Source organism: Motacilla alba, chromosome 7 (assembly GCF_015832195.1).
Source record: "Motacilla alba alba isolate MOTALB_02 chromosome 7, Motacilla_alba_V1.0_pri, whole genome shotgun sequence".
In the NCBI taxonomy this organism is placed as follows: Eukaryota; Metazoa; Chordata; class Aves; order Passeriformes; family Motacillidae; genus Motacilla; species Motacilla alba.
The window spans coordinates 6,345,205-6,417,293 of record NC_052022.1 but is presented as its reverse complement, the minus strand read 5'-3'; the positions used below and the strand labels follow the sequence as shown (position 1 = coordinate 6,417,293).

General features: G+C 40.1%; 3 protein-coding genes across 4 annotated transcripts in view; all 3 read right to left on the bottom strand.

Annotated features, from left to right (window-relative positions):
• LCT (lactase) overlaps positions 1-1,947 on the bottom strand; it is a 16,948-nt gene extending 15,001 nt beyond the window's left edge. Inside the window, exons 1-2 of the mRNA XM_038143096.1 lie at positions 1,284-1,947; positions 285-373 (exon numbers count right to left, since the gene is read on the bottom strand). Coding sequence (XP_037999024.1) covers positions 285-373; positions 1,284-1,947 — 753 coding nt within the window. The remainder of the gene's footprint in view (positions 1-284; positions 374-1,283) is intronic.
• A 1,644-nt stretch (positions 1,948-3,591) lies between these two features.
• MCM6 (minichromosome maintenance complex component 6) lies at positions 3,592-18,680 on the bottom strand. Its single transcript, XM_038142464.1, has 17 exons — positions 16,383-18,680; positions 15,369-15,515; positions 14,683-14,793; positions 13,952-14,201; positions 13,121-13,286; positions 12,896-13,041; positions 11,860-12,010; positions 11,318-11,459; positions 10,915-11,056; positions 10,670-10,777; positions 9,963-10,118; positions 8,797-8,925; positions 7,784-7,945; positions 6,681-6,816; positions 6,242-6,409; positions 5,223-5,362; positions 3,592-4,632 (listed from the first exon to the last, which is right to left on the bottom strand). The coding sequence occupies exons 1-17, from the start codon at positions 16,493-16,495 to the stop codon at positions 4,519-4,521; spliced, it is 2,481 nt and encodes an 826-aa protein (XP_037998392.1). The 5' UTR covers positions 16,496-18,680; the 3' UTR covers positions 3,592-4,518.
• A 1,929-nt stretch (positions 18,681-20,609) lies between these two features.
• DARS1 (aspartyl-tRNA synthetase 1) lies at positions 20,610-57,384 on the bottom strand. Of its 2 annotated transcripts, XM_038142466.1 has the most exons (16): positions 57,248-57,384; positions 56,203-56,260; positions 51,289-51,381; positions 46,430-46,532; positions 38,570-38,672; positions 37,213-37,293; positions 36,679-36,738; positions 28,828-28,939; positions 26,927-27,061; positions 25,863-26,010; positions 24,803-24,949; positions 23,765-23,807; positions 23,051-23,131; positions 22,461-22,572; positions 21,983-22,054; positions 20,610-21,244 (listed from the first exon to the last, which is right to left on the bottom strand). In XM_038142466.1, the coding sequence occupies exons 1-16, from the start codon at positions 57,317-57,319 to the stop codon at positions 21,153-21,155; spliced, it is 1,512 nt and encodes a 503-aa protein (XP_037998394.1). In that variant the 5' UTR covers positions 57,320-57,384; the 3' UTR covers positions 20,610-21,152. The 2 variants fall into 2 exon arrangements, with proteins under 2 accessions (XP_037998394.1, XP_037998395.1); XM_038142467.1 differs by lacking the exon at positions 56,203-56,260 and having other exon boundaries at positions 57,248-57,372.
• Positions 57,385-72,089: the final 14,705 nt, after the last annotated feature.

Below are 72,089 nucleotides of genomic sequence, written 5' to 3'. Positions count from 1 at the left end.
CTTGTCATTCAGGCAGTGTATTGCTAACACTGCCAATTATGAGAGCAAATTTGTCTCCATGTAGCTTAATCAGTGCCTACCAGCCAAGAAAGGATGCTGAAGCAATTTTTAAATCAGTGGTTTCACACAATCAGACTAATCAAATAATTAAAGCTTACAAACTGGTCAACCTGCTAAAATCTTATTTATCTTGCAACAAGGCATTTGATCCCATACATAAAACCAAAGCTAAATAAAGGCAAAATTATATAATTTTGGATATATTTCCTTAATGAGGAAATATTATGAGCTACCTGAAAAGAAACTGAAAGCAATTCTGATGAAGCACTGTCCAAGACATGATCCATTTCCAAAGCAATGGACAACTTTCCACCTAGAGATAGAAAGAGGCAGTTTGTTAATAACATATTAAGGACAGATAAAAATTTCAGTTTACTGCAGTTATTTTAAAACCAGTTTTATGTTGTTGAAGCTGTGGAACACCAGGCACTGCTCCAGGTAGTTGATTTCAGGATACTCTCTGTGATTTCAATGGAGAACTGAAGAAGGTAAAAATTCAAAGGCACCATTCAAGGGGCCTCTGCAAATAAAATGCCCTTCCACTCCCTGCATAAGTAATATCTTTATTAATTTTCATGCCTTTGTGATGGTTCTATGATTTTATTTTTTTAAAATCCATTCTATGCTGAATGTTTTTGAGATGTTGGAGTGGCAGGAACTTGGAGGGACAGGAGAGGCAGGAGGGCATCTGAGCAACTTCTAAGGGCTATCACCAGATAGTGTGAACTGTACAACAAAGTGTTCCTGACAAATGCAAGAATTAAAAATTAATTAAATAGTTAAAAATCTGGGAAAATAAATAGTGGCTCAGTCAGCTCTACTTGTTGTCCATCTGGGACAGAAAAATTCCACGACCAAAGAAGGCAGACCCAACATGATATCTACTTGGAAAGTCCCAGCTACCCATCATGGAAGAGGTGAAATTCTGTTGCTCTGTGTAACAGGTAGATTTGGGATTTAATTACTGCAAACCCCAGTGTCTGCAATAGGGAAAGTCAAACAAAGGGCATTGCAGACTTCCTCACAGTTACTATTGCATGGGAGACTTTCTGTGCCTTGTTTTTTCAAAGTTTCAGGTACATTTCAGAAAGGTTTTTGTCTTTCCTCTGTGGGTCAGGAAGAGGCACACAAAAATATCTGCACAGAGACTGCATGTATCAGTTACCACTTAACGCAATCACAAAATATTTGTGAGTCATACTGAAAAACCCTGCTCTCCTTACCTGCTGGTGAGACTTTCTCATGGAGCATGGAGTAAAATCCTTCATGAGCAGCAGCCACGGCCTGGATTCGCTCCTGGGGCTCAGCGTAGGGCAGGCTTTGAAGGACCTCTGGCAGGTCACTGAAGGAGAGCCACACATCCACCAGGTCCCCGAAGGCGCGGAAGCTGAAATCTGCATACTCCACAAAAAGCTCAGAAAAAGCCCTGGCTCTCGTCCCACCGGCCTGCGCGGCCACGGCGCTGGGGAGGCGGCCCCGGTGCAGGAGCAGCACGGCTCTGAGCCCCGCGGCAGCCATGGCCCGCAGCAGCCGCCGGTAGCACCGCACCTGGGCTCCATCCGCGGCCGAGGCGCTGCCCGCGGGAAGGACGCGGGCCCAGGGCAGGAGCAGTGTGTAGTGCGTCACCCCCAGCCCACGGAGCCGCGAGAAGTACCGGGGCAGCTCGGAAGCCATGAGATCTGGCTGGCACAGGTAACCCTGGGATTCAGCCGCGGCAGAGCCCTGCTGGTCCTCGGGCAGGATCTGGTCCTGCAGGCCCAATCTCTCTGCCAGCTCACTGGGTAGAGGCCCAGCAATGGTGATAAAATTCCAAGAAAATTTCCCATCTCTGCCAAGGCTGAGAGAAACCAACAGAAAGAGGATGACTGTCTTACAAATCAGGTCCATTTCTGAACCTTGCTTCAGAAACAACTACTCCACACTACTTATACGCCAGTAGAAGTAATATGTAACTGAAATTATCTGTTCCATAGATAAAGGTTCTCTGAATTAGCTGACACTGGAATAACAGACCAGGACTTTCACTGTAGATAAAAAGACATAGATGAACACAAAAATCACTTTCAATCCGTTGGAGAAAGGTCATGTGAAAACATTTTCTGAGATGCTCGTTTCCCTTTATGTTTAAATATCAGTTGACATTTGCTAATATTGCCTCCCATTTAGAGAAGATGAAATAAGTAGATAAATCTTCCCTCTCTTTATGGCCTTTTTCAGCTTTAGAAGAATCCCAGTACAGCTCTGGATGCAAAAACCAACAAAAGCAGTGTTATCTGCATGGCTGGGGCTGGGTCCACCATGGCTCAGGGCGTACAGGGCAGCAGGAGGCACATCTGTGCTCTAATCCTGGGTGGATAAAGGCAATCTGAGATGTGGCAGCTGGAAAAGCGACTCTGATATGAATTCAGGCAGCAGCAAGAGTGTGCTTCCTCATGCCATAAACATCCAGGAATTTTAGTCTCAATTTTTTGCTTTCCAAAGCACTCCCTCCTTCAGCCCTGAAAACACTGCTCTCTCACCAGGGTGCACACATTCAGGCCACCCAGCTGAACTGCTGAAGGGCACAGCTAACTCAGCTCTTCTGCATTCCAGCACGGCAAAACTGAAGGGCTGAGAACACTTTTAAACCAAATAAACACAAAATTCTACATACCTGTGAATGTTAGTTCTATCTCAGAGTAATTTCTTTTAATAACCAAAATTTTGTCTAAAGCTTATCTGCAATCAGCTGGGCAAGTTACTGCTGTCAAGCAATATTATCTTTAAGTTACATGAAGACATCCCTCAACATTTGCTGTTACTCAAACCTTACACAGGGATAGTAATTTGTGTTTTTTGACTCTATTTGACTCCCAGCTGATTTTTTTTCAGGAAGCCCTAAAGAGCTCACTATAACATCGTGCTGAGTGTTCTGAACAAGTTCCCTCCACTCTGATGTTTGAATAGCAAGTTTAAAAATTAACTTTACAGCACCACCTGGTGCTTACTTTGCAGTAGAGCTGCATTAACTCAGAGAAAACGCCTCTCAGCCTACAGAACTGGGGAAAGAAGCAGAAAAAAAATACTTTCTCCTACATGAAGAGTATTTATTTTCAAACTAGGACTGAGAGGAGGGGAGGGGGAAACATAATGAAGGCCAAACATCTTCCTATTGCTATTTTGAAAATAAAGGAACAATATAGAATAACATGAAAGTATTACTGCAGGTGGGTGGCTAATTTTAATGAAATGCAGAATTTGCCAAGATGTGGTTTATGAAAGAAATGAGTGGAGAAGTTACTGCAGTTGGAGTTAGTGTCCAGTGATGGGATAGTGCTAATGACAAATATTTATGATTCCTTCCACTCCTTAAACAGAACTGTTATTTTTAATGACACGCTTAGTTAGACCAAGGTGTAACTCTCCAAAGCTGTGAGAGATTAACAGGAAAAGAATACTGTCATACAAACCAGCTCCATTTCTGAGCCTCGCTCAGAAACAGTTATTTCACACTATTTCTAAATTAAATATGTAACTGTGATCTCTTTCATGCATTACAAATGTTTCTGAGGTGCTGGCATCCAGGAAACAAGACAAATATTCAGGTATTTAAAATTCTTAATAGATAATTTAATAATCCTGTAGTTTACAGTAAAAATTTTGAGAGTAGAAATTCAAGCAAAGTTTTCTTATAGAAAGATCTTCAAACAGGTTTACAAATATAGTCTTAAAAATCCCTCACAAATGGTGTCAGTTTTCAATTCACTTACAAGTCAAGACATTCATCAAGGTAGGGGTTTCTGCCCTGCTTAAAGCCTTGCTTTGGGCTTGGCTATTTGCTATTTTCTACTTGATATATGCAGCAGGAGCCTGCACATCTTTAGTCCATCTAAAAAGAAAGAGAAGCAATCAGTTTCTCATTGTCTATTACAGGAAGTTAAAAAAACTTCTTAAAAAAGAGCATCAGTCATTCAGGAAATTTTGTTGTCCTTAAGACATTAAACATTTAGATCACTATTTTTTTCAGCCTCAAATGACAGGCATAGAAAACAGCAATCTCACATGTGAGTAACAACAAATCCACCCCCAAATATTTAATGAGCTTTTATTTATGTTAATAAGAAAACCAGTAAAAACCTATAGCATAAAATGTCTACTAAAGAAGAACAACGTAAAATTAATCTTACTTAAAACAGAAACATCTACATAGCTTGATGATGAAAAAAGCTATTGGGTGATTCTCCTCTGCATCCAGATGATGGCACTGAAATTCAGAGCTAACAGTGGAACTAATACATGTGTGTCACGTCTTTAAAAGCTTTCCAGGTGTGCTCAGTGTAAGTGAGAAATCCCATATTACTGGCCACACTCTGGCACAGTCACAGGAATAGAAGGAATCAGCCACACAGAAACCCCTGCAAGATAAGAATGCATTTTCCAGCTTGTAACCAGTGAGCTCTACAATGCCATTCTCAATCCTCAGTCCTCCAGCAGATAGTTTGGGTTGACAACCAGGTATGGATCATCATCAAAAGTCTCCTCTTCAGTGGATCCTCTCAGTCCTGACTGGGACAGTTCAATCAGAATGTGGTCCTGCAACACACAAAGAGTTGTGTTAAAATAAGGACAGAGAGGTTTGTTTGTACTCTTTGAAAAGCATTTTTATATTGGTAGGACCTCTTATTAATTACTTAATCCTTTTAATTGTGAACTCCCTCTAAGAGATTCTTAAAAACAGCATTCAGGGGAAATCACTTCTATGTTGTATCCTTTCTGGGAACCTTCCAGCCTAGTGCTTTCCAGTGTAATGGCTTTGAGTCTTTAAAAGTGAAAAGTCCTTTATTTTGTCATACTTTTTCCTCCCAAATGCCCTCATACCCTTCGGACTTAAGGTTATCCATTGAATGCAAGAGTTAATTGTATTTTTGTATCCTAATGTCTAACAATACTATAGAAATACAGAAAAATATCACACTTCTATAGTGACTGAGTATAGCACTTTGAACTTATCTCTGTAATAGGTGTTAAATAAAGAAGGCATTTATACTGCATCAATCAATGGAAAAACAAAACTGATTTCTCCAAACAGAAATGTATTCCATTAAAAATGAAACTTTTTGTAAGTTACAACAAGCTATACAAGTCAAAACCCTTTTTCACTATCCACACATCTCTATACATACATAATGTGTAAGTCGGTGAATGACTCTCTCTATTATCTTCTTTTTATTTATTAGTTCTTCTTCAGATTCGATTTCAGATTCTATTTCCTTTAGATACCAATTAATAAGTTCACTCCTCTTTAGTGCTGCATCGTCCTCTTCTGCAGAGAAAATAATTTGCATGAACACAGCAGCAGTAAACTACCACTCAAAGCATAGGAGAAAAGGATTTACACATTAACATTCACAATGCTGAAGAGAGAAACAGGCTTTTAATGATGTTTAGGAAAGGTCAGACTTAGGGGTTTTTTTCTTAAAGCACCATATTTTGCACAGGAGGGTGCTGTGTCATGGTTTAATTGGAGATAATTAGATTGAGAATTGAAGATTTCAGTTCTATGCTTTCAAGTGGCTTCCAAATCCCATCAGCTTCAAGAAAAACCAGTTGCAAAGTCTAACACACCTTTCCTCTAGGTAAGGGCTAAATAAAAACCACTGTCACACAAAGCCACAGGAGTCATCCTTCTATGTGTACTCAGCATTTGAGCAGACACTGTCATCTCCACACCCTTCCAAAAGCTTTGTAGCTTTTGTACCTGCCATGAGACAACTGCTGCATTTCACTGCAGGAGTAGCCTCATGGCAACTGAAATATTTTAGCTTCTAAAGAACTCATCCAGCCATTTGTTTAAGACAGGCTGTGCTTGCTGGCGTGCATTAAAGCTCCTGCTCCAGTTTTCCCTGCTACAGACTCTTCTAGCTTGGTTACACCATTGTGTGTTACAAATCCTCCTCTGACTCTGGTGACATGCTCCTCAGCTTAATAGGTTTTGATAAATGACTAAGGTAACAGAGCTAGAAACTCCAGGAGGGGTCCTATTTCCATCACCAGATGTAGTACTGTCACATGAGCATAGGTGTACACCTGACCTGACAAATTTGTTGTCTCAACAGGAGTGAAAATCCCATGTACAACAGCAAGAGATGCACCAACTCCCTGAACTCAGGGTCTGCCTTCTTTGCAGTAAAGAAATTCTTACCTTCCTCTGCTTTCCTGAGGTGCAGCACCAGGAGATTAGAAATGCGTCGGTACTCAGAGAAGCCCAGCCTGAGAGAAGCTTTGGGTGCAGCATCCTTGCTCACATCCTCAGAATGGCCATTGATCCCATTCACAAGACCATTGACCCCAGCTGGAGCTTCTGCCTCACCTGTTTGGACACATGCCCACATTTAAAGCTGTATCTAAAACATCTTTTAGCTATTTAATACTCTGAGCCATTGAAAAGCCTTGCACTGACCAACCAGGTGAGTTGCTGAAAGAGGCTGAAGAAGTAAGAGAATTAAGAACAGGAGCCCAGATTTCTAGAGCTCATTAGATGAGAAACAGGTGAGAAACTGGAGAGAAGCACATGCTCAGTCAAGGTAAGCTGTAAAGAGTAGGACTTTTCCCTTTGAAAAATTTCTCTGTAAGTAATTTACCATTGACTCCATCTTGGTCCTCTTGATCCTCCATTTGCTGTTCATCATCTTGGTCTAAATTTACATCAGGAGTCTCAACTCTAATGATGGACTTATTTAAAAGCCTGAAAGCTTCCTTCACATGCTTCGGGTGAACCTGAGGAAGATTTGAAAAAAACATATATTAAAGAGGCACAGGGGTGCTTCTTACACTACAAGTATTCCAAGGTCATGCAAGATTATGGAGGGAAAAGCAGCCTGATTAATCTTTCAGGCTTTAGCAATCATGTGGAGTCGATAAAATTTTTACTAAGCCAAGAACATTTGGGAGAAAGATCAGTGGAGCAAGAAACATGAAAGAAATGAGTCTGAACAGAGACAATACGAAAGAAAGAGAGATGTAATTAATGATACTCTCCTCCAGAACCGAAAAGCAAAAACTGGAAAAATCATCTGTAGCTGAGCCATAACCTAAAAGCTATGTTTCTTTCTAAGCTGAATTTAATTTACAAGAACCCAAAGGGTGTCCTTACACAACCAGCGAGCAAGGTTCCATCCCTGCATGTGTCACATAGCCTCTAATCAATATTTCAAAAGGCCTGCTGGGTTTGAAAGCAAGGACTAGAGGGGCAGTAATCACACTACAGCTAACAGTCAGAACACAATGTGCTTTTCAGCAGTGGCTGATGTGAGCAGGAGCTCAGATCACACATACAGCTACCCTTGGGGAGGTCCAGATACTTGGATGAACTTTGGCTTTTTAGATTGCAAATGGATAAGAGCCAAGAGATTACAAACTGTGAAAGATCAGGAAAAAAACTTCCAAGAGCCCTGGCTGACAGTAGTTGGTGACTGTCATGATTTGATGGGTAGGAGGCTGAATGCTGACACAGCTGTGATACAAAATCATGCAAGATCTCAGTTTGGACTAGCTGACATCAATTTTACAAGTCATTCCTTAAAAACAGTGTTTCTGGCATACAGACTCAGACTGAGTATGACCACGACTCAAGCTCTCCTCCTCACCCACAGGACGAAGTCCAATATCACAGTCCAACAGCAAATGCACAACTCCCACACAATTCCATGAACATTTACCCAAACCTCCATCACGCCCCTGATACCTCATCACAGCAGTGCATGCGGGCCATGGCCTCAGACAGGCGGATCATGCTCTCCAGCTGCCGCACCGTGATCCTCCAGGACGACTTGGTCACTCCAGAGCCATCGCGCTGCCGCAGCCGCTTGTACTGCTCCACTATGAAGTCCTCAGACTCCTTGGATATCTGGGTGGCATCAAACAGAGTGACAGGAGTTCCAGTGGTCAGAGTATTAAAGCTTTTTCTTCTTGCATTAGATTGGCAGTGTACAGCCTTTGCTGTACTGGCTGCTGCTTTTATCTGAAATATTCTATGCTATACACATACTCTACGGAAGTATAATGGTAATCACATTATGTTGTAATAATGATTACACTTACCAATGACAATGACATTACAGTAAGTACATAGCTGCAATACTTATTTTACAGATTTTTTTATAATTTCTATTTTTCTCTTCTACTGACTTGTTTCCAGACATAATTCATGTCTGTCCCTACTAGATTGTTCTGTTTATAGACTTTTGAAACATCCAACACACAGCCCTTCCAAGCTGCTACTTGGATAGACCCCACAAAAATCTGTAGTTAGACCAGTTTCCCATGTTCTGTATTTTACCAAAAAGTAAAGAAATAGAGGCACAATACCCTTTTAAAATAAAGATACACAAACTGATTAAGCAGTAAGTCGATAAAATACAAAAAAACTGTGCAGCAGCCATGCTGAATAACCCATGCCTATGAGGTATGAGAAGGCCATGAAGTGATCCCTCAATTGTTCTAGACAAAGGTTAAGAACTGCCATGGACTATAACAGTCTCAGCTGGGCTGACTGGGTTTCTGGAGTTTAGGAGCACCAGGTTCCAAAATACATTCTGTTTCTAGGTAATAACCTGAGTTTATGGCTCCTTCCTTGAGAAAACACTACCCCAAGTGTCTTGGTGTTTGCTGGAAAAAAGCCTACTGCAGAGTGATTGCTCCTTTGGACCTCCTCAGACAGAACAACTGTTCCACAGTTCACATAAAAAGTAGAATTACCTTTGGTTTAAACTGTCTTGCAAACAGCAGATACCTTCGGATATCATCCAAGGAGTAAACACGGTCAACAGACTCCTCCACTCTGGAGTGCAGATCCACGATGCGCCGGGCAATGGCATAATCTATCACCTGGGATATTGGGGCTGTGTCAGCATCACTGGCACAGCATCAGCCAAAGAGCACAACAACACTGCTATTCTTCCTTCCCATTCCCCCTTTTACTTGTAATCCTCATGGCACAGCTACCCTTTCCAGTAGCCAAACTCTCGGCCAGGAGGTCCACAAGAATGCCCTGGGGGGTTTAAATACAAGGAAACACAGCAGAGGAGGGATAAAAGGAAGTTTTAGGATTTATAACCTCTCGGAACTCTCCTGGGTTACAAGCTAGCCAGAGAACAGGCAGAAAGCAGCACTTTGCAGCGTGGGAACTTCCTTCCTTTTCAGCCTGCTCTGTCTCTCCCACCAGCCCCTTCTCAATTAGATAATCACTCTGAGCAGAACAGTGGCTGGACCAACATTAATCTCTGGGTCTCATGCATTCCCAAGGCAAATGCCACATAGACAGGTGGCAGCAGCCTCAGCCTTAGCGACCAGCCATTTGTAAAAATGACTAATGGTGTTAAGTTTGCAGGTCAAAGCACTACAGGATGAAAAGGCAGTATCCTTGTATTCAGCAGAGTATGCTCAAATTTGTACCGCCAGCTTTTAGCTGCACAGACAGAGCTGAAAAGCAGAAGCAAAACACTCTCATGAGATTTGCTTCACTCAGAATTGCAGAGGGCCACCAAGATGGTCAGAGGGCAGGAGAACATGATGTATGAGAGGCTGGAAAAGCAAGGTCTGTTCAGCTTGCAAGGAAAGCAACTGTTTTACCGGCCAGCATTGATGTGATGAAGCCAAATAGTCCTTGGGTAAGAGGTAACCCACATGAACTGAACCATGAGAAATTCTAATTAGATATAAAAGTTACTATTTTTTGAACACATGAGAGTTGTCACACATTGCAGGGACCTGGAGAGACTGCAGAATCTCCATCCTTGGAGACACTCAAAACTCACCAGGTCAAGTCTTGGCAAACCGTTCTCAATGATCTGAGTGCAAGGTTAGATTAGGGACCTCCAGGGATCTCTTCTGACACAAACCGTTCTATAATTCCTTAAAATTACCTCATTACACTCATCCACAAGGATGAAGAAGAGATCAAAGCGGGACATGATGGGAGCTGACAGGTTGATATTTTGTTTCAGTGACTTGGATCTGTCATAGCGGCCACCGACTGGGTTTGCTGCAGCCAAAATGGAGGTCCTGGCATTCAGAGTAGCCTGACAGTGGGAAAAAAAAATAAATCTGTATCTGTGACCACTTCCTAAACCAACTCATTGCAACCCAAATGGGTCAGCATAACACCTTTTAGGTGGAGTTCAATGCAGGTATGACAACAACCACTCCTCAAAAGCACCCAAGCTCCACCAACAAGCCCTTTCTAACCAGGTTTCTGCCCTGAGACACAGTCTGATGATCAATACTGAAACGTTGCCACACTCTTGACAATAATATTGAACAAGCCCTTAAAACTGCTTTTCACAAGATCCTGTTTTTCTACAAACACACACCATTCTGTAACCTTTTTTGGAGTTTACTTCAAGGTTAGACTTTTCCCATTTTCTGTTTCTTGTTCACTACTATTTAACTCTCAGTACCATTTCTGACCACCGTTGGGTATGGGCCACAAAAACTTTGCAACAAGTGATCTCTGTCCTGCCACAATGAGGCAGCTGCAGAGGTGACATGAAGATGTGGCAGGTGAAGCCACATCAGTACACGTAACAGTCAGGTGATGCCACAGACTACCCAAAGGAATAGTGCAAGCTACCTTCACTCCAGCTTTAGTAATGGATATTGTCTGCTGTTCCATTGCTTCGTGAATGGCTACTTGATCCCGCACCTCCATCTTGTCAAATTCATCAATGCAACAAACACCCTGCAGCAGAAGAATGAAAATAAGTGATCCAGAATCAATCACTAACGAATAAAGCATCACTAAGACAATTTAGGGCTCTCTGTCATTAATCAAACTCATCCTAGGGATGCAGGCACCCCTCCCCTTCCTAGACTCACGTTATCTGCCAGCATCAGTGCTCCAGCCTCAATGACAAATTCGTGGGACTCCTCATCTTTCACCACAGCCGCCGTCAGACCCGCGGCGCTGGAGGCTTTGCCACTGGTGTACACAGCACGGGGACTGAACTCATCCACGTGCCTGTGGAAAAGAGGAATAAAACCTCCAGCATTTCACCTACCTTTGATATTTTTAAATGTGCAATTGATTTGTGTTTTTAATAGTCAACGTCCTTGGAAAATATTTGGGAATTTTTATGTTGAGTTTGCTTTAGCCCTGTTCAAATACTTCAATCACATCCACACGATCTCTGGGTAATACTCTCAAATATTTTACTTCCCTTTCTGACAGTTAACACAGAAAAAGGCACATGAGGCAATATTTAAAGGGTCTTAATCTTACTTTAGAAACTGACTCTTGGCTGTACTTGGATCACCAACGACACAAACATTGATGTCCCCACGCAATGAAGTGCCTTCTGAAGTGGTCTTGGGAACTCCTCCAAAGAGCATCAGCAGGACCCCACGTTTTACTTCATCATTACCTGTCCCAGAGAAGACATTAAACTAAACATCCAAAAAAACCACAATTTTCCTATTTTAAAAAAAACTTCATCCCACTAGAATTTTAGAGCATTTGGACACATCCACTCAGAATTCAACTATTTGCTAAGCATCCACTAAAACCTGTAGGGTTCAGTAGCAGAACACCTGATACCAAACCCAACCCTTTAGATTGGGCTTGCAGGCCTTAATGATTAAACACCACAAATACTCAAAAAATATTTTCCTCTTCTAGCACAACCAGTGCTGAGAGGGAAAGTCTGTGGTAGCTGGCACAGGGCTTTCAACGTTTCCCAAAAACTACAGAGACAGCAAAAGGAATTAATTAATATTTACAACAAATGAAATCTTCCCTCTCTAAGGCCACAAATGGATTCTTACCATGGATAGTGGGGAAGAGGCTGGTGCACAGATTATGGTAAAGGTTCTTATCTTGGCTCATTTCAAAAACCTTTTCCCACTCTTTCACAGACATTTGGTTTTTAATGCTTTCTGCAGTCTGTTCTTCATCTCGGAGCTCTTTTCCACCAAACTAAAACAAGGAATTAAAACAGCAATAAAAGTAGTAAGAGTCACTAATGCATGTGAGCACTGCAGACAGGTCACAAAAACTCGCTCTGAAAACTAGATGGGAGGAACACATTCTGAAAAGCCGCCCTTAGGCTAAGTAACCTTATTATCTTATACCTTTAAAAACCAATACCCAATTTCCTAGCAGGCAAAATCAATGGTGTAACTCTAGTAAGTGAGAAAATCCCAAGTGAGTTGCTTGTACAAAGATTAAAAAAATAATAAAACCAATATGCCTTCCTTTGACTAAAATTGTCTTTGTAAGCACTCTTACATTAACTGGAACTTCCAAGGTCTTTTGATGCTCTGAAATGGGGGCCAGAAACTTCAACTCCCAGAACATACCAGATGCTCTTTTTATCCTATGTGATGGTGATGCTCTTAGTAGAATGGTAGATTACAGTACCACATCGTGCCAAAACCCAGATGTAATTAGTATTACTCATATTGCAGTAACACCCCAAGATGTCACTTGATAAACCAGAGGGAACAAAAAGGATCCCTGTTTTTCCTGTGACAAAATGCAGCAATAGGATTTCCTGGAAGAAAAGGAAATGCTACAGAAATGGGATGAAAGCTGAATGGAAATACACGTGCCAGTTAGCTGTTTAGAACAAACTGCAACACTGGCAAATAATCGCATCTGTGAAAAATGCTATGAGCAACAAAGACAAGAAAATAACTTTGCCATGTAGATTCAGTGAGAATATAGACACTCAAACCAACACAGAAAGGTGGCACGCATGCACACTTAAAGCTTTACCCACTCCTTCTCCCTAATTTGAGGGAAAACCATACAGAACAGAAATCACCAACACCTTTCAATCTCCTTTCTCTGCAGACTCACCCGTGGATTCGTTGGTGCCACGTAACAAGCCAGAAAGACGAGCTTATAGGAGAGCTCCCGGACGCCGAGGGCGCGCAGCCCCCGGATGCCTTCGGTTTCGTAGCCCTCTGACCCCGTCACCCGCGAGCCGGTTTCTGCACGTAACCCTGCCAGGGAAACGGGAGTCAGGACAGCGGCTCCCAGCACGGGAAGGACACCTCACGGAGGTCACGAGTAGCAGCAAACCTGGTGTGGCGAGCTGGGACACGTCAGGCACGACAATCAGCGAGCCGGTGAAGTCGCATTTGTCACCCGCCTGGGCAGACTCCACGGCCTCTGCGCGCAGGATCACCTCCAGGCTGCGCGGAATGCTGCCGCGGGGCAGCTCGCCCTGCGTCTCCTGGATGCGCACCTGGCACCGAGAGAAGCTTCAACACTCAGCATGTCACCAGAGCTGAAACTGCTTCCCGAGCTACGCTGCTGACAGATGTGTTACACAGCATCTGACTGCTGCTATCCACGTCAATCCCTCTCACAATATGACACACAACCAAAAATCCCCTCACTCATCAGCATCTAAAGAGTCTTGGAGCAGCTTAGAGGATGTACAAGGGCCAAGTGACAATTGCGAAAGGTAACCTGAAAATTTCAGTTAATGTGGCTGACATAAATACAATTGTGGGATGTGAAGTGCTGAGAATTTGTGAGAGTAAATCAACCTGGAAGAGCAAGACGGTGCAGATACCCATAAGCATCTCTCTTCATACTTGCATAAAGCAGCTACGCCTGATGTACTGGCAACATGAGACTAACTCTGGCTCAAATATGTGGGTTTTCAGTGGCTTACTTAGACAATAAATGTCACACAAAAAATAATAATTTCCTGTTCTTAAACATAAGCCTTCCAGAGATAGGAAGAAACCTTTTGCAAAAATTGCAGTGCCTTTTCCTGAGATCATTTCTTGATGTTGACAGAACAAAATTAACCGTCTTCAATGTGTAGAAGTACAAGTAACACCTTCCAACTACCACAGCAACATTATTGGTTGTCATCACCCCCCAATATCACCCCTGTACCTTTTGGAAATCAACAAATCTTGATTTGTTTGTGTCCAGCAGGAATCTCCTTCTGTTGGCACAGACCGGGTTTCTGCAGATGTTTGGCTGGGTGTATTTGAATTGCTGCTCCACATCTTTGATCACTGTCTGGCAGTCGAGGCACAGGAAGGTTCCACTGACCAGCTCTGGATGGACGGGGTGGGTACGAACCACCTGCCCACTGATGCGTAGCAGGGAGCCAATTTTTGCTGAAGTCAGCTCTCGAATTCTGTTTAAAACAGAAATTCACAAGGATTAAATTATTAAGTTGATAATTTTAGGCCCAGGGTACTAAGATACAACATAGTGTCACTCTGACTAAACAACTGCTGTAACAAACAAAAGAAACAAACTTACTATAATATATTCTCGTTTTATAATTTTACACAAATTTTTAGATTAATACTAAAGGTCAAACCAATGCAAAAGTTAGATCACTGGTACTTCAAAAGCAACACACGCTAAATGTTTTGTTAACTAGAGAAGTTACACTTGTTTATGAAATATGATTAATTTAAGTATCCGAGTGTGATTTACAAATGAAAAACTGTGTCAAAAAATCTCCAGCACAAGATCAGGAAACTTTGTCACAACTGTACTGGCCAACTGCACATTTCACACTACATAACCAAAACATTTTCAGCATGCTTTGAGACGTTTTCCCCTGGTAGTAAAACAACAAAAGTCTCTGGAATTAATAATCATCTTACTTGTGTCTGGTAGGCAGGTCCTGGAATGCAACATAAAAGTCCTTGTTTGCAGGAACATTTCCGTGGTCTCTGGCAAAAGACTTTGTGGCTCGACACAGATATGGATAAACCCTGAAATTTGGGAAAAAAAGTTCAAATTTTAGAGAAGCTATCAAAATGTCTTCTCTCCTTTAGATTACATCAAAGGCTTGTAACAGATTTCCAGGTTCTGGCTTTTAATACTATGTTGTATAACCCAAAAAACACACTATAAATATGCTAAAAGTGAGATCACTGCATAATAATGTTATTGGTACTATTGTTTGAAAATAGATTTTTCAAAGTCTCATTTTATGACACTTTTATTCTTATGTTAAGAAATATATCTTCAAAATAAGTGACCAACTCAATAAAATATCACCAGAGCATGAAGTTTTAGAGTTTATTCTGTATTTTCATACTGACCACCTACTTCTTTACCACAATAAATGCAATTTAAATGCAATTATCTGGTTAACTCATGGTTTCCAGAGAGGAATCCACTGAGAAACATTTTTAGCCAGTAAAAAACAAAATCTTAAATATAAGTGTTTTTACGATGCAGAAAGAAGATAAGCCTCTTATTTTTTTACATAAAAGCAAGACATTATGGGCCTGAGACTCCAGCAGGGCTCAGCTTCACCTAAAAAACCCACTCTACATTTTACCTGTAAAATTCCTCCTGAATAGTGGTAGAGAGCTGCTGATTGAACTGCTCCAAATCCGCAAAGCTGACGATCAGCGTGTTCCGCTCTGGCCGGATCAGCTCTTCAGCATCTCGCAGGTACTTGACCTCCCCATCGCTGTTCTGGAACCTGAAAGTGATTCAGGAAAACGTTTCACAGTCACACACCAGGCAGCAACTGAATACTTCTGATTTCAGCAGAAAAGACAGAGAAAAGGATCACTCACATTCAGGCATCCCACAGTCCCCTCCAAAGCCCTTTTCCAATAATATTTTTTCTTCCACCCCCTTGCTACATCTGCTCTACTCAGACCCCAGCACAGACACACCGAATTTACATTTCATACAGAAGCAGAGCACCAGAAAAAAAAAATTATTTAAGGTTTAACAATGACTCTGCACCAGCAAACAACGTTTTGTTTCCTCCGGGTGATGTTAATGGTTTCCTTATTGGATGCGGATGAGCCCCTCAGGAGGCAAAAAGCAGGGAGCCAGATGTATTAATGCCTAACACCCAAGCCATGGAACGAGTTTTCACCACAGCTGGGACAAAACTTTGTTACAATGGATCAAATGCACCTGAAAACAAAATCATATAATTATAGAACGGTTTGGTTTCGAAAGGATTTTAAGATCATCTCATTTCAACCCCCTGCCATGGGCAGGGACACCTTCCACTAGACAAGGCTCCCCAAAGGCACATCCAACCTGGCCTTTGACACTTCCAGGACATCCTAAGTTCTACCGGGCAACGTTTCCGCAGAAACTCCCCGAGAAGGGTTTTGCCTACCAAGAGAGCACTGTGCCGCCTTCCTACAGGTTCCTCCGGGCAGAGCCTGAGACCACAGCGGAGCTTTTCCAGATGAACGCCAAGGGTAGGGGGCACCAGGCCCTGACAGGATCTCGCCAAATGGCGGCCCCTCCGTGAGGCGCTGCCGGCCCGCCACCCGCTGCCGACCCTGTCCGCCCGCCGCCAGGCCCGGCCCCCGCTACTCACTCCTCTAGAAAGTTCAAGAACAACTTCTGGCACTTCTCGGCCACTTCATCACGGATCTGCTGGTGCTGCGGCGCCGCGCCCGCGCCCCCCACCGCCGCCACCGCCAGATCCATCCCGATCGCCGCCGCTGCCCCGGCCCGGCCCCACAGCGATTCGCGCCACTCTGCGTACCACGTGGACCGCGCGCCCGCCGCGCCGGCCAATCGGCGGCCGCTGTGCGGCAGAGCCCCGCCCCCCGAGGCCGTTTTCGCGCCAAAGGCGAGGGGCGGGCGGGGCTGAGGGCGGGCTCTGAGGCGGCGGGGGGGCAGCGCCGGTACCAGCGCCCCGCCCCGCCCCGCCCCGCCCCGCGCCGTCAGGGACAGCGAACGGGGCCGGCCGTGGCCTTGTCAGCGAGCTACTCGGTGCTGCCGACGGCCTAGAGCTGTGCCAGAGCAGCACAATGTTTCCCGCTGAGAAACAGAGGCATAGAATGCTAAGGGGTTGTAAGGGAGCTTACAGATCATCTAGTCCCAACCCACCTGCCATGTGAGGAACGCCTACCACTCGACCGTGGAGCTCAGGGCCTTATATCTAACCTGGTCTTGAACCCTGTCAGGCATGGGGAATCCACAACCTCCCTGAGCAACCTGTTCCACTGTGTCACCATGCTCACAGTGAAGAATTTCTTCCTAATATCTCACTTCAATTCCTCTTTTTCAATGTGTCTCCATTCCCCTTGTCCTGTCACTACAGCTCTTGACAAAGAGTCTTCCCTGCAGCCCTTTAAAATACTGGAAGGTTGCTATGAGTTCTCCACACAACCTTCTGTTCTCCAGGCTCAACATCTCCAACTTTCTCAGCCTGTCTTTGCAGGTGAGGTTCTCCACCCCTTTCATCAACTTCATGGCCATCCTGTATAGTTGCTCCAACAGTTTCATGTCTTTCTTATGCTGGGGATGCCAGAATCATAGGCCTGGAGGTGTCAGCTGTGGGCAGCTTCAGCACAGCAGCTGCAGTGAAGCTTCCACATGACATTGCTTTCCCCACGAAGAAATCAGCCAGGGTAGTTGGAATTAAAATAACTGTGGTGTGGCCATGGCACCGCTGAGGAATCCCAAGCTGGGGAATCCCCACAATGTGAGCAGGAGGCACTTGGGCAGGTACTTGCAGAGGGGAGACACACCATGGAGCATCTCCAGCTTCTGAAGAACTGGCCCAGGTGGAAAGGGTGTAAACTACGCCAGGTGAGGGTCTGGACACTTGGCTCCTCATTGGCACCACTGTAGGATGGTTGAAGGCAACATTTGCCAAGCGGTGCCATGGCTGACAGCCATTCCCGAATGGCAGCTGCTGGCACACGGCGCCTGCCAGCAGGAACCGCTTCAACATCTATGAAAAATTGCTCACAATTGCTCTGCCACCTGCAAAGTCATTAATCTCTGCCTAAACTGGGAATTTTGCTGTAATTATTGCAGTTAAGGGCTCTTTCTCAGTTTTGAAACCCTTTCAGAAGCGCCAGCAGCAGCAGCTTCCTGCAGCAGTGTTTGTTCATGTTACGGTGCACTTGCCATACAGTGAACAGAGACTTAACTGCAAAATAGTAAACAAAGTAAGAGATTGTAGAACTAACTTGGTCATTTTAAAAGCACTTATGAGTAACTTACATTTTTTGTGAGATAATACTAGGAAAAATGCACCTAAGTTGGTTGTGAGGTGTGTTTTAAAATAAATAATCCATCCTAGACAATTTCTCTCTCAAAAAAGAATCTACAATTACCCAAAGAAGAAACAGTAAATAATTAAAATGTGTTTGGGGAAGTTTCTGGAACCCCAGTGTGAACCAGAGTCCAGGGCAGACATATGGTGTTCCACAATGGATGTAGTCAAGGCATTCTCCTCCATCCCTTACTTTCACATGGAGTGGTGTCCAATATGCTTGGAATTGACAGGCACCAGGTGAAAGCACCAAGTTTTCCTGCTTTTTTTCCTTCCCTTCCTCCTGCCCCGGCCCACTGGGCAGGGAGAAAACAGCTGTGAGGTGCTGCCCACCAGGGTTATCCCAGCAGGTGTGGGCAGCCATGGGGAGCCCGGCCTGCATTTGGCTGCCAAAAGAACAGCCTGAGTGCTCTTTCCCACTGGGCAGAATCAGACAGCTCAGCGAACACAGATGGGTTTTCACAGGAAAACAGTGCAGTTAAACTTCAGAAGCAAACTGAAGCTTTGTGTTTGTTCTGAGCAGACTCCCTGGCTACGCTAAACAATATGCTTTATAGTTTAAAAAATTGCACTACCCTAATTACCCTCTGTATATAATGAACAAACCCATTTTACCTGGAGAGGCAGCAGCAATGTGGACTCCTTGTAAACTGGTAAACTTCCTGCAAGTTACTGGAAATAAAGGACAGTACAGGTTTTACTTTTCCAGAACTATTACAGCAGACTTGCTACCTATCAAAACACCATAAAAGTCTTCTAGACCTTTATTATTTACAGAATTTCAAACTAAGGTCTAGCACTGTGCAGCTCCTATTAAATTATCCTGTTTAGATGACATTCAGGACAAATGCATTTTGTATTTTGATTTATGATCATAATTATTTTCTGTTAGCTGAGAAAGGCTGCATGAATGGATTGAGCAGACAAAGGAATCGGGGCCTCCATCCGAATTCTTGTTCTTGTGCAGTTACTGTGAATAAATGAAGCTACAGCATGAGTTTAAATAACTCCTAAAAGAATTGGTATAAGCACAGTTGTTACAGGCATGTATGCACAAAACCTGCTGCCAAATCTAAAGCAAGAAACAGCACCCAGGATATTTTTTTTTTTGTAGACAGGAAATTTAAGTCTGTAATTTTGTTCCTGGTTAGAAGAATGCACATCCAAATTGGAACATATTACCAGTTCTGTATGAACAAAGGTAATTAAATTAAATTCATTCCAGTTGGCTCAGCTAAATAAACAACTGTTTTGAAACTTGGATTCATCAGTAATAAGTCTGTGACAATGAACTGTGTTTATAATCCACTTAGCTTTGCAAAGTACAACTGGTTACAATGTAAGATTTTCAAGTTAATAATTTGGGGAAGATTCCACAATATATTAATTACAATAGACTCATAAGCAAAGCTGCTAAGTGTTATTCCTTGAATTTTGTGACTTCTAAACAAAGTTTAACTTCTACATTTCCAGTACTTTACCTGACTGACCTTTAGTATGATTGTTTTCTAATGGAGAACTCTTGTCATAAGACATTAAAATTAAGTCTTGTTCAATGGCAGCTGCAAAGATGATTTGCCCTTTTGTGAAACTCTACACAATTTACACACAGCCTCACTGACCTTTCTGTAGCATAACCAATATGTGACTTCTCTGACATTTAAAAATCAAGGTAGCAACAATAACACAGACCATCTACACCGTACCTCCTACCGGAAGCTTATTCATGGAAAATGTTAAACAAAAATTAAGTCAGGAATTACAAATATGTATGAATATTAAAGCAACTACTGCAATACCCAAGTCAGGAATTTAATCCTTTGCTCTTTGGCAGCAACACTTACAAAATGTTTTAAATTTGAAAACCAACTCTCAGATGCAGTCTACAAAAGGAAGTTTCAGAATTCACTGGTGCCTCTCCAAATGCAGGGAACATCCTCTGGCTTGGAAGGAGGAGGACGAGGAGGAGAAGTAGCTTTGTGCACTGCTGCAAATTGAGGAGTTCCAGTAAGTAAATAATCTAAGAAAAAGTATGTCTAGAAGGAATTTCAGAATTACTCTGACTTACAGAAACACTCAATTTCTCTAAGTGTACAAAGTTGGGCTGTTCACAGCATTTATAAATAAAAAACCACCCTGAAATAGATTGGCTTACATAATTTAGGGTTTTTTTCCTTCATAGAAGATGCACGAAATCCTTGTTTTGTTTGTTATATCAGAGGCTGGGTCAGGCAGGAAAACACATGACTTGTCCTCAAACTCACTACCCATTTATTTTCTGAGAGTATTATATATTCTTTGTCTATTCCATGAGAAAGTGTAAACTTGCAACCATTCTCAAATAGTTATATAAAATAAAGACCAGGCCCATGGCTTTTATACAACTTCCAAAAAAATGGGGAGAAGACAGAAAAATAAATTTAAGCTTTAGACAGGTGTTACATCAGTAAAAAAAACAAACCAAAGAAGGACTTACTGAGACTTACTGATTCATTACTTTGCGAGGATACAAAGCAAAAAGCCAGACTTGTATCTAATTTACTTTGAGAACTTTATTTCAATCTATTTTAACAACTTCTTACGAAGATTTCTTGTTAAGAACGTTCTCACCTGCTTCCCTACGTGACACTCATGTAAATTATCAACTGGCTGGTCTCTCCAGATTTTTAAATTGCAAGCATCCAGTCACTTTATCTTGAAGGCAGTACTTCAGAATATTCAATCTTGCTGACATAAGTGAAAAATGCAAAATGGTTATTGCATAATTTATTAAAATGTTTAGAAAAATGATACAATTTAATGTGGCACTAAAATACTAATTCAAAGTATCCCATTTTCATTAAAAATGTGCAGTTGCCAATACAAAGAGTCCTGATCTGTTAAAGTATTTCCCTTTAAATAAACAACTAAGGATAAAAAAAATTACTGTGGCACTTAATAATGGAGAATTTTGTTTTTAATTGCATATCATAACGCTCCAATCAATCAATACACGTTCATCAGCAGCAGGGGCTGTGCCTGCAGTCAGATCCTATTTGCAGGGCAGAGCATTCCCAACTCTCAGAGCAGCTCCTGTCAGGGCGTCAGGCGTTTGGGATCCCTCGGGAACATGGAGGTCTGACGGACGTTGTGCAGCCCCAGGTACAGCATGGTTACCCTCTCCAGCCCTACAGCAGATGAAAACAGCCCATCAGCACTGTCAGTCTTTGTTCAAAAGCCCAAAGGACCTGCAGGTCCTTCCCAGCTGGAGCCAGCCTCACACTTCCTAACCCTATAAGTGGGGGTATAACCCTATAAGTTGGGGCTATAAGCACTCCAGCCACGATGGGTAGAACCCAGATGCACACTTGTTTTTCCACACAGCTCCTATGTTAAGGTTTCCACCTGGAACAGCTTGAACCATCCACTCTGAAGAAAAGATGCAGCTTCAGCTTCCTTGATGTCAGTTCTAACTGGCCTAAATTATTCTGGATTACCTGCAAATGTTGCATGCACCCAAACAGATGAAGAAGCAATAATTTATTTCTCCTCACTGCAAAGCACCTTCATCAAACACATAGTGACCAGTGGCTGCTGGTATGATAGTGACTTTCCATACATAATACACTATTTTCTTGTTTCTTTAAATTTTCCTCAGTGGTCAAATTTGAAAGTGATGTGCCTGGCTAGTGATCACTTTTTCTTGTGATCACCTTCTTTTTAAACTCACCAGACTGTGCATCAGTATTTTGCCAATTTATTTTATGATGATCTTTAAATTTTAACTTCTCTCCTTAAATTCTCCAGGATAAACAGCCCCACAAATAGTGACCTAACAAGATCACTACTCATAATTTTATACTGAGCTCTGCTTGGGACCGAGCAGTTTAAGCTAAACTCAGGCTAAACAAAAACCAGATACTTACCTATTCCACCACCTGCGTGTGGAGGTGCACCAAACCGAAAGGAATCAATATAAGCCTTTATTTTCTCCAAATCTAGGAAAGAAAAATATTGGTTTCTCACCTGCTTAATGAACCCCAAGCCAAACAGACAAGTGACTGCAGGACTACAAGCACAACAAAAAATTTACAAACTAACAGTGGAATTTTACTCATTGAACATGTAAATTGTCCAGAGCTATCTAGAATTTATGACTGTAACCATTTTGTTATATAATTTTATTAATAACTATTTATTAATAATATTCAACAAAGTGTTGCTGGAAGACTCACTAGTTTCCGAATACCTTACTCTAGGTCGTTAAACAGAATTAGATGGATTAACAGTAAGAATGAAACAGAACTCTCATTTTACCACTCATAGAACAAATTCTGCCCCAAATTCTTCCTCTAAAGGACACAAATCAAGTCAGAACTTATATTCTTTTAAATTGCTTGTTACCAATGCCATGATGCTTGGCTCTTTCTGTCAGCAGCTCGGGGTCGTGAATTCTCTGAGCTCCAGACAAGATCTCTTCCCCTCTCATGAACATGTCATACGAGTTAGAGGTTTTCTGGAAACACAAAAAGGAGTTTATTTCCTACTTACAGTTCCATAGTTTGCAAATATTTACCTCTCAATAACTTAATTTTCTGATATCCAAAGCTGTAAAAAAAGCAGATTTTCTCCTAAAGTATCTGCTGCCCTGGAAGAACGTTTCTGCCAATTTTCAGTGATGGCAGCAGTGTCTGACCATGGAGATCTTCTTCATAAAACTCTCCCAATTTTTGCTCGTTTCTTTGTAGTATGTTTTCACCAGTGAAGAGTAACTGAAAACATCTGACAAGTCATGAAATCCTGACCTGACCTTGTAATCATAATTTTAATTACAGCCAGGCTGGAACTAAATGATCTTTTCAACCCAAACCATTCAATGATGTTATGATCGTATTAATACACTTTATCTGTATTGTCAAGTTATTGCTACATGGAATAATTCAAACTAAAAAAAAAAAAAAGAAAACCCATTGACAACAAGGAATTTTACTTACAGGGTTGGCTGGATCTGGCATTGTATAAAAAGGCCTCACAGCAAGAGGATATTTGTCAAGAATATAGAAGTCTGTGTCGTACTGAGTAAGTAATTTAGAACAGTTAGTACAAGAGAAAACTACATAAAAAAGTAACAGAAAGACAGAACCAATCAATCTTTGAAATAAAATTAAAACAAATTTCCCAATAGCTTCCCACAATATTGTCTAAGTTATCAATAAAAGTGGTGCATTCATTCTCAGTTTTTCAATACTATTTCTAGTGTAAACTTACAAATGTTGAACAGTAAAATGTGTTGCTGTAACACATTTTGATGTAACACAATGTGGGGTTCTTTTCCCCCCAAAGGTCTCATCTTCTATAGATTTTGTTAGAATCTGCTTTACTGTTTTTTGAAAGTCTCCTAAGAAGTGGCTTTGGAACATACTAGCCTGTCTGGTGTTCTCAGTACAACATATGATAGAAATAAATATAAAAGATTGAAAATGGCTTGAAACTGCTTATTAATGACAAACATAAAACTGATGGTGGATGAAATACACAGCACTAAAATGGGAATGCAGTAAATTAAAAAATGGTAATCACAAATTCTTCACAACTTCTGCATGTTCTGAGATACTGTTTACATGTAGGTATTTACACCAACCCTATGACTCCACAGTATCAGGTTTCAGATTCAGTGACAAATTTATTTACTCTAAAATAATTGTTACCTTTTCCTTTACCAGGCGTCCCAGGAGCTTTTCATTAGGTGTGCTGAAAAAGATTACCATCATTAAAATGAAATGATTTGAACTTGTACTGATGATATACTTCACAAAGCCCAAAAGATTACAAGCTACAGAGCTGCTGCACCCTGACCCTTAGAAAACCTAGTACTTGTTTCTCTCTGTTTTGGGTTGTGCACACAGAAATTGCAAAATTAAGTATATATATTTGTTTCTAAATACTTGGTTGGTCCTAGAAATCCCACAAATTAACTGACACCTAAAAATATTCTTGCTGTCAATATAACTTCTTCCTAGTTACCATATTCTGATTACTAAAGAACTGTGTACTCTATTTCCTATTGCCATACATCTTGTGTATGACACAGTGAGGGCCACACGAACACTTGTTGAGGAAATTATTTTCCTCCATCAAACTCTTATGATGGAAATTTTATTTGATGCACAGATCATTTAATTTAACATCACACAGTACCCTAATGGTCCTGTATATATTATAGAGAAGAACAGAAATCTTTTAATTCATTAAATGTCTTTAGTAAAGTTTATATATAAACTGCTAATTAAACCATCTCTCAGTAAATTAATGAAAATTCATCAAGATTTTTTTAATCATTTTTCTGAGAGGTAGAAAGAAGAAATGGAAAGGTGTTACTTAAAAGAAAGACCTTAAGGCAGCAGCATCTTTTTGTTTAATCCTATTCAAAGACATGTGGCAATTCATGTGAAGGACTGCAATTGCTGGACAAAGAAACACTTCTCTTCCTTAGAAGGTTCAGGTTGCTCTCACTTTATATTGTCAGTTATTTTCTGTCAGATTTCAGAGTTTGTACCTATAGTCTGCATTAAAAGAAAGGATTATTTTCACATCCACTCATTTACTTGTCAAGAGATCTGCACAGAAGTGCTGTTTATTCCTCTAAAAGCTGTGGCTCCTTATTGAGGGCTGCCAGGTGCTTAGTACAAAACTGACACTTCACTACCACTTTCCCAAGACTGACACAGTTACATCCTGCCAAGTACCTGAGATCCTCTTCATCACCCATCTCCACACCAGCCTCTCGAAGCATGGCCACACCTTCACGGTATTCCAGCCTCAGAGTTGGCTCCAAAAACTTAAATGGCTCACACGGGAACTGTTTGCTCACTGTCTGAATTTCAGTTTGGAATCTACAGACAAAGAAACAAGAACAGAAGCCAAATACAAAATAGTCAAGAACTTGCACCTAATAAGGATTTTGTGATTTTGCCACAAGAGGTCCCTCTTGCAACATAAAAACTATTAAAACCACTTCTGGAGAAATTCTGTAATGAATTGTTTCAACAAAGTTAATGCATCTACTTCACTGATGTTAATATTTTACTACGACTTCTGTTTAATCCCTCTTATAAGAAATAATCGACTCTGTCAAATTTGCACAGTAAAGACACTGAAATCACCCCTTAGATGTGTAGTATATACCTGGGTTCTTTTTTGATTTGACTAATATTCAAATATAAACAAGAAATTTCCTTCTGGACAGATGAAGATTTGCATATCTGCTGGCAAAACAGTCTAATTTGTAAGCAAATGGACACCACTTCCTAAACGTCTAGCCTGGCTTTTTAATGAGTTAGACTGTGAATAATGGAAAATAATCCTTGCTGTTATCATGGAACAAATGCAGGCTGGTCTAATCACTTTTATTCAAGAAAACTTTCTTATATAGTAAATATTAAAATAATTTTTGAAACAGAATCTACCAGTAGTGGCAAAAAAAGAAGGAAATTTTAAATTAAGGATGGGTCAATTATCTTAGGAAGTCCTTTTTAACAGCAGATAGCAAGTTTCTTAGTGCAAGCCAGCATGCTCCAGGAGATGATAAAAGCAGTTTACTGGCCTATGATGGCTTGAACCTTAGAATCAGGCACAAAGAAGTAGTTAAGAGCAAAGCAAAAACATGTTTCAAAGTTCTCTTGTAAATCAGATTACCAATGATTATCTGATAAACTGAGGATAAAAGGCTGGTCTATTTCATTCCACAGTGCAAGAGATGTAAAACAAACAAAGTTGCTCATTAAAAGAAGGAAATGCTTTTATTACCTTTCCTGAAGCCCTTTGAATATCTGCACCAAGGTATCTGCAATCTCATCTACCACTTCATGATAGTGATAATTAAAAGCCATTTCAATATCCAGACCAACAAACTCAGTCAGGTGTCTGTGTGTATTGGAGTCCTCAGCTCTAAATACTGTAAAATAAAACAACAGAAATTCTAACTGACCTGAAATTATCATTTCAGTTGGAAAAATAACAATCATCATTTGGGTTAGATAGACACGGAATATCTCACTGAAAGACACAAATATAACTAGCAGCCTCAGAGCATCATTTGTAACAGTGACAGCATTACTGCAGCTGTCTGTACTGCAGTGGTACTCAAAGGATACAAGACAGACACAACCCACAGACAGGCAGGATCTCTGCTTAGACTGACAAACACGAGTGGAAAAAACAGACAAGCTTTCAAGCACACAAGAACTTTCAGATTTGAAAACTGCCTTTTTCAGAGGAAATGGACTTGTACACGTGTGTGTCTTCTGGGATAGGTACATGAGTCTAATATAAACACATCTTCCCAAAAACCATGACTCATCTGTAAGTGTTTAACAAGAAATTTAAGACCTACTGAATTACCTGGAATATTTTTTTGGTTTTGTTTTTGGTTTGTTTTTTTTGGTTTTTTTTTTTTTTTTTTGTCTTGTTTTTGTTTTATGCACTGTTATTGCCTTGTTTTCAGAATTTAGAGATTAGATATCTTTAAATCATTTGAGAATCTTTGAAAAAAACTATTGTATTGCCACTTAAAGAGGCCATGTCCTATCAGCATTTAAGAAAGAGAGCATGGGACTGGAAATCATTCCTTTTTTAGTATTTACTGACAGTTAAAAGTAAGCTCGTTCTCAGTAATGTTGTTTGGTACACGTACAGCAACTTCTCTGTCAACTTTACTGTCACCAGTTGCCTCAACTGAAACTTGGTTTGGCAAGAGAAACTACACCAAGTGAAACTATTCAAAGCTTTTTTGTGTGTGTTATCTTACTTGTACCACAGCTGCTAAAACCAGGGCACACTTCACCCATTGCATAAAGCCAAGCTTTTCTTACCTGGCCCGACACAGAAAACCTTTTCAAAGTCAGCACATATACACATCTGCTTGTACAGCTGTGGGGACTGAGCCAGGTAGGCACTGGTTTTGAAGTAGGATACAGTAAACACATTGGCTCCTCCTTCACTGGCAGCTAGAAAGCAAGTGCTTTTATAAGGAATTATTGAAATAAAATGAAGCAATTATTAAAAAAAATTTAGAAAATCAATTAGAATTATCAATAATCAATTAGAATGATTATTGGTCTTTTAAATACCAGAAAGAGATTTTTCTTCAAATCATACTAGAGGAAAAAGATACATTTGCATCCATCCATTCATGCCAAGGTAAATTTTGCAGCTCAGGACTGTCACACCTTGTCTTGAATTTTTGCAAATTTAGCTGGGGTATCTTAAAATGTTCCTGTTTCAGCTGAGCTTCACCTTAGAGTGAGAACAGCAGAGAATACATATCTGTACTAACACATCTACCTGCACCCCCACATTTCTGTGGAAACCAATCTCTCTGCCAGTGGCTCAGGCTGCCAGGGGCTCACTGCAAACCCTGAGATCCAAGTGCATATCCTGTTTTGCCAGGACCATCCTCTGTAACTGAAGGCATAAATATCTCTCACAGGCAATCCCATATTTACCAGAAGGCATGAGCCAAAGCTATAAAGGCTTTTCTCAGTTTGAGGCAATTTTCATAGACACTTACAGGAACAAGGATCACATGCATTTCCCTTACTGCAAAGTACCGACCAAAACTGCATCACTTCTCCTTGCCAATTCCCAGTGTGTGACATGAGAGGTGCAGAGGCCTAACACTTGTAACTTTTAAAAACCTCATATCTTAAAACAGTTATGATGTTTAAATTGGAAGTTTAGTAAGGATTGCATTGACTTAGTTAATTTTACAAAACAGGGTCTTATCCAAACAATGGGATGTTTGCTTGCTTCCAATGGGACACTGTACACCTCCTCAAAGGTCCTACAGAAATAAACTACCTGGAAGCCTTTTAGTACTTCATACTATATAACTATCTCCATAGGAAAAAGCCATCCAATCTTCTAGTTCAATGACATTTTTCATGTTGAAAGAACAGCTGCTTACATGCATTTTGTTAAAAAGCGCACTTTTTATCTCAGTCAAGAGATGTCTTCCAAAATATAAAAACAGAAGCATAAAATTCTGTAAGCAAGATGTGCACTTTATGAATGTACACACAATAACACAGTAATACAAATGTCCTGCTCTGATTTTCCACACCATGCATCTTAGTGGCATCAACAAAACCTCAAAGAGCACCAATAAGATGGAAGAAAAAGCTCCATCAGTAAATCAAGCCACTGGACTTCTGAAAACAGTACAGCAAATCAAAAGAACTAGAAGCAGTACCTACATTTCAGACTTTAAGGCTGAAGCTGTTTTTCCACATTTCCAAAAAGAAAAAGGTCTACCACCTTCTACTCTGCCACATTCTAATTGCTGAAGAAGTGACAAATTGTGCCATATAATGGCATCACATTTTATACCACATTTGTTGCAACATCTTTATGATGGAATATGCTTTTAATCTAAATTAGACTTTTTTTTAAGACTGCGAATGGAGCAGGCAGTGCTCAGCACTGAGAACACTAATTTGAAGAATAATGCATATGATCACAACTAAACATTCATATGCACTGCAAACTACATCAGGATATATATATATATAAAATTTTTCTTGTCATTTTTTTAATAGCCTTAGTCAGGAGAAAAGTAAAGACCAACTCTGACACCTGCTAGAAGTTTGCTATGTTGCATCTAAGGCTAGAAAGAAAATGTATGTTTTTTAAATAAAAAAATTTTTGTCAGATAGGTACACTGAGCAACTACAAAAGAAGCACACCTGTAGCTGCTGGATCACATATACAATACCTGAAATGATTTTGGGAGTCTGAATTTCCACAAATCCCTTGCGAATAAGAGTTTCTCGGAAAAGCTGACAAATACCAGACTGAAGGCAGAAGATTGCCTGACTAGTGGAGGTCTACAAGAAGAAGATAAAATAATGAATCCTATGTTAGTTTGTCCTGACTCTATTACTTCTTCTGGACAGCTGGAAGGATGAATTTCTTCCCTCAGGAATACCTGATTATTGTAGCTACTAAACAGTGAAAAGTGTGAATCCATAATTGTCTGTTACACAGAAGGAAACAGGAAAGGAAGCCAGAGAAATTATTAATTTCAATTAATAGCATATTCAGTTATAAATGAGGCACTATGGTCAATTCCACATTTAAAAAACCCCTCTGATTTATGAGATGTGCTTCTGCAAATAAAGGTTTTACAGTAAGAAATTGAATAAAAGTACTAAATCTATTAAAAAGCTTTCAGCACACTGAACTAGAACAGCTGCAGAACACAGTGCATGACAAAAGCAAAGCCATTAATAACTTACATAAGGTAGAAATGTCTGTCTGTTAAAGGCTACCAAATACAAGGTTTTTCATGTAAAAACACAGCCACATGTTAGCCATGTACAACACTGACACAAAAACATTCAAAACCCAAGGTCTACACTTCCAACATCTAAGCCCAGATAACACCTGCTGATATGAACTGCAACTTTTTTTCACCTTACTTAAAAAGTAAATTTAGCTGAAAACAGAAGTATATTTAACTGAATTGATAATTTTTTTTTTTGTTTATGCACACGACACAACTGAGCTGCACATCTGGATAGCAAATACCTGCACTAAACATTCCTGGAACACTTTTGGCATACAGAATAAAACAACCACCTTAGTTACTGTTGCAAAGACTGCAAGGTGTCAGCACTGAAGTCATATCTGATTTTGTGCTTTCAGCATCTCAAAGGTGACAGTGAGCAACCTAAAAGGGTACAAAAAGACCAACGAGTTCCTGCAAACGAGCAAGAAAACGGTTCTTTACGACAACCTGCGTCACAACACTGTTTACTTCTCTTTCTGAACAGCACCCAGCTCTTCAGTAAGGGTAAGAAAGGCCTTGTGGGCTTTTTCACATGACTCCTGTAGCAAACCACAAAACAAAAAACCCCCAACCAAAACAAATTATATAAGCAGCCAAATTTAGACAGACAGACAGTAGAAATGCTGAAATAAAGCTACAGCCATCATCTCTGCAACATAAAGACATCCTTTTACCAACAGACCCAAAGAGAAAACTGCAGTAATACTGCAGATCTGGAGCTGTTGGGAGGTATTTGCTGTTTTAGCTGACCAATGAACTAGTTCAGGCGGTAAGTGGTTGAGACTAGTAAATAATAGCAGCTCTCACTGTCTGATAAACCACATGTCTGATAGACCACAGACACTACTCAAATGTTCAAAATGAAGGAAATGAGGTTTTGAGCAACAGTTACATAAGTACCCTAAAAGTTTTTCACCTTTTTCACACTGGTCTCTCAGAACAAGACATATGGTAAGACTTCACCTGAGTTATGGGCATAATTTGGCAGTGTAACATCCAAGTACCAGGATGATTCAAAGGGATTTTTTCTTCTTAACCACCTCCTACTTGAAAGGTAAAAGAGCTGACAACTTTAAGTCACATTTGAGTTTCCCAATAAAGTTTTTGATGTACTAGACATGTCTAAAATTGCTAAGTGAGAAGATGTGTAACATTAACAAAAACCAGCATAGAAACAATGCCTCCTCTACTCTTGGTGTGAACCAACAGCAGTTTCATGCCAGAGCAGGTGGGAATGCAGTAGTAAGTCAAACAGCCCCAGGAAAAAAAGAAAACTGGTTGCTAAACCCAGTCTGAAAGCAGTTACAGGGTCTGACATACACCTGTGCACAGAAACACAGCCAGCCAATACCCAACACATCTCTCCAGTATCAAAGGTTGGTCAGGCAGTAACTCCTCCTGTCCTTTGTGAGGATGCTGGACAAGGATTCTGTCTTCCTAAGCCATCTATAATGGTAAGTTAGGCTTAGAAACAGCATTTATGAAAGCAGCCAAACTCACAGAACGGGACACTGAAGCTTTTATTTAACTGCAGACTAAAAACAATCAGCAATTCTCAATACCTCAAATTAGATCTGACAAGACCACTCTTCTTTCACCAAAGGTGGCTGAGTTTCAGTGTCCATTCATTCAGAGACTACCAACATGGATAACTGTTGGGAATTTGTGATACTGCAGCCTCCTTGTAAGAATTAAACAGACCCACAAGACATCTGAGATAAGCTCCTAAAGAACTGCATCTGACAATTTGCAGCTGAGTCAAACTAAGGACCTCAAAAGTTTTATGTGCCACTACAATTTCTAAGTATTTTAAAAATGGAGAAAAAACTTTTCAGATTTAATAACATTCTTTGCACTGGTGTGATGTTCAGAAAACAAACAGAACAAATTCATTTGAAGAAAATAATTCAGTAACTGAGATGCTGGTGTATATATAGCAATGTTTGTACAATGGTAAGTAAGTCTCAATTTGAGCTTCCACACTTAGGTACAATACAGCAAACTAAAGACAGAGACAGCTATCAAAATTAATTGATTTCTACCTTTGCCTTAAAATAAGATTTTGCCATGGCATTCTTCTTGGGTAGTGTTTACTCCAATAGGAACCCTTCCACATACATAGTGACAAACTATCTTATCTGAGACTATGGCAAAGATAGTCAATATTGCTTCAAGAATTAATCAGAAACAGAAACAAATTTATGATAATTAAATGCTGTTGCAGTTAACAATGTTAATGTTGTCACTCGGTCTGCAAAGTTAATTGTACAGAAAACCTGATTATTTTCAATAATCACCTTTGTTACAGACAGCAGAAGAAACATATAGGTAACAATGCTGAAGTATGAGTTTCAGTTATACCCTCACTTAAATTTCACCTGTGTGTTTATTACTCAGATGCCATGAAGGAAGACATTAATGATAAAACTGAGCCCTGTAAGCTTATAAAACAATTACCACTTTTTTCATTTGGCACAAGCTGCAGTGTCAGAACAACAGCCACGTGTGCTGCCAAATGTATTTCAGTGGAATTGAGAGCAGTTCACACCAACACGATCGTACCTCAGAGAGGTGAGACCGACTCTCAGACATGAGAAGTTGTGAACTTTCTTTTTACTCTCACATCAGCTGCAGAATTTGTTCTGCTCTCCCCTCATTTTTGCTTTTCTGTTTGCCTGCTGTAGCTACCTATCTTCCACCAGGAACAACCACAAATACATAGTTGGCTAAATCATGGAATCTATATGCTTTTAAGTAATATACAGTCTTTTAAATAATGTAACTAATTTTGCAATCCCTCCACTATACCTAGGACATGCGAAGGTTTTGCTAGGAAACAGAATTTATCTTAAATAACAATTTTTTTAACCCCAATGTGACTGAAGTCAACTTTTATTCAAATTTCAGTATTACTTATAGTACAAGAATATATGAACAAGGAGTATGTAGTCAACGGGGACTGTGTATGTACACTCTGCCAAATCACTGCCCACAAGAAAATGAACTGTACATTTGCTTTTCCATTACAGCTTGGATTCAGTCAGGAAAAACACAGCTTTTGCAATGAGGAAATTGAATCCAACACACTGAAATCAAGCTTGAAGTAATCGAGCATTTGGAAAGAAAGTGCATTAAGATCAGTGTACAGCTGGATTATCACTGAACACAGTCTGACATCCATAAACTACTAAAGACGCAGTTTAATGTTAATGCTCTACCCTGAGCAACATAAACAGGGTAATACTGCCCCTACAAATGCTTTGCTTTGGTCTCAATGAGCTGGGCAATAGCAGACACAACTGTAGCAACAGGACTGCAAAAAGGCATATAATTCAAGTCACATTTGGACAGATACCATTGAGATAAAAGTCCTGCTGAACACAAAAAATAAACCAGAGCAAGGACATCAGTCAGGTCCACCATAAACCTGGGTGAATCTGAATTGTTTCTTTCTTCAGACTTTTTCAAACTGAGAAGTAAAACCCAAGAATTAGTGTTTCTTTCACTGGTCTTTTCTTCATTACTTTTCATGTACCACAGAACTTCATGACTTCTGCAGGTCTTTGTACAGACATGGGAAGTCTACACACCACCGAATACTTCAGCAAAACTTAAGAACAGCAGAAAAGTGAAAATTTAAAAACACAGTCAGTGGTCTCTCTACTTTGCCCTTTTTAACTGTTGTGGTAAGTGAATGGTAAATCAAACATCCCTATGATCAAGTGGTTTAACTTTCATTAAGCTATTGTGAAAAATAGATACTTGGGTCAACAGTGGTTTCCTCACAGTAACTTGTGGTTATGTGAAAGAAAATCTAGTCCATACAAGGACTTTTCTTTCTTCTTACCAGCTCTCTTTTCTCTAAAACCCCAACTTTTCTACTCCAAAGGTGTATCTGTATTTTATGAGTTAACCCACCAGGAACAGGTTCATTCTTCTCCAGCAGTCATTCTTTGGAAATGATTTTCAAAGCGCCTTAGCCCTAAATAATCCAAATTTTCTCTCCATACCTCATAGTAACAACTACAGCAGTAGCCTGGCATCTTGGCATTTAAGTACTTCACACCCCCAACCTTAAAAAAACTAAACTATGAGACACTTTTGAGAGATCTTTGTCAGCAAACAAAATGCAAGATTGGTAATGATCCACTGCAACACTCAGTCTGTTTCCACATGTACACAAGAGTGGAAGTCTTGCAATCTTCACCACATACTTTGCATCTTTCATCTCCATTAATGTAATTTTCTTATTATTAATTACACTCCTTGTATTGCATGATAATCAAACCTTCCTTGGTATACATCATAGCTGGATTGCATGATAATCAAACCTTCCTTGGTATACATCATAGCTGGATGGAGCGATGCTATCTTCGGAAATCCAGGTTTTTTCATTCATGTAATAACTGAGTTTCCCAGCTCCACTTCATCATGACATGGCCCTAGCAAGTTAACTCCTTTGTTAATCACTATTTAAAATTAGCTAATTACTTCACTGATTTAAATACTGTGTTTAAATGGACAAGAATTATTTTAGTTGCATACAAACGATTTTTTTTAGTCTGAGCCTAACCAAGATCTATGCATTTAGTTTGGTAAATCATTCTCAAAATAACAGCATCCCTATTTTTGATGTTCAGTGACTTCTGTCTTCCTTAAAAAACTGGGGCACTGAGGAAACCAGAACTAGATGATACATTTAGCTGTGGCTGGACTTCCTCCCACACTTGTAGGAACAGGCCATCACAGCATCTCCATTAGAACTATTCTGTTAAAATCTTTCCCTGTTGCCCACGATATAGTTTTCCTAGAAAGAACAGCTGTGGGAACAATGGTTTCAGATAACACATCATGTTTGCAAATCCTCCTTAGGACATGCCTACTTATGCAGTGCATTTGAAACACTAAAGGCTCTTTGAAGCCCCATTTGTACTCCAGTAGCTCCAATCTATGGAACCAAATCACTGAAAATCAATTACTACTTTCTGGGTTTCTTGGTATTCCTACTCTTGTGATTCCACTACACACAGTGCTTAGGATGCACATATATAAATATAAATGCACGTGTTCTCACTGAAATTTCCCCTTTCTTCATTCAATATCTTTCCTGCTTGTTTGGCATTCTCTTTAAAAAAAAGATTAAAATACCTTATTTAGAATCTGCTTTTGCTCTAAAACACATAATGAAAGGTGCAACAGAAAAGACACACAGAAATGTGATACAGTCTGAGATGGAAACTTCTTCTGTGCAGAGGAGGAAGGCAAGACAGATACTCAAGCCTAACCATGGGCAAGCTGTGGCCAGATCACACCCAGCCACAGGTGTATGCAGAGCATGAGACACAGACACTGCAGCACTGAGAGCTGACATTTCACCCTGCCACCAATTCTGTGAAAAGCTAACCTGAATTCCTGTTCAGCATGAAGCAGGTGCTTAGCCCCACACTGCAGTAGCTGCTGGAGCTATGGAGAAAAACAGCTTCTTAACACAGAATTAAGGTTCAGAGCTCAAAACAAGGTGCCAGACATTGCTGAAGAAAAGGTGTCCCAACAGTGGTTGGGACACAGAAGAGGTTACAGCAACATCCACTTAGGTCAGCAGTTGCACCCTCCAGGCAGAATACTGACAACTAATGCCCTACTGCTGTACTGACCAAGATATTTCAGACTGGGACAGTATTGGGATAGTCATGCTGAACTACTGGATGTGTACAGGGCTAGAACTTTAGTCCAGCCCTTTCCATTCCATCTATTGTGTTCTTTCTGGCATGAGTCTTCCTCCTTTCTCCATTACTATTTACCTTCTTAGGCTTTGCTCTGCAGATGCCCTCAACTGTATTACAGCCAAGGATACCTCCAAGTCATTTTCACCCAGTACTTTTAAATGCTATTTCCCTTTGTATAATTTTTCTGTTCTCTTTGGGCCTCATGGCTCCTTTCAGTTTATTATACAGGTGTTTTTTCAATATAATGGATTTTCTTAGGTTTCTCTGGAGTGCTGTTGGTTATTTCATCACCAGATATTCAAGCAAAGCCTGCAGTTCAGGCATCCCAGATTTCTCCCCTTCACTTCAGTACACTGTCTTAGCACTACCATAAGCTGATGATCCTTCAAACGATTTTCACTTTCAATCATTAGTATAGAATTCTTTTTATTAAAGGCTTAATTTAAGACAGATTAAGAGACCAATATGATGAGATACTGAGTACCCTGACAAATACCACAGACTGAAGTTACTCAGTATTGTAAATAACGTCAAGTTAAAGGCAGTTAACTTTGGTACAAGTAAAACAATTGACACAAGTAGTTTTAGTTGCTGAAATAAGGAAATCAGATGTTGAAAAGCTATAAGTCTCAGAAAATTGTCAGAACTTTTCCAAATCTTCCAATAAATTACTTTTTTGTTTTCATTTCTCAGGTGCAAAGACTGATTTACTGAGAAACTGCCATTATCAAGAACTGTGGAGGCAGTACTAGGCATCAAAAATAAAATGAGCTATGCATAGTCTTCATTCACTGTTGATTAAAATTTTATTGTGGAGAGCCTAAAATGGCCAAAAAGCCTAGGAAAAGGCCAAGATGCCTCAAGTCAGTTAGTTACACACTTAAATGTTAGCTGCTGCTTCATTAAAAAAGAATCAAAGTTCTGTAAGTAATTTAGTAGAGACTATTTTGTTACTGATTAGAAATGGTAAATATTTGGGAGGTCTATGAATTCACAGGTTGAGTCTCTATGACCTGGATAAAGAAAGGTATTTCACGAAAAGAAAGGAAAATACATGAATGCTGTGGAAACAACAGAGAGAATGAGATTGGTATCATGGCCTGGTATAATTTCCCTGGCAAGGCATGGATTACAGCACCTCATCTGCCTGTTAAAACTCAGAACTTCCATCTTCTACTTCAAAACCAAGCTCTTTACAGGTTTAGGATAACAAAAACTACGTCTGAGAAAAAAATGTTGTCTCTAAATTGTGCCTATTCAGTCGCCTTTGACTCTTGCAGCTAAAAAGCCCAGATGTACGCAGCCGTATGTCAAACCATCAATGTTTGCCTTTGAACTACCAATATATGTTCTTTAATTAATGTCAATAAAGGTGAACATTTAGGATTCAAAAATCCTGTGTTTTTACAACACCACAAAAACACACTGTTTGTTTTTCTTCTGGCCAACAATACAATTCCATCAAATCCATGACTTTTATTGCTTTCTGGATTGGAAATATGAAGAATAAACATGTGCATGCAAGCCTGCTGCAGTGCATGTTCCTTACCCTTAGATCAATGATTCTGTTGTCCAGCCTTGTATCTTGATTTACAGTAGCTCTTCCATCCTAAACAGTTGCACAAAAGCACATACTGAATACACATACATCAAAAAAACAAACACAATCAAAACCTCAAAAAACCAGAATCAATGGAGAAAAACAAAACACCCTCTGGCTAAAAGCAAAGGGTTATTTCTATGTTCAGCTGAATGTCTAGATCATTCTAGAAAGGACAGAGAGCAAACTGGCAGCATAGAAAAGTTCAAGGCGTAACTTCTCCCACAGGTCACAGGCAGAACCAACTATGAGGATGCATCAGACACACACAAGACTGGGAACCCTCTGGTTTTGACCTTCTACTGCAGTTCAGCAGACATCAAAGCTATAGAGATGTTGAACACAGTTCTGGATAGCACAAAGGAAGTAAAATGCAAACCTAACAAACCCCCAGAATCACCACATTAAGGAAGTTGCTTGGCTTTCGTGCTTTTGTTCAGCTACAAAGACAATAAACAGCATTTGAGGATGCAAAGTTTTCACCTCCTCTCCTTCCACTTCTGGTCGAACAGCATCATCCAGCTGTAAGGGCAGCCGGGGTTCAGCTGAACTGATCACATAGATCTGAAATTGAGAGAGAACAGAAATAGCATGAGGCTCTGCTCAAAAGGAGGTGTGATTTACAAAAGGATATTTCTAGCAGAGACTTGAAACAGTGTTTGCATAGGCTACTGGCTCTAAAGCTGTGATTTTATTCCAGTATTTGAGATACATTGTGCATTCTCATGACAGTACTGAAGTGCTTACTTCTTGCTTTCCCTTTGAAAGATTTGAAGTATCTTCTTTTTTTCCTCTGGGAAGCACCAAATTGAGCAAGTTCATACAGCCTGAGGGACAAGCCTTTTGGCATGAATGCCACCTCTGAATATACCAGATTTCACTGAGTTTGAGTTTCTGATTCCAGCAAGATCATCCCGTTCTTCTCCTTGTTAATGTATGATTTACTTATCATCTGAACACAGCTGAAGGAGCTATCTCAGATACAAAAATTTATGAGATAACTAAAATACAATCAGAGAATGAGAACCACCTTGCTGTGCTTTATGGTCTAGTATTACTCCTAGAGGAGGAGTGAATTTGATGTTCTTTCAGAAAAATCAAGCATAGGATAATCTGCACACATATTAAAACATGTTTCTTCAAAATCTGCAGATTTCTCCCAATGCTGTTAGCTAAGATTTACCTCACTGCTATAATAGCCATTGTGCTCTAGTCCTGAGGCGACTGGGTTTCAGCTGTATTGTAGGCATACAGTTTAGTTAAAAACCTTTAGAAGAAAAGGATATTACATAAAGGTTTAAATATGCTTTCTATTTAAACAAATTATAAAGTTACACTTCCTCCACCCCTACAGCATAAACTCCAGGAACTTTAGATTTCAAAAGTTTCCATACTGTTAAGCCACTGAGAGTTTATTTCTGTGAGAATTATGTATTGAAATCCATTGTACTGAGGGGAAGATTGTAACTCTGATAAAGAAGAAACTCCTGACTTGCACTTAAAAAGAAACAGACTTTTTATTCCAGAATCTACTGCAGTTAAGAATCAAAAATGAGAATTACAAACTTTTCTAGCCAAATTGTTCTAGAGAGATTCTTTATTTTACTTAATACTGTAATTCAAATGGCAGATAAAAACAGAGAAATATAAACTCCAAGTATCTTAAAACCAGAAGTGTTTCATTTTTATATATAAAACACTGAAGTTTGTAGTTTAAAGCAGTTTATTTCTCTGACATGGGATTCCTTACTGACAAAGTTTATGTATGTAGGCAGACAGACAGTCCCAACAGATAATCTATCAAACAATTAACCAGTGCTCCATTTGCTCAAAAATTTACCCTTTGAACATGAAGCTCGACGTCTTGCTGAGTACAACCTCCGATTTTCTGATACGCTTTCCTCACAACGCCTTCGATGTCCACAATGCTCTCTTTGGTGATGCTGGCAATAAAAGAGGACAGGAGGCTCAGTAGGTTCCACTGCACACTGCAGCAGCCTCAGCACTGAGCACCATTCACGCACTGTATGGACTGCTGAACAACAGAACAGAGTCAAGCATCTGAAATTACTTTTGTATCTAATAACTGATTAATAAAGGAGCTTGCTGAAATATCCCCAGCCACAATGAATTTAAACTGGGATGGAAGACTTGAGAGGGAAAGAATTATGATAGAGCTCAGCGCTCACCCACTCTCTGTGTGGTGTTTATACACAAACTGACAAGTGGCAGAGCTCTTTTTCTAGGCCACAGACACTCTTCCATGTGCCAGCTGATGCAATTATCTGCAAGATATGTCTTCACCAGCAGAACAACACACTGAAGGGAAGTCCTAGGACTGAGGGGGAAAATCAAAACTAGTTCAACTTGTTTAAACTACATGACTTGTTACTGAAAGATGCAAGATGCTCCAAAGTCATTTCTCTGTGACAGGGGACATCCTAACTGCTCCCCGCTAACAGTCACTAATAGTACATTAGAACACCACACACATTCCTGAAAGTCTTCCAAAGATATGATATAAAGTATGTATATTATAAGCAAACAATAACAAAAGCCTCAAGAGTCAGAGGTGAGAAAAGAATTTGTATGAGAAGTTTTTACTTATGCATTTAAGGTACTGGAGTTTAAACCAGCACTTTTCCACAGATAATCTCACCCTCACTGGAATATATTTTCACTCTATCTCTCTGTTAGCTTACAGGAGGCCAAATATCTAAAAATATCACTTTCCTTTTTAGGAAAACTAATGTTACAATTAATCTTTCACTTGTGAGTCCTTCCTGAGAAAGCTGAAAAGCACCTTACATACATCATTTGACCGCCTAAGCCCTCAGACAGCAGGAAAGCATCAGGCCCACAATTTAACTGCAAACAGAAAGAAGTGAGTGAGGATGTCATCAGACAAGCTGGCCACTGCTAAAAGCAGCAAAGCAAAGAGCCATTAACAACCCTCAACTTTGCAATGCCAGCACTTTTTTTATTTTGAATAAAAATTTTGAAAAATCTGATGATATTGAAGTAACAGTGGAAAATTCAAGCATCAAATTCTCAAAACCTAACAGCAGCACTGTAAGTAAATTCCAATTAACTAAAAAATAAAAAGCCAAATTTTAGTATTTTAGCTGATTACACTTTTAATGGTAATACTTTCAGGTGATAGACCTTATTAGCTGCTCTAAAGTTAATACAGACAAGGGTGCTTCATATGCTTGACTTGCTTAACCATTAGCTAATTCCATGTACTGCATTAAACTCATGAACAGCGTGTTCTTCTGGTACATTTACACTTTAGAAGAGCTACAGTTGTTCAAATCACAACTAAATTTGTACAAAGCAGAGGCTGAGAGCAGGCTTTAAATAAGAATCCATTTAGTTATGGGTGAGCCTCTATTTCCATTAGTTTAGCAGAGGCAACAAATATGAGAAAGGATAATTGAAATGACACCAAATGCTTCCAAGTACTTTGTATTATAAATGATTCTGTTTGAAACTCCTCATACAGACTGTGGAACCAATACAGCGCTCTGGATGGAAGAGAGCATGATCATCTGTGAGAATATATGATGCTAAACCAGTATTAAGTGTAACTATAAATTCCCTTTGCTTTTCAAATGTGTGAATGCTTAAAAGATTTAAAGTTTTACTCTTATGAACTTTTTTCCCCTAAAAGGTCTTCTATTTTTCCTGCTTCCTTTTCCATGTTAACATTTTGGCAAATGTCCAGAAAACATCACTAAGGACATGAATAGCACCCTGAAAATATCAGTTTCTAATCTGCTGAATAAAAGCCTTCTCACTAATAACAGCAAATAATGTTTTAAACTTACTGAAGGAAATTCTCTGTGCTGTGAAAAAAATAGTTACATATAAATGTGCTGTAAGGATTCATAACTAGATTGGTGATCCCATGGATGAGAACTGTTAGTGAAGTCTGTTAGAGCTCTGATCAGAACATGCAAGGAATTCAAGACATGCAAAATGGTATCAGGTTAAAAATAGAGGAAGAAGCGGACTTTTACATCACTGTAACTGCAATGTGGCTTTGCAAACTTGCATAACTTTAAAACTTTGCATTTAGGATAAATTGAGCTTTCTCTCCATTTCTACATTGGAGTTGCAATTAAAACATGTTTCTTGATCTGGAGCATATTTTAAACTGTAGCATTCCTTAGTCATTACATTTGCCACAAATTTCAGATGTATTTCAACTGAGTTCCTAACTGTGTAGGTCCCGGTAACCAAATATTCAAGTAATTGCCTAGGCACACAAAAGCACTAGGAAGGGTCCTACTGCATGTGACCATCTTTGTATTTATAAACACCCATCACTTCCTCTAAACTTTCATTTGATAATTTAAAAATGTGCTTTTCCTCATTTAAACTCCACATTTAATCCAGTATGGATTGTGTTTTGAGTTCTGTTTGAACCCTGTTCAGCAAGACCTAGAGCTGGAAGTGTCTGAAGTCCGTAACACTGCATCAAACATAAACTACAGAAACCTGGAAGGTGCTGCTTTGATCCCAACAGGTCATTTCAAGGATGTTACTGAAATGGCACTTTCAGTTCAAGTTACAACAAGGAACAAGATGTTTAAAAAAAATGCCAGTAACTACAGCAACGCATTCTCCACAGCAGCAGGAATAAGTCTTCTAGGTGATTTTTGATAAAATTCCCCTGCGTAACAAAAAACCCCCCAACACCAACAAAAGTGAACAAGTAGCAGAAAAATATGCCAAAGTACCACCATTTCCATTAAGGACAACAACATTTATATCTGTAATTAACATTACCAGGGACTAGAAACTAAAGTAGGCTGCATAAGGCATTAAGAAAAGACAGATGACATCTTTACATTGTTTAATCCAAAAAGAAACTATTTAAGTATACAGACTCATGAAGTCCAACAAAAATTATTCTCTGTATAGGAAATTATTTTGTATTTTGTAATGTTCAAAAAAAAAAAATCAAGATTATAATTTCTAAAGTGTCCACTAGATGCCTTATGTCCCTCTTAATTAGCTGCATGTCTATTAGCCAAGACTTTCTCTTTTAACCACAGGATTGCATTCTTGCAGTCTTTATAACAACATCTTTCATCAACAGCTTCATGTTGCAAGCTGAACCCTATGCTGGCCTCCCAAAGTGAATGACAATCAACATTTTCTTGGTCAAAAGCCCAAAGAATAGGAAGAAACTTGGTTATTTACAGATTTTAAATAGAAATGTCTACTTCTTCTATACCATCTATACTTATTCTGGCATTTTGTTGTTTTTTTCTTCAACACCTTTCTGTAAGCAGATGCACAAATTATATTAATACATTATTAAATTGAAAACATTAAATAATTTTCTTAATACATAAAAATCAGAGATCATTTACCCGAATGCCAGTGAAAGTGAAGGCACTGATTTACTTTCAAAAAAGGAGGGCATTTTGTGAGTAGTTAAGAGTATAAACATTTTGTATTCAACAAGAGCAATTGTAATCCTGTCTGCACAAATATAGCAAGTGTGCATGACACTCCCTGAAAGGAAATTATCTGACCTTGTATACAAAAAGGCCAGGTAAACACCTGTTCTTACTCCCTTCATTCTAAAAATGTAATGATTGGTTTTCTCTACCAACATTCTAACACTTGGTTGAACCTGCATATCTTTTGGGGAAAAAGAAGCCAATCTGCTTTTAAAGATTTTAAGTAACAAAATCCACAATGATTTTTTAGTAATTTTCACTAAAAACCTACACTTTATTTCCTTTCTAAATCCCCCTAATTTCATCCTCTGTTCATGGCATCCTGTCATACCTTTGTATCTGCAATGTAAAGAACCCCCCACTGGCAGGAAACCTTGCACCAGACTGGGATTTAAATCACTCACTCATTTCTCCAGGACAGAACAGAGTTTTCTTTAGTCCCACAGAAGGCAGATTTGCCTGACCATAATCATTTCTCCTTGCAACTTCACCATCAACCTTTTCCAATCTAACATGTATTCAGCTACAAAGACAACAAAAGTGGACAAAATATTCCAGAATTGCCTATATTACATTACTGCTATTTTCTAGAAGTCAAAGAACTGCATGGGCTCCTGTCAAGTCAGTTATCTATCACAATCTCACATTTCTCTCTGCACCTTTCCATTTATTAATCCTGAACACCCACAAAATCTGACCAAGCAATCACAAAGATACAAATTCACACTGAAGAGAATTGATTATTCTAAATGAATCCTGGTTACTACACACTGCTGAGTGCCTACTTGCCAGTCCAATTTCTGTGTCTCCAGCAAACTTAGCTGCAATTTGACATTTTCTTCCAGTCTTCTGATATAAAAATTAAACAGAAATGGATAAAGAAAACATTCTGCACTATCCAGCAGTCTTCCTGGCATTACCAATTCATCTAGCTAAAGAACTTACATGTATTTTTCTACACTGTGAATCATTTTCATACAAGTTAATAACTTTCCCCCTCTCCATTTTAATATTTTCCCTGCATTTTTACTCTCTAGTCTACTACAAAGAGCCATCAAGTTACTTCCTGTGCAAAGGCAAATTTTTTGAGCAGCTAGATTAGAATCTGTTAACCACCTCTCCCAACTGCTCTATCAGCTCACATGGCTCTGGCAGAGGGGTGGCAGGAAAGGCTCAATGCTGAGACAGAAAAGGAGAAAGAAAACCAAAACCAGCCACACCCCATGCTTGATGGAAAAATGGAGGTTGATGAATTACTAAGATAAATTACTAACTGGCATCTCTGCTGTCTAAAAGAGACAATTAACTGTTTCTCTTATGCAGCATCCCTTGCAGGACCGGGCTGAGTTGTTTTTTTCTGATAAAAGAGAGAAGAACAATTCCACAGCTGCCAATCCAGTATCTCAACTGGCTCTGTGCTATGTTTGTTTTGGGAGTTCAACTTGAAACATTTCATGGTTAAACTCACAGAAATTTCTTTGTAAACCTGAGTTGAACCACTATAAAGTATCTTTCACAAAAAACTCACATTCTAATGATAATTTTGGTAATTACTGTATGAATGCTGCTGACCACAGAACGTTATGAAAGTTCTTGGTTTCCATGTGCCAATATCTGAAAGAGGAACTGGTTTGTTTATAATTTATGAAAATTTGTACAAAAAAATGCTCATTATTTAATCAACTAAAATTAAAAATTCAAGATCCAGAATATTACAAACTATTTTAAACAAAGTTGTGGACGCAGTATGAAAGTATGTAAAACAGCATATGGGAAATATAGTTTATATACTATAAATATACAGTGAAAACATTTAAAAATTTAATTGAAATTTAAGATACTTGAATTAAATATTTTTGTCAATAAATGTGTATTTCCTCATTTAACGTGTAGGAAATGAGATGACAAAAAAAGACACTGAGAAAGGCAAGGAAACAGGATAGCTATTTTTAGACATCTAAGCCCAGCCTCATCTACTAGAAATAATGGGATCACTCCAGAGCAGGTGAAAGGCAGTAGGGAAGTGACTGAGGACAGGCACGTACTGAATCTCTGCTTCAGGTGCTGCTGACACAGTGACCCCACGTGCACTCACCAGCAGGGAACAGCAGCAGCCTCTGAAGGACAAGAGGCAGCTGCAGTGCCAACAGCAGACAGAACTGTAGGAGATGAAACACTGGAAAAAGTGAGAGCATGGCAGGATATTAATAAAATAGGTTTGTTGGTGGAAAGGAATCCTGAGAAGATGACTGCACTGATGGTGTTTAAAAAACCAAAAGCAAACCCCCAAAAGAAAATCCAGAAGGCTGTAACAGAGTTACACCACTCAGAGAACACTCAGATGATGAGCATGTAATGATTCAGAAGTACAAATAATAAGGGAAACATGAATGCTACAAAGTAAGTGAGGCTGAAGTACCAGGATTTGACTAGCAAATGTTATCCCAAAAAAGGAGCAGAAGGAAATGTCAAAACACAGTTCAAACAACATCACTCTGGCTACTCTGAGGAATTCAAGTCTGTCTCATCAAGAGGGAAGATGACAGGGACTTGGGAAGAACCTAAGGATGAGGTTCTGCCTCATTTAACAGCTCACTGCTGCCAGAAGAGAAAAGAGCTTTACCCTCTAGTGTTTCCAGATACCCTCTTCCACCATTTACCATTCCTTGTTAGCTCTTGACCTCCATCACCTAATTTAAATCACTAATCTGGCAGAAAACTAATTGAGTAAAAAAAGATCAGTGAATCACAAAAAAAAAAAAACATCACGGAAGGTTTATAAGTGGCAGTCAGCATATGGAAAAATAGAGTAAAGACCAGCTTCCCTCTCATGAGCTCCTAACCACAAAGATCTACCAATCATGATGTGTAAGAAATTCAACTGTGGAGGGAAGAACCACGAAGAAAACTGAAAAAGAGAGATATTGGAGACAACTGGAGAACAGAAGAGTGCACATCACAACTCTAAGAGTTGTTCCACTGTTCTGTAGCACAAGTTTCTCGAGGGAGTACAGGCAGACTGTTGGGAGTTTTGAGGGAGATGAATTAAGGAACAAGTACATTATACACTTAATTCTTTTCAGAGATTCCAAGCGCTGGAGAGAACAAATCATTTCATGAAGAAACAGAACACTTCACTTTGGCTCATAAACACCTGTGAACAGCATGTTTCACACTGGCACTGCCAGCACTGAGCACCGCCAAACAACAAACACTGCTGGTTCTGTTTTCCTGTTGCCTTGAACCCCATCAGCAGAAGCATTATCCCAGTCTTCTTAACTTGGCTTCTGGAAGTCTCTACTATAATGAATCTTTCCCCTCCCTGACATATTGAAGGTTGAAGGCTGTAGCACTTTTGCAGCTAATTAGTGGGGGCTCCCTTCCCAGGCAAGAGAGTAGTGCCAAGGACTCCACAGAAGCAACTCAAGTGCCACATGCGAAACATATTCTGCACCGAATAAACTGCACAGAATTGATCCACATTTCTATTTGTGAACAAGCATATAGACATGATTAAAGCTCTACTATAAAACACATTAGTCACACAAGCATTTTTATTACAGGACAACCTGAAAGCAAAATCTTGTGGCAAAACAGAATGGAAAGGTAATTTTTTATCTTTAGGAACAAAACAAACAAAAAAAGTGAATTCAGATTGCTGCAACAAACATTTTTTCAATTGGCAAGTCTAACTATTACACCGCCAAATTTTTTTTTAATTAATATTTTAGTGCCAAAAATAAGGTGTAGATAAGACTAACCCAGTGCACAGAAGCTACTTTTAATTTCTTCAACTCAGTAAGCCACTTGCAATATGGGACTTCTTCACATCAGTTATCAGTATAAAATGTATTACTACACTGCACGTCTGGTAGAGGAAGAACGCTGAACATGTGCAGACACACAGCACCACCACACACCAAATGAAGTGTCCCACTAAGCTCAGCTTGCCAGACTTTTTGTTAGCCAGCTTGGAAGAAAATGTAGGTTGTCTATGGCGAGAGAATGCTGCTTCAGCAGTTCAGAATGAATTTCAAGCCTGTTCTCTATTTTATCTTTTGTCAGTATAATGTATTCAACGGAATAGAGAGCTGACAATTTAAATAACTACATTTTAAAACAAACGAAGCATTGATGTTAATGTGTGAAAATGGTCCCAACCCCTGGGAGTCCTGGTTCCCACCATTGTTTACTCTGACAACAGGATATAATTGCTTACTTACTTGGCAGCAAACTTTACCATCTGCTTGCTTGCATGCTGTCCCACAGCCACAAGAGCCTGGATATTAAACTGCTGCTGACGCAGGACTAAGAAACACTGCTTCCCTGAATACAAAGAGAAACAACACAGGTGTATTAAGGACAAGTTACTCGAGGTCTTTGTATGAATGAGAAAAAACTCTTTACTACTGAAATATAAACTGAGCTTTCAAGACTGTGCATCTCTCTCTCTCATTCATCGCTGTCCCCCGTCCAAAAGGCTGCTTCAAACTCCTCAGATGTGCATGCACTCACACGCACAAACACTGAGATAAATTAAATAATTGTACCTTCCATCTATAAACATTTGAATGGTCATTTTCTAAAAATAACAGTAAGCCTTCCAAGATAAAGAATATTTAGACAAAAGAAAAACAACAAATCATAACTTTTAAAGCAAATTTTCCTTCAACTGCAAGAAATACATCATACTTTTCCTTGCTTCTTTGCTTACAACTACTTCAAGTCTAAACTATTTTTAAAGAAGTTTTTCTCACCTTCTCAAATCAAAGCTATAGTGTTTACAAAGCTGCTCTGAGAGAAATGGGCTTGATTTTGCACCACAAGGACTAAACTAACAATGTTCATTCTATAATACACCACACATTCAGAATGAAGGGGAACAAAAGAAGTATTGATTCTAGTGAATGACAAGAACTTAAAAGACCCAATTAAAAATTCCTGTAAGAGCGATTTATTCATGAATAGCTTAGGGAAAAAGAAGTTAATAGGAATTAATAATAATATACAAAGAACATAGTGCATTGTGTTGACTTTTAAAATGGGTATTTCCAAGTCAACGATCTTTCTAATCTGTTTAGCTGACATTTACAATCATTTCATACTTCTTCTGACATCTCTTACAATCATTTATTCCTTAACTTAAGTTTAAGGAAATATGGTGACTTTAAATGCTTCTTGCTAGAGAGAAATTAACAACGAACGTTTCACTGGTGTACCAGTATCTGATAAAGGCACTGGTATCAGTATCAGTAATTCAAGAGTATCAGAAAATAAATGCAGAACCCTTGACACACAATCTCATGGAAATAAAAGCAAACATACAAAACTAGTAGAAAATATTATTAAATATTAATTATATTTATTGGAAATAACTTATCTTGTCCTAAGACAAAAATGCAACAAGATTAATTATGTATTTTCAGAAATAGAGTACAACTATTTCTGTGTTCCAGAGGCTGCAATATCCATTATGATACAGATGCACGTATTTCTTGCAGGCAAACATTAAATAACAGATTTAAATTGGAAAAACACAGGCTGTGGTTCAGATCCAGCAAGTCAACAAAGAAAGTACAATATGATATGCTGAGTTTCTTTAGATAAGGGAGTCATATCTCACATCTTTGACATCTCAGTGTTTCTTACAGTGTGGTTGGATACAGTATTTCCTAGGAGATAGTATTTGTCTCCATGATTTTAGTCACAAACAATTTAGCAAAATATGATCAAGGTTTCAGCATTGATATAGGGGATGTTCAAGAAAAAAATGCACGGCTGAAGACAGCTACGATGTAACTCAACTATGAGACAGGGAAATAATGAAACGACCTGCTACCACAGGACAGCTTGGGTTGGAAGGGACCTTGAAGGGCCATCCAATCCAATCCCCTGCAACAAGCAGGGACATCTTCACCAAGACCAGCTTGCTCAGATCCTCATCCAAAAGTCTGGTGGTTGTACTTAATCCCAAACACTGGAAGTCTGATGAATATCTGCATTATAAAAGGACTCAAATATCTTTGCCGTGAGTAACAGTAGCCGTTTCCATGAAGGAAGAGGATGTTTTGCAGAAGGCAACCATTTCTAATCACACAGAAGATAAGTGATCAAACGGACCTCACTCACAGCACTGGTTAAATATCCCAGCCACAAAGATTAAAAGAGGGAAGAGAACTTCTCCTGAGAGAGCTGAAGGCATTCAAAACAAAGTATCAAAAAGACCATCTGTAATCAAATCTAGCTCATGCTTAGAAGCCTTTCCAGATCAAGAGATGCGAAAAAGGAAGCATTTGAGTAAGAAAAAATTTGGACAATGGGATCTTCTCTATGTGTTTCAAAATACTTATGTGGTGCTTAGGTAAAAAGCACAGCACCAAATTTACTCACTTTCAACAGTAAACTGCTGTAAGTTCCTATTTAAAAAAAAATACCATGTCCCACAAGAATGCTTAAAAGACAAAAAGTTTCAAAAGAAATTTGGTTAAAAGCATCTGACATGGTAAAATGCATAGAATGTTCAGTCACTGAACAAATAAAGGGATTCCATCAAAAATAAGCACATCAACCAAGCAGTAATCCACCATCTGTGTTGGATGAAAGTACCAAATCACACAAGACCTTACGAAAGAAAAGGATATAAGGAAGTAACACGTATAAAGAGTAAAAAAATGTTGGTTATATACATTAAATTATGGTTGCATACATTTGCCAGCAAAGAGAAGACTTTACATGGTTTATTATAAAATTTGGCCCAATATTTAAATTGCTGTTGGTGGAATTCTTATTTTCAGATGTTTCATAGACCTTTGGATTAATAACCCAAAATCTATTTTCAGGTCTAACATTCTGCACAAGCCCCAGCTGCCTGGCCAAACCCAGACCAAATTCCCAAGGGCTTTGCAATGATAAATGTGATCAGTAGATTGGCTGATCAGTAGGCTGGCTTTAAAATAAGGCCAAAAATAACATTTATTCAATCTATGATACAAACCACAGGGCCCTGTGCACTTTAATTTTAGTATAACCCACAGAAATTCCCAGCACCCCATTCTTTACACATCCTTCAGTAATTTCCATCAGACTCTATGAGTGACTTGCTACAGGAGACAGCTGGAATCTGCAGTTGTTCCCATTAATTTTTTTTTGTTTATTGGTCAGAACCAGACAGGGTTAAATAAAGGCTACACTGGTTATTTAGGAGTCAAATTCAAGTTTCGGAGAAAAACTAAAGCTTATTTTTGTGACAGATTTTCCTGTTTCCTGCAAGGCTTTCCTTTCCACAGTGGTAGGAATAGTGCCCGGTTGTGTGTGGGAAAGGCTAATATTACTTTTTACACTTAAACATTTGCTTTTCTTGTAAGATTCTTTCCCCAAAGCTTAAGTAAACAAGCATATGGCATTCCCTAGCAGCACTCCCAGAATGTCAGAATTGTTCTGTGTTGTCAGACCAAGAGGAAACAAGAGACACTATCAATAAATTCAGACCATTCATGCTGATCATGAGAAAAAGATCAATTCCTTTTGCTTTCATTCTTCAGGTTATGTACAAGAGTTTTGAAAGTAAGCACTGCTGTTTCATCAAAAACAAAAGTGAAGGATTACAACAGCTCCTTTCAAGTTCATACTGTCCTGTAACAGAGATGTTACTGCGTTTGATGTAAATGTATCCATCATACAGGATCCCACATATCAATGTATTACAGAGAGCAATTAACAACCACAGAATTTACATTGCTTTCCAGGTCTGCACAGATACCTGCTTCTAATATCCTGAATTCTGTTAATAGCCTGAACTCTTCCATAATTGAAAAAAAAAAAAGTCATAAGGATACTCTAATTTATATACTGACAGTAACAACAGTAACATTTCAATCAGATGGAGTGGCTGCTGTCTGAACAACTTCATGATGTAACGACCAAGGCTTTCACATCTTTTAGAGCTGACAATTTCTTTAATTAACTGAGAGATTTCCATTATGAAATTACTGAGGAAATCACAGAGGACTCCTTAAGTTTAAAGATTCTAATACAAATTAAAATGTGCATCATGTGTATGTATTTTAATGCAGTTCCTTATTTTAACTGACTGCAGCAGAGACACTCATTAAGAGGGACATGTTTTAAGAAAATGAATTCTCGAGAAGAGAAATGAATCTGGTATCTGATGATATTCTGTACTGGATTCTCACCCCTAATTTGCATCATTCCCAATTTTAAGACTACTGTTAAGTTTCATTTGTGAAAATAATTTCTTCATGCTTTTTTTTTTCAGTTCTTGGAAAGACAAGTTATTTATATCCACAGAGCTGCCAAACATAACTGAAACCAGCACAACAGTTGTCAGCATCTGATGTCAACTGCAAAGGCCAAAGCCTATTGAAGTTTACATATGGCAACCTGGTCTCCAGAGGGAACTTCTGATTCCAGGGAAAAAATATGGCTGTCAGACAGCCAAGGGTGACAGCCCACACTGCTGAGAATCCACAAAAGGATTTCTCTTTTGTCTTGCTAAAGAAAGATGATGCTCCTTATTTGAAGTCCAAATTGATATAATTAGATACAGGTAATCGAAAGTAAGAACTCTGAAATTTTAACAGATTTTTGTTTCCTGTCAAAGAAAATGTGTGGTGAAAATATACACGTGCAGCAAAAGAAATATGACCTGTCTGACAACAGATACATTTATAATACAAGTATGTTTTACTGTAGAAGCTTAGAAGTGTTGTATCTCACAACAATTAACACCTTAAGGAGAATAATGACATTTAAAAATTACTATTATTTACAATTGTCTGTAGATTACTTAGCAATACCGTAAAAAAAAAAAATTTCACTTTAACTACAATAATTGATTTTGACACAGCTAAAACCAGAATCTTCTTTTCCCTCCTGGGAAAAAGAGAGGTGGAAAAAGAGAAAAGAACCAGTCAAAGTAACACTGAGGCAACCCTGAGTAACCAGGTGGCAAAGTTTTCTTGAATGCAAGACATAAGCAACAGGTCACAGAACCAAAATAAACATTAAGGTTGTACTAACGAAATGAGGAAATAAAAAAACAAAAACCCTGGAGGCCTCTCACCTTTAGCTCGGCTGGTGTGAATTCTGCCGCGAACCCAAACCTCTTGATCAGCCTTCTCCAACGTCAAGTCTTTTATGCGAACCAAAACTCGATCTGAATTACAGAAAACACACATCTTAAAACAGTTTTTCACTTCAAACTCCAAATGCACTATCATTGCTATTGATAAAATCGTTAATAAATCAAAAACATTGGGTTTTGTATCAACAGCATAACTGACTTACTGAAAACACAAAAAATCCCATTTCCTTTCTTAGTGACTTGTACCTGATGCAGTAGCTTTAAATTGTTCATCTCTGACTTACATGGCAGGGTCGAACAGCACTTCACCAACAGCAAGACTCACTGTAGTTCACGGATGGCAGAACCCAGCATGACTAAACTGGTTTTGATAGGACTTCACTGCACTACCTGCACTTACTAGCCTGAACTTCTGCTGCCTAAGGGATGTGTGCCCTGCTGCACTGTGCAGGGTCAAAGCTGCCGTGTTGAACCCAGCAAAACAAAGGCTCAGAGGGGACATGACTACTCTCTGTACCTACCTTACAAAAGTAAGATGAATATAACTGTAAAATAACTATTATTTAAAATAAAGAACAGAAAGAAACCACAAATAAATGTGCATTATAAATTTTAAAATATTTATTTTGATTAAAACAACAGCATTTTGGAGCAATGAGAATATTACTGTGTAAAATGGATAACATTCATTTTAGGAGAATCTCATTGACAACCTGATCTAGCACTACCATCATGGTCAGAGGCAAGACTGGATCAGAAGAACCCTTCAAATCCAATGTAGCTGCAAAGCTAAATAACAACAGGAATGCATGGCTTGGAAAGGACAGATTTTGGATAGAAAATGGAAAAAATGTTTTCAAGGATAATATATTTAAATAAATCAGGACTTCAAAAATTTTATACAACCATTACATCCTAACAATATGCTGGGTGCATGCTGCATTTCTTGCTTGATTGTTTCCTCATTTCAAAATAACATTAAATTTACACTGCAGACTTTTCCTGACAGTACTTATCTGAAGTTTTGAAAAAAAATCAACAACTTTTGCCTGCTCCAGAATACCATCTGCTGCTCTGGACTCCTTCCTTCTGTCTCTGAATACCAGTCACAGCTTGCCCTGCAAGCCTATTATTCTGCACTGGGGATTTTAGGGGATTGAAAACTTTTATTAGCTTATGTCAGGGCAATGCAGTTCTTTCTTCACACACACATCTCAAATCCAGAACAGAATGGAAGTGCACAGAGAAATGTGACAGGAAATTGACTCAAATATACTCATAAAGTGTGGATGTGTGAATGCGTGTGGGTCATCTGGGGAAGGGAGAAATAGGAATAAAGATGTTAGCATTTGCCAGCAATTTCTGATATTCAAGCTCTGTGTAGTACTATAGGAAACATTCAACCATCACAATCCACAACCTTCAGTATTTCTAAGAGTTTGATATTCAGACAGTTAAAATTACCTCAGTCAACTTGAAACTGTATTGTTACAAAGTTTAAACATTTTCTAGGCAGAAGCATAAAGACAGAATGAGGTGTTACACCTTTCATGGATCCTCAGCGTTTCATGAACCATCTGCATTTGATAACTATTTTTAAAGTCTTTTGGACACCTAACAGTTCATGTTTTACCAAGGGTAAACAAGACATATTTAACACTAAAATTGTTATATGGTATTAATTATTAAAAACTATTTCACCTTTCATAAAAAGAGTAATAAACAATATCCACAAGGTGACATCATAAAGCCCTTTCTTCCAACAGCACATCGCATGATCACAGAATGGCTGAGGCTGGGAGGAGTCTCTGGAAGTCAGGCCATGCACAAGCAGGATGCCATAGAGCCAGCTGTCCAAGATAATGTTCTGATGGCTTTTTAGAATTCTCAAGAAGGGAAACTCTTCCTGGGCAACCTGTACCAATCCCTGGTCACCCTCACAGGGAAAAAAAAAAAAAAACTCCTGACGTTCATTGTGCCCATTGCCTCTGTTCCTGTCACTGTGTTCCACTGCAACCAGCTGGATGTAGCAACTATGCCACTTTGCTTCCCTCCTCTGACACCTCCCAAATCCATTTCTTTTTCCCCTTAGTGTCTAGCCCAATCTCTTCTTTTTTTCTCAGAACTCCAACCTCTTCTAAACATAGGACGAGAGGATAAAAGTCCAAAAGGCTGTGTAGGATAAAACAACACTTTTCCACCTCCAGACGCCATTCCCTGCCTGTCACATGAACTTGTTTACTAAGATAACTTCTCCTGCATCATGGAATTTAGAACACTATGATCAATATTTGTGCTGTCTCTGTGTAGCGCCAGCATCTTCAAAGTACTGGAAAAATTTGAAAAAGAGAAGGCAAGTTTGACATAAAATCCTGAAAACCAAAAGGAGTATTAGATGAAAGCAGCTTCCAAGGGGGGGATGTGAGAAAATGGGTCTGAAGGGAGAAAAAAGGAATGGCCAAAAATGGAGTTTTGCTAGCAACCATAGTCTCAAGCTAGCAGGAAGGACTTAAAGACCTGACATGACAGGAGGCAAGAACATCAGATAGCCAGGGCAGCCAACATAAGTTGAAGAAAGACTTAAGTGGGCCAAGAAAGAAGGCACAGGGGGGTGTGAGCTCAAAAGAGCAAGGTGGAGAAACAAAGCTGTGAACCTGAGAAAAGTTTCAATTTGCCTGCAGAGGAACAAGAATCTATCAGCATGGCAAAAGGACAGTAAGCTTACTCCTTGGAAAGGAAGAATAACTTGTTCTGATCACTGTGAGCTGTGCGAGTACCCTGCCCAGCCAGTGGCTCCAGGACAGAGCAGCAACAGCAGAACAGCACCACTCCTGCAGCCCCCTCTGAGCTGCCAGCCAGGGCTGTGCTGTGCCAGCTCTGCTCACCAGACGCTGTGTGGGCTGCACACCTCGTGCCACCATGGGCTACTCGGATTTAGAAACGGCAGGCAGACTTCAGAGACTTCACACAGACTTCAGAAACAAAATGAATACAATTCAGATAGATGGGAACACGCCTATCTGGGCTTCTCCACCACTCCCTGCCCCAGGCAGCAGCTCCTCCAAGACACCCAAGGCAAGTAGCACACTTTGGGGAGCTACTGATGACAAACAATATCTCACCCTCTTGTGAACCCTTTGGCAAGAGCTCTCCCTGGCAGGAACTATTGAATCTGTAAATAAAAGTGCATTAGTCTCAAGGCAGGCACTAGGCTGATCTTCAGCTTTTTTGTTATACACATTTTGTCCTTTATTGTTACCTAATTTTGGTGTTCTGGATAACCACTTTCTAAAATTACAGAACAGCAGGAGTGCCGTAGATTGCATTTTAAGCCAAATGGAAAACGCACTCACCATTGTCCATACACTGAGAAGTTTTTTTAAACAAGGATGAAAGGTCAAGGGGACAACACAACTAAATATGACATTTAGCCTTTTTCACATAATTTCCTGTAGCTCTCACCATTTTCCTTCTCAACATACTTTTTTCTCCAGTACTTTTGAGTGTTTCTTTTGCATATGAGACAGCTGGCATTTCTCCACAAAAGCAGGATTTGATCTGCCATCTCAATCTGCCAGCTCAGGTCCCTCACACAGTTGTTTGCTCTGGGATGCAAATCCGGGAAAGGAAACACAGAGCTGGGCTGCTTCCAATGTGATTTCAACTCCAGTTCCCTTTCTCTGGCAGCTAGAATGGATTTTATTCAACAATCACTGCTAATGCAGCCTCTGCTGATTTGCTTGTCCCATTCCATTCTTGCTATAAAGCTCCCCTTCAGTTGTTTTCAACCTATGAGTGCTCTTGTGACTGCTTCTCGTCCCTACATTCCGCATTTCCCTTCCTAAAGGGGCATCAACCAAAACAATCACTCTAAGGAGAAAAAAAAAACACCTAACCACAGGTGATGTTACTGTTCCACATTTTACTACGAAGAAGTTACAAGAAGCCAGTCTGTTACTTTCCCTCATCACCGTTTCATGCACTGAATTTAATACAAAGATTAATATTCCCTGGGATATTGGCCTGGGAGATTGTTCTCTAGCCGCTAAGTTTTCCTGAATCCCAATTCTCCATCAGAAGAAAATCAGGATTTTCTGAATTCAGAGTGGCATGACTGATAAAACCCATAAATATTAATATCCAATATTACTGGATTTGGTGCCCATACACAGGAGAAATTGAAGGCTTCACAAGATCATACTCAGACAGAGAGCACTGCTGTAATAAATCACAGCAGAACTTAGTCCAAGCTCAGAAAAAACCTGACATGCCAGCACGCAGTACATTATAACTAACAACAATTGAATAATTTTGAAAATAGTCTGCAGTGATGGACAGACACAAAACTGACAAACTGTTTAAGGCATGGTCCAGGCAAGGGCAAAAACTGAGATTCCTCTCAATCCAGAACTGAGTTCCAATATTCAACCACACTAATTTTTTTTTCCTTCCCTCCAATCTCAACTTCCCGTTCTGACTCGTGTCCATGACCTCCAGTCCAATTACCACACACCTTCAAAGCCTGGCCTTATCTTTCCCACACCCTCCCATTAAGTAGATTTAAACTGTAAGATCATCCCACAGCTTCCTGATCTCCAGGAGCCCAGCTCCCTCAGATGCTGTGCTCCAGCCCCTGGTAGCCCTCCACTGGACAGGCTCCAAAATGTTAATGCCTTCCTTGCACTGGAGAGCCCAAACTGGACGTGGCACTCCCAGTGCAAGTGTCTCACAAGTGCCAAAAGTATCCCAATAAAGGGAGGAAATGCCAGTGGGATTTGAATGAAAAAGTTTGGTAAATGATTTCTTAAGGAAGTACTAAAGATATCTGGCACATAACTTTTTTTTCTTTCCCACCCCCTCTCTTGCAAAAACGTTTTTTATTTTTCAACTGACCTGGTTTCTCTTGGGATTGTATCATTGATGATACTCCATATCTTTCCTTAGCATAATCCTAGAATGGAGGTGAGAAACACATATCAAAGAAGCACACACCAAAAAAACTGAGCAACACCATCACAGAGTTAACTGAGGGAACACAAAATAATTAGCAATATTAAAAAATGCATTTTGGACTCATAAGAGATACGCAAGGGAGAGAAGACAATTGTGCCCTGGATGAAAAAAGTAATTCCAGCAACAGCAGCCATGCACGACGATCATTACTTGTCACACAGAAAGTCTGTATGACTATCTCTACAAAGAGCCTACTCCTCAAAAAATACTTGAGTCCTACATAAGTCAATAGATTAAATATTTCCTTCCCATATTCAGGCACACTGAATGTAATTGTCCCAGCCCGACAGAGCCTGACTGTTAACAAAATCTGCCAGGTAAGGCCTACAAGAAGGCAATTTTCATCAAAACATCACAATTCTGGTTTCCCATTAATTTCCAAATAAAACCCCTTGGTTTATTTATTTTATTCTATTCAATACATGAACCAAAGTTCCTACTAAACACTTGATTTGGGGAGGGTCTTTGCTTGTCTGCTTTTGACGAATTGTGGCGTATTTGTAACTTTAGGGGAGCCACCAATACTTCGAATTGCTTATCGCTGATGCAACAACAGGCACAAATTACTTTATAACAAAGTGAAGTGATGCTCGTTGTTAGTACTTTGTTCTTCTTGAAGAAGCACGGGCCTACAGCTTTTCAGCACTGCTCTGTGATCTTCACGTACAAGGCAGAAGCACCTGCCAGGCCAGCAGGAGCCCCTGCAGAATCCTCCTGCTGGGGAGGAGCAGCCCACGTGTTTCTGGGGGGAGCAGAGCTCTTCAGGGAATCACAGGCTGGGCCCGGCGAAGGGGGAGTGGGGGGACAGGCAGGGTAAAGCCAAAGGCAGCTGCGCCCGCGGGCTCGGCCAAACCCCGCCTGGGCCCAGCCCCCCACCCCGGGGAGCCTCAACAGCGCGCCCGCCGCGTTCCCTGCGGAGACCCACATCAGCCGCCGAAGAGTCCTCGTTCTCCGGGCGGCGGTCCTGGCCCTGCCCGCGGCCGGCGGCGCTCGGCATCCTGCGGCGGCGGGCGCGGCCCTCACGGTCCCCTCACGGCACAGCCCCGCACGCGCCACGCCGCTTCCGCGCGCCCGGCTCTCGCGAGAGCGCCGCGCCCGCCCCTGCCCCGCCCGGCGCCGGCCGAGCGTATCGCGAGAGCTGCCCCCGGCGCGCGCTGCCCGCCGTGCCCTCAGGGCGGGCTGAGGGCGGGGCCGCCCGGCCGCCCTGCCAGCGGTTCCGTGCTCCCCTCAGAGCCTTCCCCTCAGGCAGCCGCCGCCGTGCTGGCGAGGGTCGGTGCTTCCAGCCTCGCGCTGATGATGATGAGGCGAATGCTGCTGGGCTGGGCTGGGCAGGGCAGGGCCGAGGCAGGGTGGGTTTGGTGCTCGCTCGCCCTGCTCTACAGTCCATCACATTGTGGCCAGAGGTAACGACGGAGAATCACAGAATTGTTTGGGTTGAAAGGGATCTCTGGATATCACTCAGTCCAACCACCTGCCAATGCAGGGTTACCTGGAACGTGTCCAGGTGGGTTTGGGATGTCTCCACAACACCCCTGGGCAGCTGTTCCAGTGCTCTGCCACCCTCAACGTAAAGTTCTTCCTTGTCCAGAGATGAAACTTTCTTTTTTAGTTCATGGCTAGTGCTCCTCGTCCTGCTGCTGGGCACCACCAAAAAGTCTGGCACCATTCTCTTGGCACCCACCTTGAAGATATTTATATGCATATGAATAAACGTTGGACTGCGAGGTGGCCAGCTAATGAGTGTGGAGCCAAATCAAAATGCACTTTTGTTCTATCAGGCCAGCAAATGTGGCTTCCCAGTGCTTATCCTGGTAGCAGTTCTGAGCTCTTGCCCAATCACCCTGTTTATAAATAGCTGTTTATTAGTTAGCTACAAGTAGGTCTGCTAGTTCTGAGAGGATGAGCAATAGTGCAAATGCAGGTGTTTCCCTCCAGCTGGGTGCTTGCTTGAAGCAATGCTACAGTTCTGAGCCAGGGCTGGCTGCAGGTGCCAGCTCTGAAATGACAGAAATCAAAGCTGGATGCAGCTGGCGAATCTATAGATTGTTTATTTTGTACAGGGCGAGAAAGAGTTAGTGGTCCTGATTTAAATTCTAGTTTTGAATTTTCACATTTGACTAACTAATCCCTTTTGTGGTATCGATTAGAGTTCTTCATTTCCTGTCCTACAGTTGTTTATTTTGCAGCATTTTGTACTGTACTGGTTCAACATCTCGTGGGAATCCCCTTGCAAAGTTCCCGCTCTGCCTCTGTCTCAGAGAATTATCACTTCACCGTGAGACCACATAGCTTTCACAAAATCATTTCTTCTCATGCACTGTTGAAAAGAATTAAGATACAGTGACAGAGAAGGCAAATCACTGTCAGTTTTCATTCCTCACCACAAAAAAAATGAAGTTCTGATGGTGGCGTACTGTGTGTTGTGCTTAAATGCTAGTGTTACAGTTACACTAGGATTTCGATGTGTCAGTTGTGCCTCTTGTTACCTGTCACGTAGAACCACTGCTCAACCTGAACCTGAGCTAACAGACAGATGCAAATCTTGTGCCTCACCGCGAAGCAGACGGTACCACCTGCACAACGGAGTGCTCTGTAATTCTTGGCATTTCACCGACTTTGCTGTGAAATTCAATCAAAAGAAACTAGCCCTGTAACCCTTATTTCTGTGCTGGGAGGCTTCCAATGGTGACTAGCATGACTATTTCCTCTGGGGCAAATAACCTGAAGGTGGTTCGGGAGGAAAAACCCTTTAAATATAATGAGGGCGTTAACTGAAAACAAAATATGGCCTTTTAAAGGGCACTGTGGCTAATTATTCCATTGCCAAACTTCCAGAAAAAGCATTTTGCAGAGTTCATGCTCTCAGGTCATTTGTCCAGGGTCCCTTTGTCTTGCAGTGTGGAAATAGGTTTTGTTGAGCAAAAATCTGTAATGCATCAAAAACAGAAAAAGAGAAAAATGAAATTAAGAATAATTTAGTATGTGGTTAAATAAACCCTTCAACATTCTCGACTTAGCTTGGGTCTGCAGCAAAAATGTGTTTTCCATCTCGCTGCACTGATGAGGAATCCTCTGTGAGGAGCACAGGGCATCACGTGCAGGCGCTGCGGCTCATCTGCCGCACCTTCTGTTGGGCTGCGCTGGCACTGACAGCCGTGCGCTGGGGGCAGTACCTGCGCCGAACCTGGGCCACAGAAGGGCGAGCAGAGCCGGAGCCGGCCCGCCTGCGAGGCGGAGGGGCTGGGGGGGAGCGGCCAGCGCTGTCCCCAGGGGCCTGGCCCAGGATTAGCGCATGGAAATGACATCACCCACAGCCAATCGGGGGGCCCCGGGGGTGCAGCTGGATGGGGGCCATCCTCCACTTAAGTAACGAGACATGACATACCATGTGCTAATGCTAAATAATTTATCCCTCAGGCATATAGTGAATTGCAAAGCCAAGCTGAGGCCTGGTCAACAGTTTGTAGTTTAAATTAAAATTGGCTTTCCCATCTTCAGGGGAGGGAGGGGGTTGTCAACTGTTGTGATGAAAAGTGGAATGTGGAAAATCCCTTTTTTTCTCTTTGCTTTGCTTCTTTCTCCTGTTACAATTTGATCTTATAAAAACACTTTTCAGTGATCTTGGAGGTGTATCCCACATATCTCTATTATATGAAGGAAATTCATAGAGGAAGGTGTAAGATGTTGTGAATAATTATTTCTGATATATCCTTGAAACTTAGGCATTAGCGCCTGTAATGTCATAAACCAAAGCTATTCCAAGATTTAGTTATATGTGTTTCAAGTTACAAATGGTATGTGGGCGTTTCCATAGCAGAGCCATAAATTAGTCTCGTTAGGAATCCAGAGGCAATTGCTGCTGCTCAGGCTGAAGCTCAGGCCCAGCCTGAGTGTCAGGATGCTGGAGCCGGAGCCCACCGAGGTGGCTGTGATGTTAAACCACAGCTGATGCCTGCTGAAACTGAAGCCTTTCCAACATAGCAGTGCAGCTAAGCTTGGCCAAACCTTTGACATTTGTTAAAATATTCATCTGATTTTACTTAAACATGCTAAACAACATTTCCACTGAAACCACAAGAAGAGAAAAGTAGTCAGAACTTTCCATAACCTGTCCTTACACAGCACCTTACAAAAATGGTGGCTGAAATATTCTTTAATCTTCCAGTGTACTACTGGCCAGGAAATCAGAAGTTGCAAATATGCACAGTGTGTTGGGGAGCAGATAGGAATCACCTTTAAGTTATTTTAGAAGGTAGAATTAAAACAACTTCTGCCCTATGGAATAAATCAGAACATATTTATCTATGACTAGATAAACATATTTATCTAGTCTCTACTTGTTTGGCAAGTTAAAACCTAGAGAGCATGAAGTGGTACAGACATAAAAAGATCATGTGGGGAAAAAATACAAAACAAATTGGTAGTGTCTCTGAAAAGTCTCCAGGGAATTCAGCTTTATTGCCACAATAGCACACTTTTTCGTGTGCAATTACTTGTTGTCATGGAAATGGATTTTGAAGATTTCTCCTATTTTGGATGCTGTAAAGCATGCTTAATTTAATTAAGAGGTTGCCTTTGATTTTTTCCTTTCCATATTTGTTTATTTATCTAGGTTCTTGTATGATTGTCAGGCCAGTATCCAAATTTGCCTTCGGTAACAAAACCAAAAAAACATGCCACTGAAGAAAAAAAAATATGCAGGAGCAGCTAAAATATTAATATATTATGTATTTTGTAGGTTACGTAAGTTCATAGTGTGCCTTCTGTGATAGGGAAAGCTCTTCTATTAATAATTTCAACCTTGGCAAAAGTGTATTTTTGTAATTGATCATTCTCTTTTTGCTGAAACATTTGTACAATGAATAACAAAGCCTTTGCATCTAGATCCAAGTAGGAACAGAATTTGGCAAATCTAATTCCTTCCTGGATTTTCGCAGCTCTACTTCCTTTAGGAAGTTTTTAGTCAATGGGAAACAAAGGCTTATTGAAAGGATTAAAGTTGCAACTATTCTCTTTGTTTTAGAGCTTCAGTCACGGTTTTCCTCTAGTAAACAACATTTGCAATTAATAAAACTTCTAAAAAAACAGGAACTTTGGGGAAGTACGTGCTTATGATAAGCAGCAGGATTTCTTTTGACAGAACTCTATACAAAGGTGTAGTCTTTTTAAGTTCAGACAATGATAACAATTGAGTTTCTCAAAGCATTTTGGAAGTGTTCCTTCTGATAAATACAGGACAACACGTTCTGCAGCCAGGGATGGGCAATACATTTAAATGGGAGATATCTTGTCAACAGTTTTTGTGTCCCCAAATTATTTGAAAGAGCTGCAAAAAGCTCACATTTCATATCATGCATAAGCCCAGTAGTCATGTCTTACACGATGAAATGTCTGTGTGCATTGGACATACAGTGCTGCATATATTTGTGAGCTATTATCCATAAATTGTTCATTGTCTCCTTTAATATGGGTCTGAAGAAGGCATTTGGATAACGGTTATCCATGCATGAATAAGAACACACGGAATATCTGATCTTTATAATTTATTTTTTGCTCTTTTTTATATCATGAAATTCACACATTTTCATGTTTATGTCCGCTGTGTTTCTCTTGCTTGCTTTATGTGTTTACTCCCAAGGAATTCTCTCCTGCCAGTGGGAAACTGAGGGAAACACAGTAAGTTTGATGATGGCCCTCCCTGGAGGGCAGTGTGGAGCTGCCAGATGGGTGCGACTGGCTGGCACAGGAGATTTTTCATGAACAGCTCAGCTATTGTTTTCACCCAAGTGTCCAGTTCTTTTTCTGGGGTGGCTGATGTCCAAAGGGTGCTGAAAACAGCAAAGCAGAGCATAAAGGGACTGCAGTTCTGGCTTGGCCCTTAAGTGCAAGGACATTGTTCTTTCTACATGACATTTCTCATTTACAGAAACCATCTGAAACCATTGTCCTTCTGATAATTTTCACACTTTTATCTCACATGCAGGCAGATTTTTTTCTTCTAGATTTTGTCAGCTAAGTGTTCCATATCCTTGCTAACCTCTAACCCACAGTCAACTTCTGGTGAAGGTATAAACCTTTAGAAACAGAAAGTTGTGATGGGAATCCTGACTCAGACTTGGTTTCAGCAGCAGGAACAGTGCTCTGTTATCAGTAGATGTGAGTCAGGCACCAGTGCTAAGTCTGATCTTTGAGATTGCCCACTAAAAGTGTTCTTTGTTGCTGTGTGGAACAAACAAGAAGCAGAGACGAGTCATCCAAATTATTAAATGTGTCACAGAGGATGTTAAATGCTATTTTTGAGCCGTTTTCTTACGGCAATTGTGAAGTATTTTGTAAACAAAGTGTGTTATTGGTCAAGGGTGCTCCGTCAGACATTCTGCATTTATCCATTGGCTCAGCCTGTGAAGGCAGTCACACTGAGGTTTGTAGGTTGGTGGAAATGGACAGACTGATTCCTAGAGGAAATAAGTGTTAGCATGAGAACAACAGCTGAACTGAAATCCCATAAGCCAGGAAGAACAGCTACACAATTACACTAACAGGTGGTTGGTTTCAAAACAAATTTCAAGGTCTGACAGCTCAGTGCACCTGCTTTGGGCTGATTTCTTTTAAGACTTGGTTTTGGCATGAGCCATTGATAAAAACCATAATTCTTTGTGTCTGAGAAAAGTCATCATTACCATAGAGTGATGATAAACTGCTAAAGCTTTCTAAAAGTTGTACTTAGCCAGAAGGTAATGTGGTCATTCTGCACACTGTCATTAGAGTTCAATTTTTTCAGCTGAGAATTTTCTCTCTCAGACCTACCAGGCAAACATGACAACCCTCTCCTTCTGTGAGCTGAGATCATTTCATAGATTAGAGTGCTGTGATTTGAATTAGGTATGACTTCAGCTTTTGCATTCACCATCATAAGAAAAAATTAATTTTTATTTTGACAAAGATTTTGACAAAGATTTCAGCAAATTCTGAGTATCACTGTATAGTATATAATTTATACACTGAATAATTCTGAATAACTATGAAGGTAATATTCTTCTACATTTCTTTTAATTGCAGACATTTCATTTGGGGAGATTTTTTTATTTGCTTATGTTTGTTGTCAGCTTATAGAATTCTCGTGAACTTTGGACAAAGGAAGGATGGTCATTTTCATTTTGGAGAAAAAATCAAAACAAGCTTTTATCATTCAAATGTCTGTACTGTTGGTCCTTTATGGATGGCTCCCACATGTCAGTGAGAAATAGGATAAATCTTAAATTTGGTCAGAACAGATTGATAAATGTAGCTTTTGGGATTGAAGTTGATTAGTTACTGGAGAATTGAAATGAGATTTTCACAATGGTCTAAATACCTGGAAATTCAAGTTCCTCTTATTTTCAGGCAGTGGGATCACAGAGTGCCAAGTTCATCACATCTCTATAAGATCTGGGCCTTCATTGTCACCTCACTTTGCAAACCTGATATGTCAGGGGTTTCTGTATGCAATCCTGAGTTCTGGAAGTGTGTGTGTTTTTTTTTCTTCTAGAGACAGTTAGAAGTATATGATCCCAATTTTCAACTCTGAGCAACTAGTTTGATTAAAAGATGTGGAGCCTACATACAGTTTTACAGCCTAGTGCCAGGCTGGGGCCAGCAGTGTGACCTGCACTCTGCTCAGGCTGCAGCCACCCTTCACTGCTGTGCCTCCTCTCTCCTCTTGTCTGTTGAGCAAAACTTGCAGGTATTTATAAACTTCATGGTGTTCCAGACTGTGGGGAGGGCATACAGAACTGCTGGTGTAGTTCTGTAGTGCTACTGTGGGCCTTTCCACTCTCCATTTTGCTAGCTTTTAAAGACCTAACATTATGAATATATGGTTAACAGCTGGTACCAGAGAAGCAGAAAAATAGTGATTAACTTGGCATCTCCCATCTCCTTTTAACGAATGAAAATGCAAATCTACATAACAGGTTTTTGTTTTAACTGTCCTTCATTCAGAATGACTAAATACATTACCTGACAGCAGTGGTGGTTGTTTTATTCTGAAGATTCTGTTTCTCAGGTCTTGATAGATTATTCTTTCTACTGGATTGTAGAAGATATTCCTGTTAATTTTCCTTGGCTGCTGTATGTGATTTGACTATGTGATTCCCAAGGTCTGTCTGCTAGATGTTCAAATTTTTGTAGTTACATTCCGGATGTCATGATCTTTCGATTTGAACCTATCTAACTGGAAAATAAGATATGAAAGATACTAAGTTACACCTTGTGAAATATACTTAAAATGCCCACCTTCCAATTTGCTGTGTCAGTTGTCCAGGTTTGCAGTGGCTTTACCTTTGTTGTAGTTATTCAGCTAACAAAGACTGGCCTGCTTTTTTTTTTTTGGCTGTCAGCTTAAGACAGTCGCTAGCACAAAGCTAGAACTTCAGCTACCTTCCTTGGGGAGGAAGAGTTAGCAAAATTGAGCACTAGGTTCAAGAACTGGGTACAAGCTTTTATGACTCGAAGGGTCAAGATAAAAAAAAAAATCCAGAAGATCATGTGGATGAAGAATCTACAAATTCCCCCTTGTGCATACCTAACAGTGAGCCAGGGACAAGTCTTTTCTGCCACTGAGCTGGGAGGGACTGGCTCTCCCCAGAGCTGTCTGGCAGGTCAGCTTCTGTGGTCACCTATATTTATAACTAAGTTCAGTGTGAAGCCACACTCTCAGACAGAACTACCCCTGTAAGGCACCACCGCCCATTCCAGACAAAGTCACCCAGGTCATCAAGCTCTGGTGTTTGTTTACCTGGTGACCTTGGTTGAAACACAGTGAGAAATGGCAGGTGAGCATGCAGCAGAGATAAGGGTTAGTGATTTCCTCTGACAGGGGTTTGCTTCCTGTGAAGTGAGCCTGATGAAGAGCTGAGGAAGAGCCAGTGGGCAGTAGCCTAGGGCACAGCCGTTTGCAAAGGCATGTTTGTCTGTGCTGTGAATCATCCTGAGAAGATGTGCCCTTGGGTTTTCTGAGACTGGAGACTGGCACTGCTGTGATTAACACTTCCTGTACCCAGTGTGAAGGTGCTCAGAGTTGGGGTAAACTCTAATTCATCAGTAGATTTCAAGCTGCTAAGAAGCCACTCTTTGTTGCTTTCTTAGAATGGGGCTCTAAGCTTTTCAGAAGGCCAGGATATCTCAGGACTTAGTTTTGAATGCTTTTCTCAGAGACCTGACTGTTGAAGAGTGCTCAGATTTTAAACTGAAAGATTTGACCCACTTTGTAGAGGAAGAAGAACAAATAGAATTGGGAGTGGGAAGGTCACTCTTAATAGCACATGAAGTACTTCTCAGCAAGCTTTAAAATTGCTTTGTTTCTCCCTCTCCTAGTGCTGTGAACATGACAAGCCAAAGGAAGACCTTAGAAAACAACTGAAGGAAGCCACAAAGGCTATTGAGAAAGCAAAGAAGCCAGCTGGACCGGTTAGTGTCAAACACAACATTTTCTAATAGCTGTGGTGGGTTGATTTCTCCACGTTTCTCAGTAGATACACATCACATATTCTGAACGGTACAGTGAAGCAAGTGAGGATATTCTTATACAGAAAGTTCACTTTTTTAATGCATAACAATAGGCTGCATTCTATTTGGAGTCTTCCTAAATCCCTAGTAAATAGAACCTGCTTAATCCAAGGTTGAAGAGAAGATGAAAATTTTAATACATTCTTTTTTTCACTTAGAGTTTAGTTACTGGGCTATCCATTAAAAGACTCATTTTTTGTGGTTTGGGCACAATTACTAAAGCACACATTTGGCAATTAATTGAGAAATATGTGGATTTGTTTTAGAAATGTCAAAATTCTGAACCTCATGCTTAGGAGACTATTGGTTAGAGGGAATATTGCTAGTGGTTTGTGATATTTTATATTTGAAGAATCAAGGGATGGGATAATACTGACAAGTCATAGGCTAAGCTTATTAGTGAGAACAAGTTTGTAGATAGCAAATCACTTATCATGGAATCATCTAGCTCTTCTCAGTTTGTGATGTCTTAAAAAAGGTATTGGCACTAGGATGTATGGTTGATAAATGCAGGGGATATATCCATGTCTGTAAGTTGAAGTAACCATCCTATATTTCCAGAGAACCTATTACCATGGTCTCTGTAAGGCCATGTGGTATCCACAATCTCTGGATATCCATAATCTCCTTCCTTCCTAATTGTGGATAAATAGAAGGGTGAGTTGCTCAAGCAACATGCAGTGGCCAGGCTGGTCTGCACAAGCATTTGCACTGTGTGCAGTGCACAGTGGGGAAACTTGATATTTCCTGGCTCCCTGGTTGCTTTCCTTTCCCTTCTTTCCTCCACTGGATGGTCTGTGCCAGTCTCCACAGTGTATTAAATCCTGCTTGCAGACAAATGTGGTCACTTGGTGCCTGTCAAGGAATGGCAGTAGGGGCAGGTGTTCTACCTCTTGCCACTGGATTTAATTTCTCTGCCTCCCCTATGAAGTCTAAGAGACACCTCTGATGTAAATCAAAGGAAGTTTTCTTTTCCTGTTATGTCTCCAAGAGCCCAATTCTCCTTGCCATACACTAACTCCAATTTGTAAATAGTAACTCTTTTTCTGCGGTTGGGTAGGTTATTGAACCACATTTCTCATTCTGCCCTGCAATTTTATTTTCACAAAAAGAACCCATGGCTCTTTACATTAGGAATCAAGGGAAGGTTTTGTTGTTTTGAAAGCTGAAATATTTCCAACAGTGAAAACAAAAGTCTCATCTCTGTTAAGGGCTTAGTTACATTTACAATATAATTTTTTCCAGAAGAACTTTATTCAGTTTGAGGGGAAATTTGAATTCTGAGGTGATACTAAATGAACTCTAAGTCATATGTATGCACAGCATGAACAAAAGGAAATGGTTTTTCATGAGGGACAGCAAAACTGGGCAGGTAGGAAGAAGGAGAATGCTGGTTTTGCAAAGGCAATACAAAAGGAAATCTTTTGTGCAATCAGTTTAGCAAATAAGAATAATAATAACAGAGACATAAATGTGTCAAGGAAGAAAGAATTTTAAAAATATATTGGCTGACCTAATTGAGCCTATTTGACCTAATTGTTGACCTATATTGACATGACCTAATTGTCATGTACTTTAAAGCGCATTAACCAATAAAAATAAGGATAATGCTTAATAAACTGGTTTTGACTTTGAATGTTTGAGCTGCAAAATGTCTTTGTTTCAAGTATTTTTTTGTTTGTGATGATATCCACAAGGGATGACAGCTTTCTTCCTATACTATATCTATTCATGAAGAGGGATGAGACATTCAACCTTTGTCTTTGGAGTGAGAAAATAAATTCTACATGCAAAAGGAATGGATTGTCTGTTATTGCTGTGTCTATCCCAGTGGGTCTATATGAAGCTGTCAGTCTTTGTAAATTATAAATGTCATATAGCTTTTTCCAGAGTGGGTTGAATAACATCTTAAATTGTGGTCTAATGATAAAAGTTAAAGCTGTAAACTGAGGTTGACATAGAATTACAAAGGAAAATAATCTCATTTTAACTGGCTCTGTAGGTGGTACAGTGTTCTACAGAGTCACTGAGCCATTACTTGCTCTCTAATTGTCCTTCGTTTTCCTGTGCTGAGAAGCTATTAGTGCAGGATATAAATTGTGTCTGTGTTGGATTTCTGCAGCTAACTGGTAAGGAATCAAATTTTTAATTTGTCACATAGAGCTCCCCAAACAGCCCTAGAATTTCAGACAATAAAAGCTGCTAAAAACTGAGGAGTTTGGAGTCACCCATCTGAGAGACAGTGTTGATAATTTAAAGTCTTTTTGGCTGATTTCAACTCCAGGGCCCATTTTCTTTGCAGTATACTGCTTCAAGCTAATGGATTTGTAATTAGTGGGAAAGCCAAATTCATAAGGCTGCTTAGTATTTAAAGTATTACAGTTCAAGCTTAAGAGACAGTTCATTACAGCAATAATACTTCTTTGTCTTCACTGCAGTTACAAAAAGTGATTTTTACGTGTTGTGCTTATTTGACTCAAGTGAAGCCATGGTCCCATCATGAACCCTGTAGCTTTCTTCTATTCTGCTCTGCTTGTCACAAGCCACTTTCTGCATAGGTGGTTAATTGTAGGTTTGCTTTGGAAGAGTGTTGGTTCTGCCTTATGGTCTCAAAAGCAGTGGCCTTACACTGAATAGGGAATAATTGAAATCCTATTGCTTTGCAAAACCTTAAGAAGGTTCATGAAAGACGACATGAACTCTGAAGAGACAAATTGAAAGATCTGATGATGAATGGGAAGAAAAACTTTCTGTCCAGAGCAAATGATTTATCTTCATGTCTCCATTTCCAAAACCACGTCCCAACAGGTTAAAAATCATCCCTAGCCTTTGCTTTAGCTATTAACATCAGTGTTGTAGTTTACTGTAATTTTTCATTGGATAGCAGAAAATTAATATGATATATTAAAAAAAATATTTTTTTCCTTCATTGTGATCTTTTCCTTATCTCACCTGGGGTTTTCTATCTCTCCTTACTCCTGTGTCTCTTTGTAGAAGTTCTCCCAATTTTCTGAGTTTCTTTGTCAGGAATATTCTCAGCCAAAAGTTTTCCATAGTATGAAGTCCAATAGATTATTTAATTTTTCTTCCCTTCATAGTCTTCATATGTTTAGGCAGCTTGGAGAGGTATTGCATTTGAACTTATGCATCATTAGTGAAGATCTGTGTGTGTACAACTGAGAACAGAATTGGCTTAACGTCTGCTCCAAAAGGAAATTGAGTAGGATCCTGCAATTCCGACTTGTTTCCCTTTCCAGCAGCAATGAGCTGAATCAGAAGGGAACTAATGAATTCTGGTCGATTTCCTTCAGTGCACCAAAGCTCTTTAAACACATACTGAAGAAGGGAAATGAAGTAGGATTAGTCCATTTCCCTTTGAAGCCAGCTGTGTGTGCACAGTGCATATACTGGAACATTATTTCACTTGCCAGTTTCTGGCCATGGGCCAAATTGTAGTATCATCTTGAATTGATGCAGGATCCAAAAATGCATAGAAAAACACATGGACTGCCTCAGGACAATAAGTAAGAAGTTGGTGTCTGTATGGCAAATTGGCTTGTGTTTTTAACTTTAGTTCATTACCTGTTTGGCAAAGGATCATCTAATTTTATTTTTTTTCATTAGCTTTGCCATAGCCAGAAGCAGTTCTGGGGCCTTTTTTTCCCCTTCAGACTGACTTCAAATGGGAGTGTGAATTTTTAATGTAATATTAAGACACTTTGCTGTTTCTTTACTGCTGTTGTGTTTTTGAGGGAGAAAAGTCCCACATGTTTCATCTTATAGAGAGTGTTTGGAAAAGAGAGATGTTTGAGGAGTAGTGTAATACTGAAAGCTGTGTATGTGTGACTCAGGCAAGTCCTAACCGTTGTTGTGCCAGCATATAGCACCTTTCTTTCCAGACGGTCTGAAAACATTTTGTAAATAATGTGATGATTTTGTAGTGTGTGGCACTCTCAGGGACTGAAGAAAGGACTCTTCTACTCCAAAAGGATGAGTCTTTGCCAGTGCATTTGAGTTTGCTGTTGCTGCCACACAGTTGAACAGTTCTGATTGCATGTGTAGGAGATAAGCAAAAGATAAGCAGAGTCTTATCCACAGCACTACACACGTTAAGTACACTGGAATGAGAAGTGTCTGCTGTCACCTGAGTACTGTGCCATTGGAAAAAAATTGGAACATTTGGGCTGGAACCTTTCTTCTACAGGGCTATTGGATCTCTGTGTCTTACAGGGCCTTTCTCATAATGTGCTCAGTGACAGTGACCCTGGCTTTATCTACTGTAGGGCATCTGTGATTTACATGTTTCCCATGCCACAGGATTTTGCCTGTTTAATTCCAAGACACTTCTAGAGACACAAACAAAGCTGACAAATGTGCTGCCCTGGTGGCATGAAGGAGGGTGACCCAGGCATTTACTGGTGCAGCAGTGGCAGCTGGAGGTTATGCTTTGTCACAGTTGTGTTGACGTAGCTATGCTGGAAGAAATCTGTAGTACAGTGCTGACTCCAGGGATCAGTGGATGAGGGTTTTGGCTGCCCTTAAAGTAGATGTGCACGAACCAAATTAGGGATTTGTAAATTAGGACTGGGATTCAGACTTCATCCAGAAGTGAGGGGAGGATTGGTGGAATACCCAGAGCACCAGAGCAATATTAGACTCTGTCAGGCTGAATACGGTGCAGCTTCTCTCTGAGGTTTAGGTTTGCTTGCAGGTTGAGTGAGCTGCTGAGTTGGTACCACAACTGACAACAGGCAACTAGCATAGGCAACCTTCCTATGGAAAACGTGCTAACAGGAAATTTAAGGAAGCTAGCAGTAGATGTAAGGGAACTTGCCTGTTATCTGACTACTGGTTTTTACCTAATAATAATACTGTCTGTAACAAACAGTGGAGGATTGTGATTGCAGGGCTGAGTTCAGACCACAAAACCTGAATACGTATGGGTCTGCCTTTTGAGAAGATTAGGCAGTTCCAAAACTAAATCCATGGATAAAGCAGTGTTCTTCAGGCTTTGGAAAAACCAAAGGAATTTCTTCGTTTGCTGTTCTTTGTTCCCAGGAAAGCATGGTGAAAGGAGGGGAAATAAGAAAGGCTATACTTGCATTCCCTAAAGAGGCCTTTAAAAAAACCCAAACAACCAGGCAATAAAGAGTCAGGTAGGAAAAGATGAATGGCCTTGAGAATTTACATGCGAAACTGCACTTGTGGGAGAGCTACAGGGAAGCTTAACAGATCTCCATAAGTACTATTAACTCAGCCAAAAGCTAACAGAAAGTTGTCAGTATTCTGCAAGCCCAGGGAGCAGTCCCAAACGCATGCATGCAGATTAGACATGCATGACTTCTGGGGGCCCTCGGATGGAAGGGGATGCACCCGATCGGGAGAGCGGGGAAAAACAAACAACAAAAAAAAGTGCAGAGAATTCAGTACTCCCTAACCCTCAACTCTGGAGGTGTTCCCTTTTGTATCCAGCACAAGAGAGACAGAAATTAGGCCACAGCATCACTGGAGCAGACGGGCACGCTCTGTCTGCGCCGCAGCAGCATGTGCTTCTTTTCAGGGAGTTGCCTGGCAACGGAATGCTGTCCGCCCGAGTGACTGCAGGAGCCCCTTGAAACCCTGGGCAGGGCAAGGGGAGAAAGGAGGAGAGCAAGGAGGAGGGGGAGAGTGAGCTCACCGCTTTAGAAATTTCTGGCAGCAAAGCCAGGACACCAAGAATGAGACAGAGAAAGAGGAGAAAAACTCTTGCTATTCAAGAGTAAATCTTTCCATACAAGTCTAATTTGATTTCATTTAAGTCAGAGGGAGGGATGTAATTCCCTTGATTTTATATTATGTGTGAGTATGGTCACACCCAAAGAATATGTTATTTCTAGTCTATAGAATATCCAAGCTTCTGAGAAACAAAAGGTGCTAGTGAGAAGCTGAATGCACATTCACAACCTTGCTGCAGGTAGTGAGAGGCTGCTCCAAGTGCACCCCTTCTCTCGAACGCCACACCAGGTGATGGCTCCGGGCTCCTGCGTGCCCAGGGACGGGACATGGGAGCTCACTCATGACGTCACTAATGCTGTGCTGGGGACCGAATCTGTTCTGGTGACCAACAATCCCATTGCATCATTCTGCCGAATGACTGATTCCTGTTTGTGTGGGAATTAGTTAAATATCACTTCATCTGGGATTTTAAAGATCCGAAGGGAGTCAAGTGTTTAGCTCTCACT

Excerpts from the sequence above, each read along its gene's own strand:
- DARS1 (XM_038142466.1), bottom strand. The coding sequence starts at position 57,319 with ATGCCGAGCGCCGCCGGCCGCGGGCAGGGCCAGGACCGCCGCCCGGAG. Across the intron at positions 23,808-24,802 it reads GGTGATGAAGAGGATCTCAG|CACACCTAATGAAAAGCTCC; the intron begins GTACTTGGCAGG and ends AATCTTTTTCAG. Across the intron at positions 23,132-23,764 it reads GACGCCTGGTAAAGGAAAAG|TACGACACAGACTTCTATAT; the intron begins GTAACAATTATT and ends TTACTTACTCAG.
- MCM6 (XM_038142464.1), bottom strand. The coding sequence starts at position 16,495 with ATGGATCTGGCGGTGGCGGCGGTGGGGGGCGCGGGCGCGGCGCCGCAG. Across the intron at positions 13,042-13,120 it reads GTCCCAGCTCGCCACACCAG|GGTTACGTGCAGAAACCGGC; the intron begins GTTTGCTGCTAC and ends TTTCCCTGGCAG. Across the intron at positions 11,460-11,859 it reads CCTCTTCCCCACTATCCATG|GTAATGATGAAGTAAAACGT; the intron begins GTAAGAATCCAT and ends TCTCTGGGACAG.